Here is a 71,844-nt window from a genome sequence, read left to right as displayed (position 1 = left end):
GTGTGTTCTGTCTGTCCTCCGGTATTAGTTTATTTTTTGATCGTTTCCAGTTATGTTATATTTGAGTTTAACATTAAAACGGTTTTTGAGTTTACATCTGTCTCTGGAGTCTGCACCTTGGGTCCTTTTCCTGTCTGCACACAGCCGCACCTAACACATTCAGAGACTTTGTGTTGTTTCTTTTGGGGATGGGGATGACTGTGGAGTGTTTCCACAGCTGGGGGACGGTGTGACTGTCGATTGAGTGTTGAAATAGAGTCGGAACACACTTCCTAGTTGCCCTGCACAGGGCCTCAGAACTCGACTGCTGATGTTGTCAAGGCCGGGTGAGCTCCTCTCCCTGGTCCTCCTGAGGGCTCTCAGCACGTTCTCCGTCCTGAAGGTGAGTGCAGAGCTGCCAGGTTTCAGTGAGGATCTGGACTCCTCAAGCTGGGCCATGTTGTCCGTCTCAAACCTGGTGTAGAACGCGTTGAGGTCGTCAGGGAGGGAGGAGGGGTTGCTGCCCTCCACCTGGATGGTTCTGGGGGTGGTGACCGCAGTATTCACAGAGGCCATGGTTTTGAGGCCCTGCCAGGCTGAGTGGAGGTCCCCTGTGGTATACTCCAGTTTAACAGTTTTTATGGCCCTCTTCACCTCCCTGTTGACCTCCTTTTTGTCCAGAGCAGAGCCGGTGAAGAAAATCCTCTTTTTTTTATTAAGGATTTCCTTGAGTTCCTTGGTGATGCAGGGTTTGTTGTTGGGGTAGATGGAGACTGCTTTTGAGGGGATAATGTTGTCAACACAGAAGGAGATGTATGATGTCACCGTGTTGACTTGTTCGTCAATGTCATCAGAAGGAGACAGAAGGCTGTCCCAGTCAGTGGCTTTGAACGGATGTAAACCAAGATGATGAAAAGCTGTGGGAAATCTCTGGGGAGGTAGTAGGGGCGCAGGGAAACAGCCAGGAGCTCGATGTCTGTCGTGCACAGCCTCACAGTGACTGTAGAGCACCAGCTGTTGTTTACATACAGACACACGCCGCCGCCATGTTGCTTCCCGGTGCGTTCGCAGTCTCTGTCCAGACGAAGAGGTGGTGAAAAGCCATCAATGTGCAGCGTGCTGTCGTCGTCGCTGTTGTTTAACCACGATTCCGTGAATGCCAGAACGGCGGCAGTTCTGTACTCATGCAGGTGATTGACGCAGGCTTGCAGCTGGTCCAGCTTGGAGCGGAGAGACCGCACATTAGCGAGGAAAATGGATGGGAGCGCTCGTTGTTTGTGTGTCTCCCTCTTTACTCTGGCTCTCACCCCACTCTTCTTTAATCCCCTCCTGGTTACCTTGTTATTGTGAGTTTTTTGATTTCCGTGTCGGAGCGGAAAAGCCGGAGGCTGGGCTGCTGCTGTGGCCGCAGCTGGATGAGGGAGTCCCTGGTGTAGGTGAGCCTTGGGGTCATGTCGAGTGTTGAAAACAAGTCCGAAAAGTCACAAAAATGAGGAAAAAGAAAAGAATACAAATACAGTGGGGCAAAAAAGTATTTAGTCAGCCACCGATTGTGCAAGTTCCCCCACTTAAAATGATGACAGAGGTCAGTAATTTGCACCAGAGGTACACTTCAACTGTGAGAGACAGAATGTGAAAAAAAAATATCCATGAATCCACATGGTAGGATTTATAAAGAATTTATTTGTAAATCAGGGTGGAAAATAAGTATTTGGTCACCTCAAACAAGGAAAATCTCTGGCTCTCACAGACCTGTAACGTCTTCTGTAAGAAGCTTTTCTGTCCCCCACTCGTTACCTGTATGAATGGCACCTGTTTGAACTCATCATCTGTATAAAAGACACCTGTCCACAGCCTCAAACAGTCAGACTCCAAACTCCGCCATGGCCAAGACCAAAGAGCTTTCGAAGGACACCAGGAAAAGTATTGTAGACCTGCACCAGACTGGGAAGAGTGAATCTACAATAGGCAAGCAGCTTGGTGTGAAAAAATCAACTGTGGGAGCAATCATCAGAAAATGGAAGACATACAAGACCACTGATAATCTCCCTCGATCTGGGGCTCCACGCAAGATCTCATCCCGTGGGGTCAAAATGATCATGAGAACGGTGAGCAAAGATCCCAGAACCACACGGGGGGACCTGGTGAATGACCTGCAGAGAGCTGGGACCAAAGTAACAAAGGTCACCATCAGTAACACACTACAACGGCAGGGAACCAAATCCCACAGTGCCAGACGTGTTCCGCTGCTGAAGCCAGTGCATGTCCAGGCCCGTCTGAAGTTTGCCAGAGAGCACATGGATGATACAGCAGAGGATTGGGAGAATGTCATGTGGTCAGATGAAACCAAAGTAGAACTTTTTGGTATAAACTCAACTCGTCGTGTTTGGAGGAAGAAGAATACTGAGTTGCATCCCAAGAACACCATACCTACTGTGAAGCATGGGGGTGGAAACATCATGCTATGGGGCTGTTTTTCTGCCAAGGGGACAGGACGACTGATCCGTGTTAAGGACAGAATGAATGGGGCCATGTATCGTGAGATTTTGAGCCAAAACCTCCTTCCATCAGTGAGAACTTTGAAGATGAAACGAGGCTGGGTCTTCCAACATGACAATTATCCAAAACACACCACCCGGGCAACAAAGGAGTGGCTCCGTAAGAAGCATTTGAAAGTCCTGGAGTGGCCTAGCCAGTCTCCAGACCTCAACCCCATAGAAAATCTGTGGCGGGAGTTGAAAGTCCGTGTTGCTCGGCGACAGCCCCAAAACATCACTGCTCTCGAGAAGATCTGCATGGAGGAATGGGCCAAAATACCAGCTACTGTGTGTGCAAACCTGGTAAAGACCTATAGTAAACGTTTGACCTCTGTTATTGCCAACAAAGGTTATGTTACAAAGTATTGAGTTGTATTTTTGTTATTGACCAAATACTTATTTTCCACCCTGATTTACCAATAAATTCTTTACAAATCCTACCATGTGGATTCATGGATTTTTTTTTCACATTCTGTCTCTCACAGTTGAAGTGTACCTCTGGTGCAAATTACTGACCTCTGTCATCATTTTAGGTGGGGGAACTTGCACAATCGGTGGCTGACTAAATACTTTTTTGCCCCACTGTATACCGAGTAGACGGCGAAATACAACAACGAAAAGAGCATTAAAGTTAGGATTAAAGACTAAAGTTAGCGACCCGGAACCGGGGGAAAAAAGTGCTCAGATAAATGCAGTACGAGAGAAAAAGACCTGAAAGAAGCTCAATGTGAATCCATAAGTCATATCGAAAAAAATCTTTCACCGTGAACAACGGCAACTTCCAGTCCCCAAAATACTCAACTTTCATGTTAACAGAGTTTATTATATGGACGTGGTGACAGTGTAATGACAGCCTGCCACTTTGGTTTTCAGCTGAAATTTGGGAGCTGTTTTAACATTGTCCTTTATGGGGAATGGAGGAGGCTCTGCTTTGGTGACAGGAACTGTAAATCCTGTCGATTCCTGATGACCTAACAGACACATGACTACTATTTTCAGGTTTTAATAAAAGCAAGTTTATATGTTATATAATATATTTATAATATAAAATGTTTATGGTTTCGTAGTATTACAATCTTCTTTTCAAAAGTACAACAAGCTAATTGCACAAATTAGATCTTACGTTCAAAGAAAACCATTAATCTGTAACTTAATCTAAGCAAACCCTTTAATGCTGCCAGGACGTTATCACCATCCTTATTAAATGATTGCACATCTATGTTTGCAGACCCACAAGCATTTTAAACCTCTGAAGATTGTCAGTCATAATTAGTATGTTTTGGCAGCCCTGCTGCTAACATTAAAGCAAAAGAAAGCAAATATATCAACAAAGTTCTGTCAGATATTCACTTTATAAATAATATCAAGGTGCTTTCAAAGCACCACAGCACATAGTAATCGGTACGTTCCTTTATTCATTAATGGCAACTACTGTGTTGAGAAATTCTTCATGAAAACTGCATTACATGATTTAAATGTAAATTAAGGAGATGCTCTTTTTAGAGTGCTGTCCAAAGTGACCCCGGCTAATGATCAACTATCATCTACATAAAGCAGAACGCATGATGCTTTCACTGGATAATTACAATTTTTTTTAAAAAGACATTGGGGAGCAGAGATAAAGAAAAGCCACAAAACAGGCTATAATGGCAGATCTGAACTGAGATCATTATGGTTCATGATCCAGCCATTAAGCTCCAGACACCTCAAACACAACAACTACGCAACAACGTATTTACTAACAAATATATTTAGTGAAATGAGCTGAAACACAATTTAGAAATGGTTCGATTTTTAAAGTTACTCCTGCTTTCAGAGCTACTATTGTCATGATCTTAACATCCAGATTAACAAGGTCCGCGTCAGGTGTTGAGGAACCAGGACACTCTGATGAGGAGTGGGCTACTGGAACAAGAAGGCATAAGTGGACACGAGATAAGAACCGGGTGCTGTTGGAAGTAACCCCAGCGGAGGGAGTCACATCGGATGTGGGAACTCTGGAAACTTCGATACCCAGCATCTAGGCTGACAACTAGTAGCTCAGTAGGGGTGGGTTTAAAAAAAAGACTGGATTTCCCAATTCTAATCAATTGTAGTTTGAATAATACGATATTGATTCATTAAATCCCGGATTGATCTTTAAATATAAAGGTATTTTGCCAGAAACAACAGAATCTCAGGTTAAAGCTCACAAAACTATTTCAACAACCGCCCAACAGCTAAAACAGCAAATGAGAGCAGGTAAGTGGATTCCACACAAAGACGTAAACACAGCGCAGATCGTTCGAAACCTCTGTAATTTTGCTCTGCTTCGCTTTGGCAGCATCAGGTAATGTTCATGTGTTGATTCATGGATCATCTACTATAAAAAGCCAGGCCAGGAAAATCTCCTTCATGTTTTTCTCTGTTTCATGCTCAGTTACTTTAGCAAAACGGCATCTGCTGTGATGCTCACACCTCCGACGAAGTCTCACAAGTGTCAGCTTTGTTTTGATACATAGATATAAAAATATGGATATGTACCCTCCCCCTCTCTTCCCTTCTCTTCATCAAACAATCTAAGGTGAGCCATGTTTGCTTTATAAAGGAATAGCGTAACATTGTGAGGCTTATCTACCAATAATTTAGAAAGAAATTTTTAAAATGCAAATTGAGGCCACGCCTGGGAACTCTTCAGGATTCCTCCAGGTAGGGAGGTGGCTGGCAAGAGGGAAGTACAGGCCTCTCTGCTTAGCCTGCTGTCCTCGCAACCCAACCTCAGATTATGTGGTGGGGAATGGATTAATGTCCAATGAGTGTTTGTTTTACCTCCTAAATCTCATTTTATGGTCCTTTCTGACCATCAAATGAGTGCACATATGTAAAACAATCACCTGCAATAGGAATAATATAAGACATTGATTTAAAATTAGTCATTCTGATAGCTTTTTTTAAAATTACCGAGCATAAAACTTTTGACTAGGGTATTAAATAATGAAATAGTTGTGGTAAAAATGCATTCTGAAGCTATATATATAAACAAGCCTGAAGACACACGTCTTAAATGTTTCATGGTTCTAGGGTTGTCACAGTATTCTCTGTATTTGTTTCATGATTGTATTTTTCCCAGGATGCGTTCAAATTCATCAACATACAGGTAACAAAGTCCCTCTCTTATCCTCCTAGTGTTGCACTTCATGTGGAGATACACAGACTGCAAGAGGTTTTCTGGGAGATCTGAATTGCTCGAGCAGAACAAACTAAATCACAGACATAATGGACGGGGCCATTCGTATCCATGCACTTTAAGTTGTGCATCTTGATTCAAGACCTGGAATGTCTTACTGAGCCATTTATCAAGAAATCATCCAATCCAACAACCAGTTACCAAAGGCCTAACCAGAGTCACATGCTCCCTTTGTGATTATAATCAACTTTCCAATGAGAGAGAATTTCTTTCAACATATATTTCAACATCTGAAGAATAAGGAAACTGTCACATGTGTATTCAAGGACTGTGCTTATAAAACAAATATTTATGAAAACACAAAAGTGATAAATACAGAAAAAATTCTGACACTTGTAATGCATTTAAGTCTGGGATTAGTAAAAAAAAACAATTAGACTGCGTGGAAACAGAGGCTGAAGTACAAAATGGGAAACTACAGGACTGCTGAAATCACAGGGATGTTCAGAGTCTGTGAACTCGGTTAAATCCAAAGCTAGAGCTTCTGTTTTTCCTGCAGCAAAAATAAAGAAACCAAGAAGAGCTGAGTCAAAGGAGCTTGCAAAGAAAAGCGTCTGGACTTCTTTAAGTTGCTTGAAGACGTTTCACCTCTCATCCGAGAAGCTTCTTCAGTTCTAAGGTCAAATGGTGGAGAGTCCCAGATATAAACCTAGTGGGAGAAACCCCCCACAGAGGGACAAAAGGACCCCCTGATGATCCTCTAATCGCCTGAGCCAAGGTGTGAAACTGGGGGACCCACACCCAGTTTCCCACCTTGGCTCAGGTGATTAGAGGATCATCAGGGGGTCCTTTTGTCCCTCTGTGGGGGGAAACTCCCACTAGGTTTATATCTGGGACTCTCCACCATTTGACCTTAGAACTGAAGAAGCTTCTCGGATGAGAGGTGAAACGTCTTCAAGCAACTTAAAGAAGTCCAGACGCTTTTCTTTGCAAGCTCCTTTGACTACGATGACCTGGATGACTGAGAACCTTCACAGACAAGAAGAGCTGAAGCAAACTTTTATCCATCCTTTCCTTTGGGAGAAACACAAGAAGGAATGGAAAAGGAGACTTGAACTGCTGACAGCAATCAAAAGGAGAAACAATGACACTGGAGACAAAAATGGCTCGTACATTTGCCTACAGGCGTCAGGAGGTGGTGAATGAAGAACCTGGCATAGAGGATTTTAAGGTGGTCTGCACTGTTCCAACAGGAAGAGGTAGTAATGCAGATTGAAGTTAAATGTCAATGTTTTTTCATTTTTGTGAATGATTGGTGAGTATTTACTGATTGTGGCTCAAGAGTTGGGCGTTCGCCTTGTAATCAGAAGGTTGCCGGTTCGAGCCCCGGCTCGGACAGTCTCGGTCGTTGTGTCCTTGGGCAAGACACTTCACCCGTTGCCTACTGGTGGTGGTCAGAGGGCCCGGTGGCGCCAGTGTCCGGCAGCCTCGCCTCTGTCAGTGCGCCCCAGGGTGGCTGTGGCTACAACGTAGCTGCCATCACCAGTGTGTGAATGTGTGGATGACTGGTTGTGTAAAGCGCTTTGGGGTCCTTAGGACCAAGTAAAGCGCTATACAATTACAGGCCATTTACCATTTTTAAATGAATTTCTTTGTAACCAGTAAATGTATTTTAAAATATTTTTTTTGTTCAGATGATTTTTTCTTCCAGCACACTTTCATGGCTCGGTTAGACGGCTGATCAAAGTCATCCAGGCCAAAGGAGGAGCAACACGTTCAAAAGTGGCTTTCATTATGAAAAGGTGTGCATATCAACATTCACCCTAAAAAATTATTCAGGGGCTTAGTAAATATCATTATAATTCTAAGTTAGATGACCTTGATTAAATCTTTGAAAATCACAAAAGTGTTATCTTGAGTTGAAAATACTGAAAAGAATGCTTAAATTTTCAACACCAGTTTTTGAGTTGAACTGAGCTCTTTTGTTCAAGTTTATTTAAAAGAAAAAATTCTGTATTTGAAACACAGGGTGCATTATTTAAATCTACTCAATATATCTCATAGAAAGTACTCAAAATAACTGAGACACTGGTATTCATACTTATCATTGTCTTTAACTTTAATTATTAATGGTTCAAAATCAATATAATTTTGTCCCCCAATACTAACTTAAAACTTTGAGTAAGACTAATGACCTTTGGCATGTACCGCGCGCGAGGAGCATGGCCTCATGGGAGATTTTCTGCACGTTGAACGAGACAGACACACATCCACTGCAGACTTGGTAACGTTTTCAGGTAAGTGACCAATTCTTACATTAGCTGTCTTTATCCACACCGTTCTTTTATAACATGTTCTGAAGAAAGCGTTTGTCATGGTGGCTCACTTTTCGCAGCGTGTTTGTGCACGTTAATTTAAGTTTTCAACCCGTCTTCCAGTCAAGGCGGCGGGAAACCGCGCCCTTTTATCCTTTTACGTTCTGAGTCGCTATCTGCGTTCCGGGTAATTTGACCGGAATGTCCCGGTACCAGCGACCTGACCGTTTAATCGGGGGCATTTTAGGAACCACGTGAAAGCAGGTGTGCTCAGACATTTCTAGAAAATGGCCCTGTTGAGTCGCGGTGCGGGAGCTGCGGTAGTCACGCGGCCTGACTCACTCTGTCAGGTTGTTCAGGAGATGAACAGACGTCATCAATGGCTTTGGTAACTAAGAAGACCTGCCCGCGGAACAGTTCATAGCAGCAACCATGCTGCTTAGCTTTCTTGTTCTATGTGGGGTCTTTCAGAGCATATAAGACGCTGCTTTCAGCTTTGTCCCGAACAGGGCCAGTTTTTGAGAGAACGCTGAGAGGACCGCCCGGGTCAGCAGATTACCTCATCCAGGGCCGGTCCAAAGTACTATGGGGCCTTAAGTAAATTTAGACTCTGGGCCCTACTTCCTTTCAGATCCCAGAAAATAATGAAAAAAAAAAAGCTTTGGTCCTTTGGGTCAAGCCAAAAGTACCATCATTTCCAGTATAGTTACTCCCAATTTACATAAATAAATGTTTATTTCAATCCAAGCTAAACTTTCTTATAAGAGATTGGTGTTATGGCAGATTACTCAGTGACATGTTTTGTAATGATAAAGTTTTGATTTGTATTTTTTCAGCACCATCTTCACCACCAGGAGAAAAAAATCTGCATCAACTACAAAGTAAAGCAGGTAATTTTACTCAGAGGACTTGATGTGTTAAATTTTGGAAGGATATGATATTGTTTTATACAAGCTGAGTAGTGGATGGTGATACCACCTAAATATTTATACTGGTTTTGTGGTGGGTCATACAAATGCCAAATCTAAATTTTGAGAATTTTTCAGTTCGGTAAATATATTGATGTGTTCATGGTCTGTCATCTAGTGTCACCATACTATCTTTTTATTTATACAGCATGGTGATGTGATTCAGATTATTTCAATGTGGTTAAGTATTGTACTTTGTTCCATGTTGACTTATTTGTAGGTTGTATCCTCCACCTGAATTGGTAGTGAGTATTGGTTATTCAATCAGTTAATCATACAAAAACTGTGTAAATATGGTTATACACCATTCTGTCATCTTCATACTGTGAGACATATTTTCTCACAATTTTTTAGGTCACAGGTGATGAGATGGCAGTGTAAACTTTGCAAACATGAGGAGTCATCAAAAGTGTCACTACTCAAACATTATCGAGTGAAACATGGTACATTTGGTCATGGCTATTCCATACCCTGTCTTCATTTGAATTGTCCTTGCTCTTTTAACTGAATGAGGAATCTGAATCAAAACCAGAATGGTTCTAATCAAAACCATTCCCAAGCCTAGGGAACAATGAATGCTAGTAATTTCCGTTCACTTAACTTGTTTTAGGCTAAGCTAATGTAACCTGATTGAAGAATGACTGGGCTGATTGCAAAGTGCCTTTGTCTCACTTATCTAACTCTGGAGCACATAACGACAGACTAGATTTTACTGAAGAGTAAAGAGTGAAGAGTAATTTAATATTTTTATGAAACGTTGGTTAAGTATTGTAACCCCAGATTCTATGAGTATAGGCGCAGCCCTTTAAGTGGGTATTCCCCTTGTGCGCGCAGCACTGAAGTATTTTAGTCCACGCCCACCTGCTGTGTGGGCCTCACCCTGGTCTAGTATAAGTTACGGTGAGACCAGGAAATCGGCTCTACCGTTTTTCTTCAGCCAGCCAGAAGATGTCCAGCGAGACCATCCGTCTGTGTCCATCCTGCCAGACCGGCTACATCATATCGTATGACCGACATGCCGTCTGCGTGGGCTGCCTCGGTCCTCACCATGCGGACCTCGCCCTCACACCTTAATCCTATTGCTGTTCCTGTTAGCTCCTCCCGCCAGAGGAAAAGCAGCGGAGGTCAGCCTTTTTCAAGGCTGATGCTGAGGAGGCGTTCCCGCTAAGAGAGAGGTACTCACTGGAAGAAGCCATCGAGTTCTTCGATAGTGGGCCGGAATTGGATGATTCCACCCACCGTGAGGAAAACGGCAGTGGTGGCAGCTCCACTGCCTCCGAGCTGGGCAGCCTGGTGACTGAAGGGAGGCAGATGAGCGGACGCTCATCCACCCCTGGCCTTCACATGTCGGCGAGGACGCCGCTCCCAGTTGTTGGTGCGCTGCTCCTGGATCTGCCTGGCATCATCCAGGAGGCAGCTGGTGAGAAGGGACTTCCCGTCCCTCAGCCTGCTCCACCCCCATCGGATGATCTGGAGGGAAGGTATGGCTCCGTTGCCCAGATCCCATCTGGCCTCAGTTCCCGGCGGTGATGACCAACCTCTCTGAGGCAGCAGCAGAGCCAGCGAAGATTAGAGCGCGGTCTCTACCTAGAGCTTCACAGAGGGCTTCACAGACTGGAGTTTTCCGCCTGTTCCCCCTCTAGAGCCGAGCCTCGCTTCAGTTTTCGGCACCAAAATGACCAAGGTCGTTGGACAGCGACCGGCCCATCCCGCCAAACTTGACCAGCTGATAGCAAGGTTCACTGATCACGCACATCAATGCACTGTTCAGTCAGCTGCAGTGACTAACAACACTGCGTTTGTCATCTCCAGGAAGGTGGAGGAAGCAGAGCTGCCAGAGGAGCTGAAAGGCTTTCTCTGTAAAGCCGCTGACGCGATTCTGAATATGTGCGCCACTTCAGCAGTGTGTTCCTCTCGCATCGCTGCCTGGCAGACGATGGTTCAGAGGGCAACCTGGCTCCGCCTCTTCCCTCCAAGATTATACAATCTCACAGGGAAATAGTGCAAGCAATTCATAACATAAAATTTAGAAGCTTAGTGGAAGATAATACTTTATGTTAAGGGTTTAGTCTGCATACTGAACAACTCCACTTATATGGATTTATGTCTGGATGAGTAAATTAATCTTTTGCATGTTAGAAAATAAGGTCCAGGTTGCAAAAAATGGTAGATTTTTTTTTGATTGAATCAGAATTTTGGCCTTCAGATTTTTTTGTCCTTGGTTTTTTGTCCTCTCCCATCCAGGTCAGTGCAGAGTTTCATAGGATCACGACCCTGAACCTTGAACCAAAGTTCATGTCATCGTTGGACTTGTATTCATCCAAACTCCTGTCCTTGTTTCAAGCCAAGAAAGGTGCTGCTGGACAACGCCACAGGGCACAGTTAAACCTTCTGCTTCAGGTAAGGAAGATTGCATTTTCTAACCACAAAAACGTTCCAACACAGCATTGAAGAGGCCCTTCCACTAAAAACGGCTTTTCTTAGGTTTCTGTTCAATATTTTAGCTCCACAGGTGTTCTTACCTTGATGGTGGGTGTGAAAACAGGTCAACAACAGAAAAAAAATAGTTATGTTTAAGCTAGAAATGGTAAGTCATGTTTTAAATGTGCAAATTTTGCCTCAGTTGAGACTTCCTGTTTTACAGAGTGGAAATTCCATCGAGAAAAAACGAGAAGTCATCATCAGATGTCTCATTGACCATCTGGGAGAGGATCCAAGTGCCTTAATCAAAACCTTTGAGGTTGGTGCAATAAATCTGTTTTAGGAATATTAGTAGTTTATTTTAGCTTGTGAGATCATAGAAAAGTTTTAAGATACTGTTCTAAAGAAAAAAAAAACACTTCAAAGCATACAAAAGAATAGCATTTGCTCAAAGATTTTGGAGCACAGTGTCCACATATTATGAGTACCGGTGATGTCATACAAATGAAACTTTTCGTTTCAATGTTTGGAAATATGTGAGCTTAAAACAGTTGTTTCTCTTTTTAAAGGACGGTGCTGATGCTGTCTTTGTTGAAGAGGCTTTGGCTGAGGAGGTGATGAAGATTTACCTGCTGCAGAATCAAGACAGGTCAGCGAACCTACTGATGTGGGTATTGTTATTGAAGGCGTTACTGTTCTGGGCAAACTTGGGAATCTGAGCAAAGCCTGTTGCTATCTTTTGGGACTATGCTATGCTCTGGATCTGAAGTACCCCAAGAATTTCAAATGCACATTTGAAGCATTTCAAAAAGTGTTCATGGAGCTGGATCCAGGAAACCTTTCTGTCAAGGTTCAAAGACTGAAAAATGACCTCTGTTCATTGTAGACAAAATTTCACAGGGCTGTTCTTAAAGTGTTAGACTTGTTAAGTGACATGTAATGCTCATCAAAAGGTTCAGTTGCGACATTACATTGTGTTGACATTCCTGTTCATAAATAATGTTTGTACCATAAACTGTGTTTTTGTATTAACTTTCCAGATTCACATTAAGGTGAACACACAGAAGAGAGTATCTTCTGTGTTTTTTTTTTTTGTTTTTTTTTAGCGCAATCCTTTTTGAAACCTTTTTATTTAAATTATGGATGTTTTTTGGTCACTCTTTAGTTATAATCTTCCCAATTTTTTGGACTCAAAATAAGATGTTCAAAAACTATGTCACAGTGCAAATGTTTTTTGTTTTTTTTTCAGGATTTATATTTTTTTGGGATCTTAATTTTATTTTTGTCATTTAGATTAGATTAGATTAGATTAGATTAGATAGAACTTTATTAATCCCTCGGGTGGGTTCCTCTGGGAAATTAGATTTCCAAAAAAGCACAGCACCGACAGAAGTTACAGAGTTACAGAATATTATATATATATATATACACACACACACACACACACACACACACACACACACATATATAAATACAGAGACAATATAAATAAAATATACGAAGGGGATAAATAGAATAAATAGGAATAAAAATAAAAATACAAGTGAATTGCACATTTCAAGTATTGAGTCTATTGCACTGTTGACTATTTACAAAAGTATTGCACAAAAGGTATTGCACAGTGAGGTGAAGAGGCACTACAGCTTAGTTGTTCCCCCCTCCTTTGTCCTCCTGTTTCCCCTCCCTCTCCCCTCCAGAGAGGAGTTAAACAGTCTGATGGCGTGTGGGACAAAGGAGTTTTTAAGTCTGTTAGTTCTTGTCTTGGGGAGAAGCAACCTGTCACTGAACAGACTCTTCTGGTTGTTAATGGCCGTGTGCAGAGGATGCCCAGCATTGTCCATAATGTCCATCAGTTTCTTTAATGTCCTTTTCTCTGCCACTGTCACCAGAGTGTCCAGCTTCATGCCGACCACAGAGCTAGCCCTCCTGATCAGTTTCTCCAGCCTGGATGAGTCCCTCTTTGCTGTGCTGCTCCCCCAGCACACCACAGCATAGAAAAGTACTCCAGCAACCACCGACTGGTAAAACATCCTCAGGAGCTTCCTGCAGATGTTAGATGATTTGACCTTTTCTGAAAAGGTAAAGCACTGTGTTCACTTGAGCCACTTTTATTCTTTGTATGGCAGGTACATTTTTCTTGTTGTTAGCATCAATATGCCAGTTTTACAGAGTTTTATCAAGCATGCCAATTTGGATGCAATTTTATTATATAAGGCTGTTGTGACTGAAATTTTATCCAAGTTTTATCCACTGAATGTAGAACAGATTTCAGCTCACTGTGTTCAGAGAAGGAATCTGCTAAATGTGTGATTCACAAAAAAGCTGTTTAAAATAAATCATTGTGAACAATGTTGAACTGACGTGGTTCTTTTTTCCTGTGTGTGTGTGTGTGTGTGTGTGTGTGTGTGTGTGTGTGTGTGTGTGTGTGTGTGTGTGTGTGTGTGTGTGTGTGTGTGTGTGTGTTTTTGCTTAAGTTAACTTAAAAATATTAAGTCAATTGAACCATTATTTAAAAACAAATAATTGTAATGGTGTAGGTTAAATGTGCCAAGCATTTCAGCATTTCCTAATTAATATTTTATGTAGTTTGAACTTTTGGTTACTGTTGTTTTAACTTACATTTTCAATTGTATTTACTCAATTTTGTATGTTACTGTAACATCTTTAATTGTTCATAACAACTTATTCCATTTTAGTTGGATTTACTCAATTAATAAGGTGTATTTAAGAGATGTGATTGTTTTTGCATTTACTCATTATTTTTGAGTGTAAAAGTGTTGCACCAAAATATTTAAGTAATTATCAGTTTTAGTTCTTAGAGTGTTGGGGGTACTGAATGAACTAAGCTATGGCTGTTTACTTTTTTCTTTTTAAACAAAGAAACTAGGATAATTAGTTACTTTCAGATTACTTTTTTTAAAGTTATCAATAACGATCAATATTGAGCAGCACAGTGGTGCGGTGATTAGCATTGTTGCCTCACAAGCAAGAAGGTCCTGGGTTTGATTCAACCACCTAGCCAGGTCTTTTCTGTGTGGTGCTTGCATGCTATTTCGTAGGCAGGTGTGGGCTACTCTTTTGTTATGTCATTATCAATTAAGCAGAGAAAAACCCTGGAGTTGATTTGAGGTGTGGTGCTAGCATTTTGAAGATTTTATTGTCCACAGAAGACAACAGTGGTGGCTGATCGCAGAATAATTTCCAACCAAGTGAGCAGCTCTCTCCAGGAGGTAGACATATAGATATCCAAGTCTACCATAAAGAGAAGACCGCATGAAAGTAAATATAGAGGGTTCACTGCAAGGTGCAAGCCACTCATCAGCCTCAAGAACTTTCTTTCCACTTTCTTTGGTCAGATGAAACCAAGATCAACCTCTACGAGAATGATGGCAAGAGAAAAGTATGAAGAAGGTGTGGAACAGCTCATGAACTCTGAGGTGTTCAGAGACTGTCTGCTCAAATCCAGCTAAATGCAGTCAGATTGATTAGGCAGTGTTTCATAATACAGATGGACAATAAGCCACAACATACGGCCAAAGCAACCCAGGAGTTTATTGATGCAAACAACCTGATCTTAACCCAACTGAGCTGCATTTCACTTGCTGAAGATTAAACTTTGCACAGAAAGACCCACAAACAACCAGCAACTGAATGCTGCTGCAGCAAAGGCCTGTGACAGCATTAAAAAGGAGGAAACCAGCATCTGTGTTCATCCATGAGTTCAAGACTTCAGGTTGTCATTGCCACCAAAGGGGTTTTTCAAACAACTATTAGAAATGAACCTTTTATTTTCAGTTAGTTAATTTGTCCTGTTACTTTTGAGCCCCTGAAATGAAGGGGTTGTGTTCATGAAAATACTTTAGTTACTCACATGTATGCAATCTTTTTGTTCAACCCACTGAATAAAGCTGAAAGCCTGCACTTCAACTGCATGTGAGTTGTTTCACTTAAAATTCATTGTGGTAACGTACAGAACCAAAATGACAAAAAATTGTTCTCTGTCCAAATATTTATGGACCTAGCTGTTGATTAAATTTCATGTCAGAGCATGTTGTTCTGTTGGTTAGCAGCTGCCACAAAATGGCCAGTAACTAACCCCCACGGAGACTGTTGACTGTCAGAAAATGAAGAGGATTGCTTTACATTGAGCAAGTCTTGCTGTGCTCTGCTGGACTTAGTATAATCCACTATAATGCTTCCAGCACCCAGTGTCTGTGATGACGGAAACTGGCAAAGCTGTTTAGCTTGAAGTCGACAACTTCTTATGAATGCTAAATCCACAGAAAAAGTAACTGCACACTAAGATGCAGAGGATAATTAAGGGCCTCTCTAATGTGACTGAGCAGTACTCTCCACATGTACAGTCAAAATAGTATATTATGCAACAGCAGAATTAAAACCCTTTCTCCCCTCAGTCCCTGCGTACCAGTGGGTCACAGCATGAACTCTGCTCTTACTTGTCTCACAGACCAGACAAGGTCAATATTCATTACCAGCAACATAGTTGTTCTAATAGTTTGTCTCCAGGGTTTTATAAAAAAAACAAAAAATTCCCCCCAAATCCTACTGCCTGAAATAGAGACTAAATGGAGACTAACCATCAGCAAACTACCATATTATTTTAGACTGAAAGTAGAAAGTATATTTGTAATTGCTACATGTTAATGCCCATCCTAAGCCTGCTTACAATCCATGTCATGCCAGCAGAACTACTGAGAACAACAACTGCAAAAGGAAAAACAAACAAGTGAAACTAAATTTGGTGATGTCTTGTGTTTGCTGTGTGTGTGTTTTTTTTTATCTATACATGTAGCTTGTAACTGTAGCTCAGGAGGCGGGGCAGGTCATCTACTGATCAGAAGGTTGGTGGTTCGATCCCTGTCTTAGCTCCCCCTGGTCCGCATGCCAAATATCCTTGGGCAAGCTAGTTACCCCAAGTTGCTCTCCGATGCATCCGTCGGTGTGTGAATGGTAGTTAGCAAGTACTTAAAAGCACAGAAGACTGTGAATGTGGCATGTTGAGCACTTTGAGCACTCCGGGAGAGTAGAAGAGCTATATAAGAATCAGTCCGTTTACCATAACAAAACATTAATGAACGTTTTTCTTGAATGGTCACATTTCTTTATTTTGTTCAGTTTACATTTTTTCTTTGGTCTTTTCCTCATTTTCATGTCCCCTAGTATACAGTCTGGAAAGACCTAAAAGAACGAATCCATGTACCAAATCTAAAATGTCAAAAATAAATGTGACAGAAATTCACCCACTTGCTTAACCACTTTCCACTGGAGCTGATAGCTCTGCAAAGTGGCAGGACAGGACACGGCACAAGTCCATCTCAGGGAAAAATGTGACAGAAAATGATATTTGTAATTACATTTTCTCCAAGCATTTTCTTTTTAAATTAGTTAATTACTTTTCCATTTAGTTTGAACTATTTTTATTTTATTATTTTATTTTTCCATCATTTACTTCCTGAACTTTTTTAAAAATTGTTTCTCTATACAACTCTTTCTGCCTCTCTATGCAAATGATCAATCTGTTATTTCAAGAGTGGCGTGGGGTTGAATTTCTGCCTTTTGGATAAAATAGAGACTTATAGCTCCTAGAATAGGACACATGCACATCAGTTTTAAAGCCTTTGATTGTAAAAACCTTTCTGCGCTGCGTCTAAGCTTAGATAATCCTGTAATATGTCTAACACGTCACTTATTACCAAACTGAACATAAATGAACCAAATGGAAATTGTTCTGTAGAAAGAAATGTTCCCCATCAGTGTTGTGTGGACCAGTATAACTGCTGCATGGGACAAAACTGAGTTCATTTATATTCTTCATATTCACAGCGATCTTATTCCTACTCTGTAACGTCATGTTTGTGCTGGTTGACCTGTGAGGACAACAGCTGCCTTCAAACTTGGTTTAAAGACCTTTATTAGAAATAATTGGAAAATTAAAACAATTGCAGATGAATTAAAAGGCTTGAGCATTATGTGACACGCAAACCTGTCAGTGGCACATTGAAGTGTCACAGTATGGAGATGATTTTCAGCAGTAGGACGTGTGCAATCAAGTTGTAAAAATCTCTCACAAAAGATCAGCAGAAACAGGATGCACCTGAGTGTCGTGACAGAGGCTGCACATCTTTCTATTATTTTTATTTTTTAGAACAAATTTCAAGCAAACCTTTCTCACGTTGTCATTGCACGGTAGAATTTTGAGGTAAAAAAATTTATTGAATCCATTTTGAAATGAGGCTGCAACACGACTAAAATTTGGAACAAGTGAAGCACTGTGGAAACTTTTGGGATGCGCTGTATCTATCGTGGCTTCCATCACAAGCTGGTGAAAAGAGCCTCCTCTCCAAGAAAGCCTTTGCATGCCCTCAGCTAACACAAACTACACACTGGTTCCATTTTTCAAAGCATGTGTCAATTTGCCAGGTCACAGCAACCCCTGAAACCTTAGCGACCTATCCTGTCCTGCACTCGTACGACGCTGCTCTCTTTCTCTCCCTTCACGTGAGAGCCCTCCATCTGTTTTGTCTATAATGTGTTACTCGTGCATTTGCCCTAAGGACAGAATTCATGATGCTTTGTAATGGCCAGCCTCATCGCCCTCCCTCCTGTCCACTCTAAAGTGCCCACTAGGCAGAACCACTTAAAAATGTTTCATGTTGCTTTTCTTCCTGCTTGCTCGGCCTTTGTTGCACGATGAATAGGACGCTGAGAGCCGATGGGCTGCTGGCCTTAATGGTCTCTCCTTTTTACCTCCACCTTATGAGCTATTTGAATTGCATGGCTGATGTTTTGCCGTTGCCTCATCCTGAGAGAACAGAGCTCAAACTCTTAGACAAATTCTCTCCATAATTCATAGCGTCCCCCTACACCCACACACAAACCTTTTAGCAATCAACCAGTTATTCTAATACCATATATAACACTACTTGCTATTACATTTTCCTGCATCTTTTTTCTAATAACCAGCATAAGAAGCTCAGGCCACAAGAGCTGGAAGTCCAATATGACATGTCCTTGAGGAACAACAGCTAGCGTTCTCCCATTTATCAGCACTGATTACATGTATTGATCTGACAGAATATGTAGGATTCCCTAGAGAAAGGGGTCAGCAAACTGGAAAATCAGCTGCTGCAGCACAGTATCATGGTCTGTCCACAGTAAGATGGAGAGATCACATCAGATGCCAACCACCAGCAGCTCTTAGGTGAAAGTCAGCATTTAACAGCCTCCTGCTGCCAAATTTATTACCTAGTAAATACACAACAGTAATTCAGGGACATGGCAGCATCCCACCAATAATCTCGCTGATTTATCTGGTCATACTAATAATGTTAGTATACAAAATAAAGTAACAGGAAACTGGCTTTTTGCTGGCATGAAAGAAACGGACAACACTGCCTAGCTTTTGAATTTGACATTTGTGCATAAACTCGAACTTTCTTCCTGCCCAAACCGTTTATCTTTTTCAAACATTGCTTGACGTGCTAGATGATGTAAATGTATTTTCTCCCTTTCTCAAAATGAGCATGAATATAAAAAGCATTTTGTGCCAAAATAGGAATGGAAATGGAAAGTCTGGTTTAATGTGCTAGTAGACTGACAAACAGTACTTTCAACACGATGCACACACATCATTGAATTTTAGGGGCAAGAAAAAAAAAATCTTCCACTTGTCCAGAGGAACAGCACTCTGCTTCCTCTGATTTTCCTGCTGTATACTCTGTACCAACTCAGGTATTTAATGGCTGTGATTGTGATTGCAAGGCACAGCGGACTATTTGGTTTGTATGCATGGGAGGGTATCTGGCCTACAGGAACTATTTTCTACTGGCGACACACTTCGGTACCCTCAACAGCCTGTTATTCTTTAAACACTGGAATTATGTTTACCATTTATGGACTAAATCACAAGTGCAGCAGTGCTGAGGGACTATTAAGATGCGGCCTATGGAGTAGTCAAAGTGTTGTTTGGTATGAGCTGAAGAACAGATTCTCAATCAGTGACTCCTATTAATACAGCCGAAGCAGTCATCTTTCTGTTGTTGTGTTCTTTTGTAATCTCCTGGATGAGTTGTCTATCACAGAGTAGTCATGGTAGACCAGCAACTCCTGGCAAGGTTCCCACTGCTCCAAGATTTCTAAATTTCTGGATGATGGCTCTCATCATAGTCAGTGACTTTCTTTCTTAGTCGATTCTTCAGATTGTAGCACGAGATGCTTTTAGCAACCTTTTAGCCGACTTCACTTTGTCAGACAGGTTTCAAGTGATTTCTTGATTCAGCTGGTGTGGCAATAATCGGGTGTGGGTGTTACTGGTGAAAGTGAGCTCAGCGTTCCAAAACTTACTTCCAATACATTTACACATAAGATCAGGTAGGTTTGGATAGCTTTTTTTTCCCTTAATAAATTAAAACACAATTCAGAATCTGCACTTTATTTTTTACTTGGGTTATCTTTGTTTAGTAATAACATTTCTTTGATGTTGTGAAACATTTAGGTATGACAAATATAAAAAAAATGCCAAAAGAGATAAGGAAGGGGGAAATACTTGTTCATAGTACAGTAAATACCACTGTAATGCTTTGGCTCTACTTAAAACAGGCTTGGCTTTGAACCATCTCTTCCAAAGTATTTATACTCAGACAGAAAAGCAGAATAGTGATCCAGTTGTTGCACATGGTTTTGCTATGATTTGAGAAAAGCTATAAAATAATGAACCCACAACAGCCTTCAAACTAAAGTGCATCACATTATTTGAAATTTAGAATAATCTTTGATCTAAACAGAAAAAATTAGATGTTTTGTAAAAGCACATCAGAGTTCATATTATATGATGACTGCGATAGATAGATAGATAGATAGATAGATAGATAGATAGATAGATAGATAGATAGATAATATGAAAATATCTATATCTACACAAGGTTCGTGCTCGAAGAGGATTGGGATGAAGTTTACACTTTTTCTATTCCCACCCCCTTTTTTCACATTCTATTATTTACAAGTCAATATTCAGAATTTGGAAACTGAAATCAGAGGAAATCCGTATGTACTGTTACTACATAGCTGCAAGTTTTAGTTAATGTGGAAAAATGTGTTACATCTGCCAAGTTAAAATATATCATCATACAATGTAAAGCGCCTTCTGATTTGGCACTGAAACTGAATTCGAGTGAAGTGAATAGATTTCTGCTTGATGAGCAACAAACAGGAATTATTTTCTTTTTGTTTGAGGGAGGGGGAACTTGATAAATGAATTTTGTCAAGCTTTGCACTGGAAAAATGTATTCCATGAAAAGAAAAACAAGACCTCTGTGCTTTTTTTCATTTGTGTGTTTTATTTGAATCTAACAGAAATCATGAGATTTTTTTTTATCATTGTTTATTTAATGTGCACTTTTTCTCTTGGCAATGTGAATTGACAGGTGTTTGATATAATAAGAACCTGTTCTCTCTTTGCTCATATATTTTTTCTTATATTCATTTTTTTTCTCTTAACTTTTTGTTATTTCTTTTTAAATTCAGCGTTGCGTGAATTGATCACTTAAATCGCAAATTTCAGAACATTATCTAGCCCGAAGACAACTGGGACTATATCTGCACATCACACTGCTCTCTCCTTTCTGTCAAACACTGATGCAACTCACAAGCCTGACAAGCTCCTGACACTGAGGTCTATTCCTAAGTGAGACTGCAGCCACCTGACATCGCTCTCGTTTACTTTGTTTTTCTCAGATAAATGCATTTTGGATTTCTTACAACCTTATCATCTTGCCAAAGCAGTGCTAGTGGTGCAGCCCTGACCTGCACATTCTGTTCTGAGGACTTATGGTCTTGAACTGTCGATGCCACCCACACAGCCTCATCTTAAAAAGTAAAACTCATTTAATTAAAGTAAGAGCCCGGGAGTCGTCAAAAGCTGCATTACTATTATTGCAAGGGCATGTTTGTGACAAATGCCAACCGTGACATATTGCATAGCACTACAGCTGCGCAATAAATGTTAACAACTTGAAAGGAGAACACAAAACAGAAATTGAAAAGCGTCTCTCTTAAGAACTTGCATGTTCTTTGTGAGGCTCTAAATTTATATCTCTCTCTCTCTACTGACTTTGAACTTTACATCGTCACCGAATGCAAATATTCTATTTCTTTCAACCAGTGGATGTAACGTTCAAAGACACGCAACCTCCGCACACACAAAGCCTCGTGGAACACCTCCAGGTTTATGTGTCTTGCTCAAGATCGCCATCTAGCGCTGCAAGCTCGTTAAACTTTGCGTGCTTTCACTCCTCAGGCGGATTCGGTGGATGTACAACAACAGCAATAATCATTCTGTTGCCCAATTAATGAAACACGGACTGCTGAGGACCGTCTCAGTGCACAGTCACACCCTTTTAACACCAACAGGAGCTGACTGCAATGGTTCAGTAATTGATCAATCAGCTGCTTAATTTGTGAACTACATCCACGTGTAAAAGAGTCGACTGTGTTTCTGTTAGGCGATGTGAAGTTTAGCCGTGGCGCTTGTAAACTGAACAGAAAAGTGGGGAGATTAACAAAGAGCCGACTTGCGGTAAACAGGGCCAAACCGTACAGGGACGGGACAGCAGGACCGCTCAAAAATGAGTTATGAAACTAACTTTTGGGGGAAGCCAGCCTCATATTATCGCCAGAAAGACAACAGTTATTAAATCATGAAATCGCAAGAAATAGCAAGAGCTTATTGTGCTTATATGGTTCAAAATTTGGTTCAAAAGTGCTCATGTAGCACATATATACATACATACAGACACACACACACACACACACACACACACATATATATATATATATATATATATATATATATATATATATATATATATATATATATATATATATATATATATGGAGAGAGATAGAGAGAGAGAGAGAGAGAGAGAGAGAGAGAGAGAGAGAGAGAGAGATTATTGATATTAGGAAATATCATTACAAACTGCTTCCTGCTGAATAGTGATTTTTCGATATCCCCCTTAAACGAATAGCTGTGCGTGTAGAAAAAAATGATAAAATCATTTTTAGTGCTTACCTTTAGCGGGGATGCGTCATTTTAAAACAGACTTTTTCAAACGATGCCGGTCCATGAACTCGAGTTAAGTCCTCAGCATCTGTGTCGGAGCACTTCTCAACTTGAGCGCAGAATCTGTGCTGGTGCTCTGCTGCAGCTCCTCTTCACAGCACAGCCAAAGAGCAGCAGCGGCAGCGAGAGGAATGCCCCACTTCGCCTGCTACTTTGCATTGCTTAACAACAACTTCCTCCGCTGTTTAACAACACACATTGGATCAACTTCAAATATTCCTTTTGAGCTGCAACAGCCTCCTGCATCTTCCTGCACTCCAGGAAGAAACCTGTCAAAAGTATTATAACGTCTATAGTTATCTAAATATTTACTATTAGCTGATAATAACAAGTGCTTCTAGCAAAAGTAGCAATAAAACAGCATGAAAACACCTCGTTACAAATAGAAGTTTAAGGTATTTCCCTTCTTTGTTGTGATCAGTGTCAGGGTCATTACTCCAAAAAGTAAAGAAAAGTAAAGTAAAAAATATACCTGACCTCTACCCACTTTGCTTCCAGCAATGCCTCAGGTCAAACCACGTTTTGGTGGCCCAGGGTCTGGTGGAAAGCCAATGCCTGGCCTATTACTGGTACACAGTAGTCTCTGCCAGACCACTTGAGAGTGTCCCACTTTTATTACCCAGTAATCCCAGAAAACACATGCTGACTGCCTACACCTTGAACACACATGGTCTGGTGCTTCTGTTGCCCCCCAGCGTCTGCAGCCACTCTGACCTGTGGAGACATTGCAGAAGACAAGGGATGAAGTGATTAGCAGTGATTCCCCCCCTGCCCCCCCCCCCCCTTTCTTAAATAGACAACCATCATATCTCACAGTACAATAATATTGAACGGGTTGCATTGTTGCATTTTGTCATGTTTCTCAGGTCTTTGTCTGAATGTCCTATGAACATTACCTGTCTTGTTCTCATGTTGTTGCTAAGGATTGTCTCATTGCACTGAAGTCACACTGGGTTAAATATTTACACTTGGGTTTTAAGGGGTTTTTTTGTTTTTTGTTTTTTTTTTACGGGTTGCACGGAAGCCCCAAACGCAATTTCATTGTTCTTTGACAATGACAATAAATAAATACTTGACTTGACTTGAAACAACTCAGAGAAAAGGAGCATCTTACCAACAGTAAAATGTCGCTACATCGGTCACTACAACCATCTTCCTCTGCTTGTCCACCACTACTATGTTCGGTTGGTTTGTCCGTCGGTCTCTGGGAGGGGCCTGTCCTTCCATGATGGTTCCTTGTCTTGCTCCTCTTCTTTCTTGTGTTTCTGCTGCCTGAGGTATTCGCTAAGCACGCAGTGAGTTGTGACTATCTTCCTGATGTACTCGTGGATGTTTGTTGTCTCATATGGAGCGTGGTTCTCACACTCACTAATCACCGGCCGCCTTCCTTTTGTTTAGCGTACAGCCTCGGGGTGAAACCCTCCATGCATGGTGGCTTCTATCGCCTCCTTTGGCCTGCTTATTATCCCAGCAGGGCAAAGGTGTTGATATCCTGGATCTTGTTATTACCATTCAGGTGACTCGGCAGGACTATGGCAGTTCACACCTGGCATACAGCTTGGTGTCATCCATGTAGAGGAAATGACCACTGCTCCATTCTCCATGGAGAAAGAGCATTTCCTTGGTGAATCCAGCATTTGATGGTGACTTTGCTATTGGAGTTAGCCTCTACTGTTGTTTGCCACATCCCCATTGAGTTCCTAATGAAGGCTCTAGGGTCCTGCTGATCTTGTACAGTTCTAGGCATTCCAGGATTCATGTGTGGGGCATTGAGTCATAGGCTTTCTTGTGGTCATCCAGGCAATCCAGTAAACAGAATGGTTAGTCTGGTCTTACTCTTGGGTGACTGCTCTGTCTACCAAGAGCTGGTGTTTCGCTCCTCTGGTGTTTCTGGCCAGTCGTTGGCTGCTGCACCCATTCTGGGTATTTTACTGTCTATGCATTTACTCTTGGCTTGTAGTTTGGTATCAAAATGCCAAGACTGCAAGACCAAAAACACTCAGCTCCCTTTTTCAGTTTGGAACCTCACTATAGTGAAAAGTGAAGCCAGTGATGCTTTTGTATATCATGGTTCCATTAATTAAGTATAAAACAGGCAATTGTGACTGACAGTCTCAGTCATGCATGCAGTGTCCTCATATTTGAAATCCACCATGTGTCATATGTTAAATTAAAAACAAACAAACAAATAAAACCATACAAACAAAAAGTCCCTCAAACTCTAATCTACAGACTCGTGGGTGACATGACCATGTCACGGCTGCTATGTTCATCTTTAATACACATTCTGTCTCTCTCATATGTTTTAAGAACTTTTCTTTTACTTTGGTAGTACATTTAAATGACATAGAGATTAAAGTAGCACCAAAATTGTAACATTTACTGTTTTAGCACTAAAACACTGAAACTGTGCAATATAAATGAAGCCTTTATACACATCTGTAGTATTCCTTGATGCTTTGATATTAATGTAGTTTTGTTTAAATTTGTGGAAATCGTAAGGTTTACTATAATTACTTTTATGGTAGTATTGTAGTATAGTTGTGTCAGGAAGGGCACTGGGCGTAAAACTGCCAAATGAAAACATACAGACACGGGAGCAGCTCAGATTAGATTTGACTCTAACTGCCAACATGAAGATGAATTAAAGGCTTTAACGTTGCTTCATTTGGATAAAGGGTAATGCAGCTTGGGAGCCTTGAGAGTTGATATAAGTGTTGGCTCTTATATCGCTGATCCGAGTCAGTACCGAGGTCATCAAAAAGACGAATTCCCATTACTGGCCTGAGTGAGCGTCCGACAGCACTTGAACGCAGCAAGACGCGGTACTGCTTGGGCGTCATGACGTCAGCGGTCGTGCCTTTCCTTCCGTATTTCGCTGAACTTTGCCGTGAATGTTTACAACCGTGTCTTCCCGCGTCTTGGCTGAACAGCAAGTTAGCGAGCGCCGGCAGCTGTATGTGGCTCATTAGTGAGTGTGGACGATGATTAAAACGGAGAGAGTGCTGCATTTGAAAAGCTGCGTGGGGCGGAAGCTCCGAGTGGTCCGGGAACACTATCTGAGAGAGCGGGTCCCCTGCTGCAGCTCACTGTGTCAGGCCGACTGTGTAAATGGTAAAATCAGCAAAATGTCACATTCACAAAAACTGCTCTTTGTTTACTGCTATAGAAGAATCTAACGTTGCTGTTAACGCAGTGCTGGCAGGTAGGGGTTTGGGGCTGTACACAATCACATGAGGAAAATAACGTCATTTTTATTATATTATACTTTGCTTCACTGTAACATGAATCGTGAAATAGCAAAGTGCATACAGTATGACCCAAAGCTAGAATTACCTCGTATGACAGTTAAATGGCAAACCTGTGCACAGATAAGAGGCAAGGGTGCACCAGTCTGACTTTGTCTAAGATATAAAACCAAAAGGTATCAGATCGGTAGCTTGTGTGGGCAGAACAATGTTATGCGATATTCCTCACTGTGAGGAAGAAACTCGTTAGAGGCAGTCAGGATGCACTCAAAGATTCCTTTCCTGAAAAAGCATGTTTTTGTTTTCCCTAAATGTACTTGCACTAGTTAATTTTAGCTCAGAATCGTTATTGATCTGTGCTTTATGGTTATGACAGTTTCTTCTTTCACTGCTCTCAGTCTTAATGTAAGTGCACATCTTCATATGCATGTAATGCATGGAGTGGGGCTGATAAGAGACAGGTGAACTGGTGTAATATTAATCAAGTTGACACAACCAACAGTGCTATCGTAAGTTCAATAAAGTGTTCGTAGTAGTTGTTAAACCAGATATATTTAATGAGAACATGCAAGTGAGAGAGTAAAGCCAACAGGTTTGTAGAGCTTTTTAGTGACGTCCACTCACTTGACCACAGTTTGTTAGAAGCATTCAGAGAAAAGCTTTGGGCACAGCAGGTGTAAAAGGCCTGCAGGCTGCCAGCTCTTTAGCTGTTGGTTTCCTTCATGCTATGATCAGCTGGTGATCTGCTGCTGACAGTAGGGATGTAAACGCAGAACAGTGTAGAACTGGATTTGCTTTTTGAGTCTGGACTGCACTGATATGTGATCCAAATACTTGATAGGGTCATCTGTAGTAAAGAACAATCACTTAAGCTTGCACATTTGTGTTTGAGATGAGAATGATCAGCACTTTTATGAAATATCAATACGAGTTCAAAAGGTTTTTTTCTGTGTATATTGTGTATATTGACTTCATCTTAATACAGATCTTCCTTGTGTTTGTAGGTTATACAGCGCCCTGAAAACATTGTGAGCAACACCTCATGTCTTTGCATTTTGCTTGGAAAATAGAAAATAGGTGCAACAATTTATTGAAATATCTGAAGACCTAAAAAGAAATCCCATTGTATAAGACGTGCCAGGTTTATGTTTATATCAAGTTTTAGGCTAATAGTGCTGCAGATATCAGCCTGTTGGTGAAAAATACTATTTTATGAATGTCAGACTGCATTATCTGTGGCATTTTTCATAGATTCAGCTAAAGAAATTGGAAAAAGATGCAATTTATTTATTTATTTTTGCTGTGTTATAATGTCTAGATATAACCCTGGTTCATCCCTCGAGTTAGGTGTTTTTTTTAATGAATGATTCATAGGTTAGGCTTAACAAATTAAAACTAAATGAAAATGTTTGGTATAATAACTGTGAATGAAAAACCATCAAGTGTCCAAAGAAAGACTTTTAGAAAGCCTGGAAAACTGCTGCGAGGCTGCTCACTGTTAATATGATGGGTCATAATCAAGATAGACTGCATTACAATAACTGGTACTGAAATATATCAAAGTAACAATAAATTTAGTTTTTGCCATATAATATGCTGATGAACATCTGGTGTGCAAATAAAGTAAAAACAAGTATTTCAAAGAGAGTGATGTGTAAGCACAATAAACTCTTTATATGGGACATTTTGGAAAATATTTAAACGCATTTCTCTGGATGTACGTCGATTCCTGTCATCTGTGCAACGTTTAGTAGGAAACAAGCAAATGTAAAAGAAGGATGCTTTTAAGTGTCTTTTAGCACAGTTGATAAAATTTCCAATAGGAAATCAAGCAAATAAAGAGCTGTAGAAAGAAGCCTTTATCGCTGAACATTGATCTTCCCAAACAGATGGAAAGCTGCTGCCCGGAGATTTGACCCACTATGTGGTGCCTGATGTTGCTGTCGTGGTCGACTACCTGGAGATCTTGGAGTTCAGAGAGCTGCAGGGCATCATCTTCACCCAGACTGCTTGCCAGGCTCTACAGAGCAAGAATCGCAGGTACAATTGTTTGGGGTTTTTTTGTTTTTGTTTTTGTTTTTGGTGGGGGGAGTTTACTGGGAAGGAAACAGGCCAGTACTGATGTTCTTTTTTGTTATTTGTGGCTTTGTTACATGGAAACTGTTTCAGTTCTTCATCATGTAGGTTTTGAACAGTCATGTAATGTTGAAGAACACATTGACCACTGAAATCAGTAAATGCTGATCCATCCCTCCTGGGTATGTGTCAGCCAGTCTCACAGGACTAACACAACCATTCACACTCGCATTTCTGCATTCACACCTATGGGCAATTTAGTGTTTCCAATTAACCTGTCACCACTAACTGCATGTCTTAAAATGCAGTTAGTGGTGATGTCATTAAAATGAATGCAACTTGTCTGCGTTGTTAACTATCCCCAAACACGGCACCTGCTTCCTGAAATGCTCAGAGTAGCTCATCTGCAACCAGTAACCAGCCGTGCTCAAAGTCTTTTAAACTACTTTCCTCCCCATTCTGATGCTCTTTTTGAATTTCTGTTTGAAATGTTGAGTTGCATTCATAATCAAGCTGTTAGCTGTGTGCCCAGCTTAACCTAGCTACACATGTTTGTAGACATTGACCAGGGGTCAGCCTCATTATATCAGAGCTCTGCTGACAAAGCTGATATAGCCTGTGACTTGAAATATGTGTCCAGCATAAACATGCAGGAGCGCTTTGGACAAACTTGATGAGCACTGTAAATAAGAAGTCCCACGTGAACTCGGGTTTCAGTCCAGTTTATTCCTGATTTGTGCTCACACAGCCATTTTAGAGTGTTGCATCATTAATGTGATGAGGCTTCACTTTGATAGTGTTAGGTGGACATCTGGTGAAACATACAGAGTTGTCATACTGAATCACTACTTACTGTTTTCCATTGACTTTAACGTACACAGCAAAGAGAAAAAAGCTTCATCGTGGACTCTCTTTGCAGTTTCACCTTTGCAGAATCGCTGAATTTTCTATACATCATCTATATTAACTCAACTAGTGATCGGGGCATTTGTAGGCCTTTATTTCTTATTTCATCTGTTTGATCAGTACAAGTGTTCATTTTTAGTGTGAAACAGCTACTACATGTACTCTGAAATGTGCCACGTTAAAGTTAGTGCAGTATAGTGTTCACACATAGTCAACATGTTTCAGAAAAAAGCAATCTGCTGCTTTAGTTCACCAACTGGGCTTTTATTGTGAAAGTCAAAGGATAACAAAGCCAGGTGTCATCCTCTTTCAATAATTTCAGATCAGGATCTTATGTTTAGGTCTAATGCATATTATCTGACAGACAAGTCTTTGTTTTATTTTGATTTTTACAAACAAGAGTGAATTTAAAAAATGAGCCAAAATGAACAAAGGAACATAAATTATGTTAGGAAAAGTCAACATACGTTGGTCTATTTTTTCTCCCTCGTGCTTCAGGGTTAACGTTCTCCTAACATCCCCACCATTCTCCCAAACTAATGAGAGGCTTTCTTGAGTGTAATTTATGATTTTATTGAATGTACTTGTTTTTGTAATGTGCGTTTGTGCAGATATTACAAGCGGCTGCAAACCCTTGTCAAAGACCCTCGACACGACTGCGTGCTGTTTGCCAATGAATTTCAGAAGTACTCTTACTGTCCACGAGAGAAGGGCGAGAGCCAGGAAAAATGGCAGACCAGGTCAGTGCTCATTATTTACCACACTCACTGAAGTGTACAGTCAAGTTGCTGCAGCACATGTAGCATAGAAATAGAGTCTATAGAGTCTTTTCCTTTCTCATTTTTTCCTCTTTGTCATGTTTTTTCTTCTACTTATACTTCTTTGACTTCATTTTGTTTTTCTGGGTCAAAGTGTGACGTTACATGTTTCACTAGGTGAAATTTGTAAATCTCATTAATTATAATGGAGATTATGCTAATAAAACATATTCAGTTCTTCAGTAAAGATGAAATACTTGCACCATGGGAAGTCCCCAATCTTGCCTATTGCAGCGTAACTAAGGGAGGATTCAGGGTCACTCAATCCAGCCCTAACTATAAATCAAAAAGGAAAGTTTTAATCCTAATCTTAATAGTGAGAGGGCGTCAGTCTCCCGTGTGCAAATAGGAAGCTGGTTCTACAAAAAAGGGCATGAAGGCTGATGCTCTGCCTCCCATTCTACTTTTGTAAACCCCACAAATAAGCCCGCAGCCTGAGAGTAAAGTGGGTGTGTAAAAGGGGTTTGATTATTCAAGACTTTTCTGTGTAAGAAGATTTTAAATTAAATTCTGGATTTAACAGGGAAGCCAGTATGGGAGAAATATGTTCTTTTGTTCTTGGACTGGATTAACTGAAGGTTTTTCAAATGATGCTTTTAGGACATCCTGATAATCATCCAATCACACAAAATGTCTTTGACTGCACCTGCTGACTACTTCTGCTCAGCAACTGTTGAAAGGAAATTGTGTTTCTAAAAATGTTAAGTCTCTGGGTTTAAAAAATATTTTGTGAAAGTGACATAAATGTATAGTTCACACGTGTGCAAAATTCATCTGGGAGATTTAAAAATGTAAACATTACATTTGAACTTTCTTTCAAATTGTGCAACAGGCCAGCGGTGCAGATGCATATGGCACTTAGAGCACACGTACTGGCTAAGATGTCAATCGAGCATTCATAGTGTTTTGTCCCAATAGGGGTTCAATGGGTAAAGGGGTCATTTTAACATTTTCAAAAATGTTTTTCCTCCACTTCAGGTAGAAAACAAGTGCAGGAACAAAGAAGTCAGGAGGACTTGTGAATGGCAGCTTAAAAGTGATTAATATTTATACCAGTTTAATAGAGAAAAGCACCAAAAGGATTTAATGAGTGTTTTTAATAATAGAGACTTGGTTGTAATGTTAATCACGATCTGACAAACTTTTATGTTGTGCCAAAAAATGAAGCTAGAAGTGCAGTGTGTTCTCATGAAATGTGTTTATTATATAGATAAGGCACTCAATTATTTATTTTTTATATTCTTTCTGTGGAAGCACCATTTGAATTACAAGTAGTGTGAAATCATAACTTCCACCTACAAAACAGCAAAAACTTAGTGGGATATGTTAAAGATTACTGCTTTAGCGGGCAATTTGCTTTCATGCATCTTATGCTAAACTTGTGAGTTCATTTAATGTGTGTGTGTGTGTGTGTGTGTGTGTGTGTGTGTGTGTGTGTAGGTGTGTGTACTCAGCTGCAGTGTGGTACTACAACCACCTGGCAGGAATGATGAATATAGTGATGATCACTGAGGATCCTGAGGCCGTAGCTCAGTTCAGCAGCCTGACGTCTGGAGTGTACGTCATCTCCGTCCAGGTATATGAAATACCTTTATAATACCATCTACTCTATATCGGCTTCTTATATGTAGCCACCTTACAGGGATTTATCATCATGCATTTAGAGAAACACGTGGTTTGAACACCTAAAACTGAAAGTCAGCTCTTTGTGTTAAAGTCGTTGTGTTGGAGCCTATATGATGGAACAGTTGGTTGGTCTGTATTATTTCACTAATCTTCAGTAGGACTATTGTAGCATGTAGCAGGCATGGGTTTTTGAAACACTTACATTTTTGGCAGCAGTATTAGAACAGTCTCACTTAGAAGTGAAATTGGTGGTTGTTGTCAAACTTTCGGTCATTACACATGATTTCTTGGTTAAGTGACAAAATGTAAATATATGTGGCATTTAGTCTGTTTACATACGGAGAGCTGCACTTTGTTTTTCAATTCATGTCAGCCTAGCAAGCATGCTGTGGTTGTATAAAACACAGTGACAATGAGTCAGAAAACTATTAAACTAGTATGTAAATGAGAATTTCGCTAAAGGTGAAGGTCACAGCCTTGTTTGTAATTGCACTGATTGATCCGAGCTCTGTCAGAAAAAAACAGTTACACTTTTTACCTATTTGTCGATACACTGGTATCGCCATTTAAAATGGTCAATAAATGACAGTTAAAGTAAAGAAGAGAGGTTAGAAACAGCCTTTAGCCATGTTATGGGTATTGATATTATATGTTTGGCTTCACAGGTACTCTGCATCTTCCCTCTTGGCAACGTGTTTGGAACGCCGCAAACACGAGTCGGTCAGAGAGTAAACTCATTGCTCAATAAGGACTGATATCAAGTCTGATGTTTATTTAAAGGAAAAAGAGCAGTACATGCTAGTAGCCGTGAAATTAATATTACATCGCTTTCTATTGTGATACATTTTTGATACATTGCTGCCAGATTTGTATATTTTTATCCAAACATACGTACCCGGGTATTTTTGAAAACGCAGATTTTTCTATGTGTTTGCGCCTTTCGTCCACACGTAAACGGCGTTTTCGGTCACTGAAAACAGAGATTTTCAACCAGAATTGGTAGAATTCATTTAAATTGGTTGGTTTCCTAAAACGGTCGTGGCGTTTAAGCACGGTCCAACAATTAACAACAGGGTTGAGGTTGTTGCTTTGGGAAGCCCATTCCAAAAACTCGCTTTATTTATTCTGAAACCAGTTCTTATATCTATTTAACTATTATTGTAATATTAATACTGAGGACGTCTAACTGTATCAAAAGGTTTAAGCATCTGGCTGTTGATTTGAGGTGAATTTGAAAGATTTTACTCTATTTCTCTTTCTCGAACCTGATAAGGTTAAGTGGAAGAGGATCCAAAACTTAGGCCCTTGAAGGGATGTTACTGGAACTAAGAAGGCCAACTGAAGTAATTTATTTCTTGACCTGTGTGTTTTTCCTTTGCCAGGATTATTTGCAAAGCTTCTGGTCAGATCTGCAGGCAGCCCATGAACTGTTTAGCTCCATTTCTCAGGCACAACAAGAGACAGAGGGCGACGATGGGGAGAAAGAGTTTCCCGAACATCTTCCCGCTGAAGTCCTGGAGGCTGGTATAAAGTCTGAACGTTACATTCAGGTAAAAATGTACCAACCTGTTGTTGGGTCTAACGCTCAAACCCCGCTGACTCAGCGCTTTCTTTTACTTGCTGCAAGGGGAGAAGCTCTTCATCTGATCTTAGCCCAACTCCAGCCTTCCCTCAAAGCCCTTTTATTAACTTCAGTGGTCACACAAACATCAACATTAATGATGCGACAGATAAGACACGCACATGTGAACGTGTGTCTCTGCAAGAGTGAACATGTGATGTGTGTGTATGTGAATGTGTCTCTGTGAGCATGTGATGTGATCAGTGATGTGTGTGTGTGTAGAAAACAGAGGTGAGCATTCATGCTAAAGATCTGATCATCTTGTGCAATGACAAACATATTGATCCACAATTCTCTAACTCCTGTTTTAAGTATACCGGATCTCTCTTTAAAACACGAGTTTAAAACAACTGCAGGAACAAAGTTTAAATATTTTAGTAGCTTTAAGCCTGTTCATTTTTCAGAGAAACTGCAGGTACCTTTAATACATATACTAATCTATACTAACGAAATACACTGATGAGTGTAGGGAGTGTGCTGAGGAGGTAGGAGTATTTGAGGGGCTGACGAATAAAGAAAATGAGATGAAGAGCAGGACTGTTATTGAATGAAGAAGATATGAACTGTCTCTAAGTTTTCTTGCAGTTTAATTTTAAAGGAGAGAGACAGAAAAAACACATCATTATTATTATTATTATTATTTTAAAAAGTCATAAAGGGATTGGCAAGTTATTTTCAGTGAGTCCCCAAGCAAAACATGGCTTAGTATTTGGGGTAGAGACCTTTGTTGCCAGTGGTAAGACTTTTCTTGGTATCAAGTGGAGTAGTCAGAGGGTGACGATGGGGAGAAAGAGTTTCCTGAGGCAGATGGACATCTGCGTCTAAAGGTCAAAGGTCACTCTTTCGAGGATGCCAATGTTCACATTTTGGACAGAGAGGACAGATGGTTTGAAAGAGGAGTGAAAGAAGCATCTATGTCCACTGTGAGCGACCATCTTTGAACAGAGGCGGGGCTTACGACACCAACTCTCTGCCATCTATAATCCAGTTTTGAGATCCTTCCCAGACGCCTTAACGCCCACTCACATCCTGGGCCATCTGACATCAGGAATTCGCCTGATAAGGTGGGGCCAGGTTTCACAATGAACACACCCGAAACTCTGGCTGATTGGGACCCACGCCCAGTTTCACACCTTGGCTCAGGCGATTAGAGGATCATCAGGGGGTCCTTTTGTCCCTCTGTGGGGGGTCACTCCCACTAGGTTTATATCTGGGACTCTCCACCATTTGACCTTAGAACTGAAGAAGCTTCTCGGATGAGAGGTGAAACGTCTTCAAGCAACTTAAAGAAGTCCAGACGCTTTTCTTTGCAAGCTCCTTTGACTACGATGACCTGGATGACTGAGAACCTTCACAGACAGTTTTTGGTTGATATTCTATCGCTCTCCATTAAATGAAACTAACATTAAAGAAATAACATGAATAATTGTTCTTTCTTTGTAACTGAGGAAACCTACAAATTCAGCAGTGATAATTATTTCCCCAACTGTACCTGAGCAGGTATGGAGATGTCACAAAGAGAAGGCAGTGGAGTTTTTCACCAGATTGTTTAACACAACCTCAGTGGCAGAAGAGTAAATGTCTTGTTTCATTCCTTTTTACTAGGGTACACTGAATGTTAACAAGCATCGGGCACAGAACGAGGCTTTCGTCAGGCCGAAGAACTTCTCAACCAAGAGCACAGGTGAAAACGCCTTACATTTTCAAAACAGGTGGAACAGACACATTAAACTTATATTTGCTAGACGTTTCTGATCTCTTCTCCCGACTTTGACCCCCCCCTATCCATCTTAGATCTGACTTGGGATGTGCTTGTGTATGGTCGAAAAAATCGAAACAGAGCGGTGCATGGGGACGAGGTTGTGGTGGAGTTGTTGCCCAAGAACGAGTGGAGAGGGAGGGACACAGCCCTGACTGATGGGGATGAAAAAACTGGAGAGGACAATGAGAGTACACCTCTGCCAACAGGTGGGAATGTTTGTACTCCATTCATTCACATTTGATTTATTTTTGTATTTAATGATATTTTGTGTATTATATTTTCTGTCTGATTTGCCTAAAATATGTTCAGGATATCTCACAAATAAGTAATGAAAACAATGAAGCATCTTGATCGAACCACATGAATGGTTCGATCCGTGGCTCCCCGAGTCTGCAAGCCGAGTATCTTTGGGAAAGATACTAACCCCAAGTTGCTCTCCGATGCATCCATTGGAGTATAGTGAGTGTGAATGTTGCTTAGTAAGCACTTAAACGCATAGAAGGAAGTGCTTGTGTGAATGGGGTGATTGGGTGAGAGTAGAAAAGAGCTGTATAAGAATTAGTCCATTCACCATTCTTGTTTATATCACCTGCATGAAGCAACATTATAAGAACATATTTGGGTGAAATAACATTTGGAAGCTATTTTCTGGACAGGCATTCACAATTAAACTTTTTTTAAAGTTGCTACTGATTTTTATTACAGTTCTGGTGTAATTTGGCACAACTGAACCTCTTCTCCATGGTTCCATTCGTCAGGGAATAGCTTCTTGACAGCCACATTTCCAGAGATTCAAATAACGATGAAGTTTCGTCGAACAACTCAAGGGCCAAATGCATCTCTCAAGTTCTGTGTCACGTCTTTGCTGGTTTTTCCTGCTTTTTAATGACATGGCAGATATTGTTCATCTTCTGTAGAATTTTTTTTACGTCTGACACCTTTTCTTTCGTCCAATACAAAAGAAAGTTTTAAGTCTAGGAGACACAAATGGCAGGGAACGCATCCTGAGCTTCCACTAACATACAGTTCCCTTTACCAAACACAACAGAACAGAGACAGACGGGGCCCCGTAAGTTTGCCAGTGTAACCTCGCAAATGACAAAAGAGAGAAAGAAAGAAAAACACTAATTAATTAAGCACACAACTCAGGGCCCAGTATTCAAAAGGCGAGGAACACTCCTGCAACTATACACGTGGACTCGCACAAATAATCAATAATCTTTTCAGCTGTGGCAGACCTAGAACAGGGAGGGATAGTTCAGGTGCAAAAATACTGTTTTAGCTTGTCACACTTTTAATTTGGCTAATGGGAACACCCTGTGTTTTTACATAAAAAATATGCAACACATAAAATACATTTTAATCTAACTGGAGGCAATTGACCATTGTTAACCCTTCTTATTGTTATTATTTTTACACACGAGGTCCTAAGGACAAAAAACTTCCCCCCCCTGCGGGCGGTCAATCCTTCAAGCTCAGGTCCTCTACCAGAGGCCTGGGAGCTTGAGGGTCCTGCGCAGCATCTCTGCTGTTCCCAGGACTGCGCTCTTCTGGACAGAGATCTCAGATGTTGTTCCCGGGATCTGCTGGAACCACTCGCCTAGCTTGGGAGTCACCGCACCGAGTGCTCAGGTTACCACGGGGACCACTGTTACCGTCACCTCCACATCTTCTCAAGCTCTTCTCTGAGCCCTTGGTACTCTAGCTTCTCATGTTCCTTCGTCCTGATGTTCCTGATGATTGCTAAATCTGTCACTACAGCCGTCTTCCTCTGCTTGTTCACCACCACTATGTCCGATTAGCCATCACCATTTTGTCCGTCTGTATCTGGAAGCCCTGAAGCATCTTAGCTCGGTCATTCTCCACCACCCTTGGGGGCATCTCCCATTTTGACCTCGGGACTTCCAGGTTATACTCGGCACAGATGTTCCTGTACACTATGCCGGCCACTTGGTTATGGCGTTCCATGTATGCCTTGCCTGCTAGCATCTTGCACCCTGCTGTTATGTGCTGGATTGTCTCAGGGGCATCTTTACGCTTGTATCTGGGGTCTTGACTGACTGGTCTGGTAGACCCCAGCCTCTATGGATCTTGTACTTATGGCTTCATGTGCTGCCATTATTAGTGCCTCTGTGCTCTATTTCAGTCCAGTCCAGCCACTGGTAGGATTTCTGGATGTGAGCTAGTTCTTTTATCTGTTGGTGGTACTGTGCAGGATCCTGTCCTTCCATGATGGTTCCTCTTCTTGCTCCTCTTTCTTGGGTTTCTGGTGCCTGAGGTATTCACTAAGCACACCTGAAGCCCCTACCAGTCAAAAGTGTGGACACGCCTTTTTTTTAGTGGTTTTTCTGTCATGGCCTGGTACTTCTACATAGTAGATTCTCACTGAAGGCATCAAAACTATGAATGAACACATATGTAATTATGTAGTACATATGTATATACCGGCTCCCCCCAGTGCTGTGTTCTTTCTCCTCTGCTCTTCTCCCTGTACACTAACTGCTGCACCTCCACCCACCAGTCTGTCAAGCTAATCAAGTTTCTAGATGACACCACCGCTATTGGACTCATCTCGGACGGGGACGAGTCTGCCTACAGGAGGGAGGTTGAACGTCTGGTGTCCTGGTGCAGCCACAACAACCTGGTGCTGAATGCCCAGAAGACAGTGGAGATTATTGTGGGCTTCAGGAAGCACACAGCCCCACTCCCCCCCATCATCCTGACTGACACCCCCATCACCTCTGTGGACTCATTCCGCTTCCTGGGTACCACCATCACCCAGGACCTGAAGTGGGAGCCTCCGTCACCTCCGTCATAAAGAAGGCTCAGCAGAGGATGTACTTCCTGAGGCAGCTGAAGAAATTCAACCTGCCAACACGGACGATGATGCAATTCTACACTGCAATCATCGAGTCCATCCTCACTTACTCCATAAATGTCTCTCTGTACTGATGTCTGACATTTAACCCCACAGGTCGTATTGTAGGGATCCTGCAGAGGAACTGGAGAGACTACGTGGTAACTTTCCCCACTAGGGATGGGATTCAGTCCCAGAGCAGGAATTCCCAGCGGATACTGACCATACCTTGGGACCAGCGTATTCCTAAAATCCGCATCAGTACTCAACAGGCTGAAGCTCTGCAGGTCTGACTTGACTTACATCTATAGGTTGATTTTATTTTCATGATGTACATTATGGCTTAGTCACATGAGTAAAAATAGGACGGCACCTGCCTTGTAACAAAGAAAAAACGCTGCTTTTCCAGTGATTGCAGTGAATATTTTGCATTCAGCGTTCAATTACAAGTAGTTACGGCAACCAACTGGTCGATCAAAGGTTGAGAATACAACACTGTCAACCTCTGGATGAACGCTTTCAAGGTGATTGCCTTGAAAAGCAGGACTTTGCACCCTTTAAATAAAAGTAACTGACTGAGAGTAGTTGCAGAATTAGTCCCCGTCTTCCAAAGAAGCATTTCAAAGCCAACAATATTGCAAATTCATTGCACATAGCAACACCGATCTTGTTTGCGCTCCAGTCTCTAGTGTTACTATAGCATTATGCTTTTGTCTCATAGTGTGACCAGTGTTTACTAAGTGCTGTCTCATTTCTATCCCTGTCTTCTCATCCTCACCTAGGACCACAGAGTTGTGGTGCGCATTGATTCATGGGAAAGCACGTCATTCTATCCCAACGGCCATAGTGTACGGGTTTTGGGTCGAGCTGGAGAGCTTGAGACTGAGGTCCAGACCATCCTCCTAGAGAACTGCATCCATATTCTTCCTTTCTCAGACGCACAGGTGAGAGCACCTACGTTAGAGATAAATTCAAGTTTTTACATCTCTAAAAGGCAAATTCCACAAGCCTATATAGTATGTTTCACCTTTCGTATTTAGCTGTTGTGAACCCATCAGCAATTATTGTGAATATAAATATTATGATAAAATGTGATTTTTTTTGATGTCTATAAATTGCAATTAAACAGTTAAATTCAACCATAATTGACGCAAATGGTGGCAAATACCCATCTACACAGTTTGGAAATACTTTGGTGAGTAATTTGCTTCATCCTGTGTGATAAAACTTGCAGGATTCTAGTAAGTTAAGTAATTTCAGAAAATATGTTTTTGTTACTAATTCCCAGCTCTGGTTGTACTTTGGATGTAGGTTTTTGATTGTTAAGGATTAATAAGCTTCAGAATTGTCCAAAAACAGCTGGACATTATTAAAACATTATTACCAAATCACCAAGCAGTGAAAGAACCCTAGCAGCTCCATATACCAAAAGCTTGGGGAAAAAAAGAGTCTGGACTTTTTCTTGAAGATGTTTCACCTCTCATCTGAGAGGTTTCTTCAGTTCTAGGAGAAACTGGTGCAGAGTCCCAGATTTTAAGCCCTATGGGAGTGTCCCCCAGGAGAGATGGACCCCCTAATGATCCTCTACCTAATCACACGAGCCAAGGTGTGAAAATGGGTGTGGGTCACAATCAGCCAAGTATTCGGGTGAACCCACTGTGAATCCTAGCCCCACCCTATCATGTGATTTCCTGAGGTCAGATGGCCCAGGATGTGAGTGGAAGCGTCTGGGAAGGGATCTCAAAACTGGATTATAGATGGCAGAGAGTTGGTGTCGTAAGCCGCTGCCTCTGTTCAAAGATGGTCGCTCACAGTGGACATAGATGCCTCTTTTACTTCTCTTTCAAACTATGTCTTCTGACAGCTGAGTCTTGTCTCATTTTAAGAGCTTCCTTTACATGTGTGTGTTCCCTCTTTTTCCCTTCAGGCTTAGAGGGAACATGTTCTGCCCGGTGGTGTAGGGTCCTGATTACTCAAAGTTTGTGTTCCAGAGGGTGATGGGAGTCAAACAGGAGGTACTGGTCCGTGTGTGTGGGCTTCCAGTAAACTTCATGTTGAGGTTTCCATTCTCTTTAATGCGCACGGCAAAGTCCAGGAATGGCATACTGTTATCCTTTGTGTCTTCCCTGGTGAGCTTTGTTTTTATCCACAGCGTTGATGTAAACAGTGAAGGATTCTACTTCCTGGGTTTTGATTTTGACCCATGTGTCATCAACATATCTGTACCAGTGGTTAGGTACTGTCCCTTTAAAAGAGCCAACAGCCTTTCTTTCCACCAGTTACTCCTAGACCTGAAGAAGCTTCTGACAGGTGAAACGTCTTCAAGGAACTTATAGAAGTTTGGACGCTTTTCTTTCCAAGCTCCTTAGACTACGATGACCTGGATGACTGAGAACCTTCACAGACTTATATGACCAAAAGGTTTGCAAGTTGACAGCTCGGTCCATAATAACCCTTAATGTGGTCACCCTACTGTCAGCTTACTTGGCTAAGCTCTTTCAGGACATTGGCCACCTGCTTGATAAGGGCACCTGTATGCATTTTCCCCTTCTCAACCTCATACCAGTGATACTGAGTGGGGTGAGGGAGGAGTAGCTGTCTCTCATTTTTATAGATCCCATACTGGCCCATCAGGCCATTGATGGCAGAACTAGCTTTTCTGTTCCACTACTGGCCATGACCATTGCCTTTGAACATTGACTTGGCGTGATTTTTTTCTTCCACATCCCAAATGGTCAGCACTCTGGGCGTGGCACACGAGTGGCTGATTTAAAATGAAGCAGGTCTCTCTCTGAGAGTCATTGTGAACATTCAGAATGCTAGATCACTTTCTACATGCTCATTTTATGAAGTATTTGAGAGATTCCTTATCTATACTCTGTTTAGGGATGGGTATCGTTTAGGTTTTATCCGATACCGGTACTTTTGAAACTGTGCGGGTGCTTAAATGGTGCTCTAACCGTTGCTTCCTTCTCTCACCCCAACCGGTCGCAGCAGATGGCCGGAGGTTTCTTCCTGTTAAACAGGAGTTTTTCCTTCCCACTGTTGCCAAAGTGCTGCTCATAGGGGGTCATATGATTGTTGGGTTTTTCTCTGTATCTATGAAGCGCCTTGAGGCGACTTTTGTTGTGATTTGGTGCTATATAAATAAAATTGAATTGAATTGAATTGCTTAAAGAATGGAGAACACAAACTTTGTCCAAAAACCTCTTATGTTTTTATTTTTAGCAGTCTCTTTTTTCTGCAAAATGATAACCAAGTTAGCCTTTTCTTTTGATACAACATACCTACTTTGTTTGGAACCGGTGAATAATGGAAAACATGTTTAGCTGTTTGTTTTTTTTGTAAAAAGATAACGGTGTTAGATTTTTCTGCAGCTACAGGGCATGTATGGTATCACTCTATCAAACAAGAAGACAGTCGCATGTAACTACGACGGTGTTTGCTAGTTCACCTTACATGCATTAATGTAATAACGTGGTTAGCCTACTCAACGTAAATTACACACGAACAACATTAAGCTCCTCACACAGAGAAGAACGGCTGCTGCTGCATCATCATCCGTCTGCTACACTGGCAGGGCTAGGGGCCAGGACTCTCCTCTTCGGGTTTTTGGGGGATGTTGCTAACTCCAGGTCCAATAACAGGCAACCCACCCGCAGCAGATGTGCTCGGTGTGAAGTCTCGCAGCAAGCTATCAAATACGATGCATTTCTCTGCTTTTAAAAAAACGCTATGCGTCGCCAGGTGTTTCATCGGATTCGAGGTGTTACCTCCTTTGACAGTATCACAGTATCACCTTAAAGCACTTGTTGCAGGCTGCTGAGTTTGCATATTTTGCTGTGAAGTACAGCCAGACTTTTGACCGCTTTGCCTTGGACATTTAATCTGTAGCTCTGCTCTCAAAGAACATACGTACCTGGACCCGCCTACTATCCTCGGAAACGTAAAATGATTGGCTAGAATCCAAAGTGTATGACATCTCAAGAAAAAAAAAAGCCACCCGTATCCGGTATACCCGCACCCAATGTTCCCTCTAATTTTTCATGTGTCTGAGTGAACGCACAAACTCCCTGAGCGATCCCTTGGACCACTGTGAGCAACAGCAGACGTGTGCACGGTGGTGACGCCAGCATTGAATCCATGCAAGTTACATGGTTTATTAAAATAATAAAATTACAGCATTTACATTTATGTTAGACTACTTTTAATTAACTATTTTAGCCCACTTACAATGAAAATTAAAAACAATTCTTGTTCATGACCTGTGTAGTATGTTAACACTATTGGAAATAAAAATAACTTGAACTCCAATTCTGAAAACACAAGTTTCTTTTGTTTTTTTTTCATAAAGCTCTGACTTGTATTATGAGTCTGTGGTCTGGGAGAGAGTCTGTAACTCTGTCTGCAAAATACAGTAAATAATGACCAATGTTGGGTAATTAATTATATAGTTACTTCTTCAAAAAAGTTACTGAGTTATGCAAACAACAAAGTTTTTTGCAGCTGTTTACCTAAAAATGCAGCCAAGGCGTTTTTTTAAATAAACATTTTAAATTATTTAGAGAACAATCATCAAATTGCATCAAATCTGATGCCACACAAATTATTTGTGCCACTCCAAAAATAATTTCTGTCAACTATGAGATGAAGGAGAACAACAGCCTGATACCTGCAGGCCTGACAGCAGCAGATGTGTCACTGCTGTAACACCTGTAACACTCAGCAGTCGCCTCATTGTTCTGACACACACTAAACGTCGCCACGCCGCTTTGCTCGCTAAAACACCGGTGTCGGCACATAAGGACGCTGTCAGAGCCTGTCAACGACATTGATTAGCTGCGTATATACGAATGTGAATCGCATTACTGGCTGGATCCCATACGGGAGCAGCCAGTCACTGACTAACACTGCAAAACAGACTTGTTAAAGTATTGATTTTAATTTCAATTCAGGTTAGATTTTTTTTTTTGTGCGCAACGCAGATTTTCTGTGCGCAGAGACCGTGCCAGCAGTGCGCAATTGTGCACACACACAGCTTCGAGGGAACATTGCCGGTACCCATTCCTAACTCTGTTCCACATGTGTTATGTTTCCTTCAGGATTAGCTAAATAAGAGAGGATTATTTTCCATTTATTAAACTGCATTTAGCTACTCTTTCATATCACATTTACTTTGGGAATGCACCAATTGGTCCACATCCTGTTTATGCAGGGCCCACTTTTAAACGGTAAATTGCTGAAAATGTAGCCATATATAGCGCTTTTCTGTGTCTTGCACTCCTTTGCATAGATTGAAGCATCTGTGTGTTCCTGTTTTGTTGAGTGTATCTGTCTGTGTGGCTGTTGAAGGCTACTGAGAGTGTGACCTTCACAGTTCACCAGAGGACCATCTATTACATTTGTTAGGTTATGCGTTTTTGATATTATTGCATCCTCACTGGCACACTCAGTCCTTAGTGTGGGCTTACCCTGCTCCATACCTTGTTAAGGATAAAGAACTTACAACCTGGAAGTAGATTATATCTCCCATAGTGAGATACAGAGAATGGTTGCTTACCAGGGTAACTCTGGTTTTCTGAAACCCAGGTGATGTTTGGTTTTCACCTCCAAACAATCGCAGTCAGAGATCAGGTGAAAGAGGAAAGAGCAGAGAGCGTCAAAATAAAAGGGAAATTATGGGAGCAAACACCAGAGTTTAACAATTGTTCATCACTAAATACAGTACAGATATTTTAATAAGGAGAGGTTATTTGAAAGAATGAAATTGATTTACTGATGAACAGAATTTAAACAGGTGATTTGCCGTTAGACTCAGATGGCCTATCTCAGCGGAACAGAACCCCGTCTGTGAAAAGGATTAGAGCAGGAGCCCCGAGAGCCTGGAAGCTGGTGGTGGAATGGTTGAATGGAGCATGAGTGATGAGATGAGGCGTGTACAAGGAAGAATAACCGAGGACACAGCATGAATGCTGATTGGCCTGGAGAAGGTGATTGGACTAGACCACTTCAGGAACGCCTTTAGCCACACCTCACCAGGTGTAGACAATCGGCAGTTAAACCTAGGCAACACCTGAAGACAACTGCATTTCCACTGTAAGGAGTGTAAGGGTTGCAATGGGCTGTAACAAAGGACAAGCACAGATGAGTCCACTATCATAGACTGGAACATCATTCATAACTTTTTATGTTATAAAGGGGGTGGCAGTAGAGCTTCTGTGATTGGTCACATCAGAGAGTGCTTGGTTATCAGAGAGTTACCATAGTAACCAAAGGTTTTAAAGATTGCAATATAGCTATTGTTGTCCAGAGGGGCCGATGGTGCGATATGGCAGCCTGGCTTCTGTCAGTCTGCCCCAGGGCAGCTGTGGCTACAACTGTAGCTGCCTCCACCAGTGTGTGGATGAATAGTGGCATTGTAAAGCGCTTTGGGTGCCTTGGAAAGCGCTGTATAAATCCAATCCATTATTATTATTATTATTATTATTATCAAATCAACAAAATATTAAAGAATCATTAAATATGTGGAATAGTTCATTCTTTCCTTTTTTCATCAGTGGTTTACACACTGGCTTGCAGGCAAAATGTCACTGGTTCGATTGCAACCGGAGATACAAATCAGGGTTGTGCCTGGAAGGGCATCTGGTATAAAACTCTGCCGTATCAAAAGATGCTGAGCTATCAGGTGTGGTGACCCCTTGTGACAAGGGAGCAACTGAAAGTGAAACAGTGTTTTGCTTTGTCTTTGTGTAAAGTGTCCTTGAGTGTTTTGAAAGGCGCTTAATAAAATGTATTATTATTATTATTATTATTATTATTAATGTTTTGTATAGAATCATAACAAAATGTGAAAAGTTCAAAAGACTATGCGGCTGTTTAGCTGTGCCTGTCCGTCTGCCATCAGCTGAGAGAGATGCCGGTCAACTCTCTGGAGAAGCCGTGGACGGTAGACCCCTCTGAGGTGGCAGAGCGGCGGGATCTTAGGGACAGTCGCCTGGTGTTCAGCATCGATCCACGCGGCTGTGAAGATGTAGACGACACGCTGTCTGTACACAAGCTCCCCAACAGAAGGCTGGAGCTGGGAGTTCACATTGCTGATGTCACTCACTTTGTCAAAGAGGGTTCGCTCACAGACTTGGAGGCACGTTCAAGGTGAGGAACTGGTTGGAGTGGTTGGGTAGAGTAGGTGGGATATAAAAGGATAAAAGAAAATTACAGCATCTTGCATAAGTGTTCAGAGGAACTTTCAGAAGTACAAAGAGGCAAGAAAGTTGTTGCCTGAATTAATGTTGCATCAGCAGCATGCCTTGTAGCGCAATTATAAATAACACAGAGGGCCACCTTAAATAAGGCTCGTGTCTGATGTGAAGCATTAAGCCTTAAATGTCTATCATTTAATCACATGTAGAAGGACTTCACAGGGTCCATGATGGCTTTGAAAGTATCACTGGCACCAGGAATTGAACCAATGGTCAGCACGTTGTTGGTTCAATCCCTGGTGCCTTCGGGCTTCATGTTAAAGTCACCTTGCACAAAATACTTAACCCCCAAATTTCCCTGGATGCATCCATTAGTGTGAGTGTGCATGTGAGAGAAAATGCTTAAAGGTATAGACTAACGCGCTGTATGAATATGTGTGCGAATGGACGAATGCTGGTCGTGCTAAAAGGTGGTTGGGGTTCTCACAGTAGAGAACTGCTACACACAGAACACAGTGGTCCATGTTGTTACGAAGAACTTGTGCTCATTTTGAGTACGATGCCATTAACAGGACAGGGGAATGTTTCCGCTGTGGGAAAGCCTGAGTGATTTTCACTGTGGCCTTCATAAACATATATTACTACGGGACATGGCAGCCATACTTGTACACAACATTCAACCAGAAGGTCATGCAGCAAAAAAAGGAAAAATGAGTCCGCTTCCAACTAAATTAGTTTTATTCTACTGAGTGGTAGAAGTAAAGAACAGTGTGTCACACATCATTTGTTTTCAGATCCCCTTTGTACAGTTACGGGTGTCAGGAAAACACCGGAGGTCACATGATGGCATGTGACCTTGAGTACCTGATGTTAATGGTTTGTCTATAATTGGCTTTCAGTGCATCTTATTAAATGATGATACAAGACAGTTGAACCACAGTAATAGAACAAGAAGATATTCATCTGTGTTTATGTCCAGATATATGCACATGTTCTGATTTATTTATTTATTTTGTGCTGTATTGTACAAATGAATAAAACTGAGTTTAAAATATCTGCAGTAAATGAAGTGAAGGTCGGGGCTGCAAAAGTAATGCTTGCACTTGATCTCCACAAATTTTCCTTCCTGGGAACATGCAGCGATGACACCATGTGACAGGGAAGCAGCCCAAAAAAATTTGTGTCACAGCTGAACGGCCGACAAATCTGCAGCAAATGCATTCTGCTGTCATCTCGGTGTAATCTCACTATAATCCAAAATCTCTACGGAATTCTTTCAGCACCTTGTTGAGTCTTGGAAGTGAAGAAAGGAGTGTTCAGAAGGCAGAAGTGTCTAACCCAGTGCTAATAAAATGTATCTGATAAAGTGTAGTCTGCAGATAAATTAGTAAGAAGGTCCATGAAGTGCATGTCGTTTTTTAAAGGCAGCAGCAGCAGCAGCAGCAGCATGTACAGAAGATGATTGAGAGCCGAGTGAGGAGAGAAACTCCGTGTAGACTGTTAACAACGTGCACTTATAAAATAATACTGAAATCTTACTATATATTTTTTATGTTGTGATTTTTAATGTAGTTTTGGTCCTCTGCTTTCTCTCTGACTTACTCTAAAATTCCATTTTACATTTCATAGCTGTCCACAAAGCAGCGTGCAGATCACCCACCTGTCCAGCTCGCCTCCACACTTTAAAGAAGTAAATTAAAATCTCATGATTGTGGTTTGAAGCCTTAAATTCTATTTCAGAAAATGGGAAATATTTATTAAATCATAAGAAAAACATTTTGCTTATTTATTTCATCCTTCCTGACTTATTAATAAACAGAAGGATGAAAATGACAAAGGTGGAACAAACTCTGAATATTTAGTACTTATTTTCAAATTATGTCTCACTTTTGATTAGAAAGAAGATGATAAAGCTGCTGCTTTGATCTCATTGCCTTTTTATATTTATTATGTCACTTCTTAAGGGCTACAACCTACTACCTGGCAGACCGCAGGTACGACATGCTGCCTGCTATTCTCAGCGCAGACCTTTGCTCACTGCTGGGAGGTGCTGACAGGTTAGTAGACTTCCCATCACACGTTTCATTTTCATATGCTTAAAATGCATGCTAGTTGTGTAACTGACACTTTCAAATTCAGGTATGCAATGAGCGTGCTTTGGGAGCTTGACGCAGAATCCCTTGAAGTCCAAGAGGTCTGGTATGGTCGTACACTCATCCGCTCCTCCTATCAGCTCCACTACGAGCTGGCTCAGGCGCTCCTCAACGGAGAACAGGTTGAGGTAGCGGAACTGGCCAACCTGGGTCCTCAGGAAAAGGGTTCTAAGCTAGCTCAACTCGCTGAGGCACTTGAGATGCTCACACATGTAGCCAGACATCTTCGGGCAAAGAGGGACAGAGGAGGAGCGCTGGAGCTGGAAGGAGTGGAGGTATGATTGGTTTCTTGTATCTTCATAGAGTATTTTGTGTGTTTTGGTAATGTGTGTACTTAACAGTAAGACTATATAAATAAAGACTGCAAACATTTAAGGTTCATGTTCTTAATTGAAAGCGTAAGCATGTTATAGCTGAGTGTCTAACCCTAACACATCGTCATTACTGACGTCTAACATACGACACAAAATGATTCAATGAATCTGAAGTGAATCAAACAAAGTAAAACGTGCACATAGCTTCAGTGGAGAGAAATCCATTCTGCACATTAAAAACTGGAACCACTATCTTTCTCGCACATTTCAGCTGCAGAAGATTCTCCCTTCTAAGCTTCTGTCTAAGTGAAAGTTTGACTTAACCTCTGTGTTTGGTCATTTTGTCAGATGACATCATGGTTAGAAAATTCAGTATCAGTCACCCCGAGACACTTCATGCAGCCGAGGGGAGGAAATCAGGTCAAAAGACACCTGTGGAAAAGGGCCAGGGATTAATGATAACTAATGATTAAATGGAGATTGGTCTATAAACATGTAGTCAGTGATAATGATGACAAAGAGGTGATGATGATGTTCGGCGTCATCATGAGAATCCCCCAGCTGCCACGGTCTATTGCAGCATAACTAAGGGAGGATTCAGGGTCACCTGGTCCAGCCCTAACTATATGCTTTAGCAAAAAGGAAAGTTTGAGGCCTAATCTTGAAAGTAGAGATAGTGTCTGTCTCCTGAATCCAAACTGGAAGCTGGTTCCACAGAAGAGGGGCCTGAAAACTGAAGGCTCTCCCTCCCATTCTACTTTTAAATACTCTAGGAACAACAAGTAGGCCTGCAGAGCGAGAGCGAAGTGCTCTAATAGGGTGATATGGTACTACAAGGTCATTAAGATAAGATGGGGCCTGATTATTTAAGACCTTGTATGTGAGGAGCAGGATTTTGAATTCTGGATTTAACAGGAAGCCAAAACAGGAGAAATCTGCTCTCTCTTTCTAGTCCCTGTCAGGACTCTTGCTGCAGCATTTTGGATCAGCTGAAGGCTTTTCAGGGAGTTTTTTGGACATCCTGATAATAATGAATTACAGTCGTCCAGCCTGGAAGTAATAAATGCATGAACTAGTTTTTCAGCGTCACTCTGAGACAGGATATTTCTAATTTTAGAGATGTTGCACAAATGGAAGAAAGCAGTCTTACATATTTGTTTAATATGTGCGTTGAAGGACATGTCCTGGTCAAACATGACTCCAAGGTTCCTCACAGCGTTACTGGAGGCCAAGGTAATGCCATCCAGAGTAAGAATCTGCTTAGATACCATATTTCTAACATGTTCAGGACTCAGTACAATAACTGAATGAATTTAGACGCAGGAGTCTTCCAGGTCTTTATGTTTAGTTTGGTTTTTTGCTGTGTTATTTACAGAATTACAGATGGATACCATATATTTCTTTTCATCGATAATAAATTATAGTACGGTCTAATAGAGACGTTATTTTTAAAATCAGGCGTCTAAGCAGAACACGTTCCTCAGCAGAAAACATTTTATCAGAAAGTCATTTCAGTGAGAATATTGGAATAAAGAAACCAAGCACTCCACTGTGAAACCACTGACAGTTTTCACATTAGATCACAGCCATTTATCTACAGCGGCTGGTCGGCCATCTGTTAAAACCTCATATGGACAATTCCTGTTGTTCTATAAGATGCTCTCTAATAGGATGTCTTGGATTTATTTATTATTCAGTTATTGCATTCCTGTTATGGCTGTACGCACACAGAATATTGATATGAAGTAAAAATGATTCTCTCGGGTTGCTTCTGGGATAGTGGAAAAACCAATATATTTCTAAAAGTGTGTTTAATGATTGAGCTGCCACCCAAAAATCAAGTTCTTGTCTTGACAAAGCTGGATTATTGACCGCTGGTGAAACATCTGTTGTCCTGAAGGATAAGGACAACAGATGTTTCATCTTGATCTATTATATAAAACGGCCAAAACTGTGTTCAAATCCAAACTTTCTGGCTTCTTTTGGTTCCTGCTGAAGTGCTTTGGGTCCCCTCAGTTCATCCTTAGTCTGAGAAAAGTTTTGTTCTCTCTTTAAGGCACATTTCCTTTGAGCTAACTTAAACTCTGATTGGCTGTCCACTATAAACAAAAAGCATGAACAGCAGATCGGTGGAGTTTCTGTGCCCATGAGCAGAGCTGTGTGCCTGTTAGGGATATGTGTTCTTACTGGTATGATAGAGAGCTGAACGTAGGAAAGACAGTAGACTGTTTTCAGGTTGAGATTCATTCACATTTGGTTCTCCGTGCAGCATTTGTTCCGGTGGAATGGTGCATGTTCAACTGAGTTAAAGTAAACTGTAGTAAAATGTGGCCCACTGATGCATTTTCATATTCTTTTTCATTGAAGTCACGTTAGAAGCATTTTCCCTTTTCAGGTGGGTGCCCAGCTGGATGAGGAGAGGAACATTACGGCCCTGGTCCCTCGTCAGCCCCTGGAGGTCCATGAGACCGTGGCAGAGTGCATGATTTACGCCAACCACTGGGTGGCCCGCAAGATCCAGGAAGCTTTCCCCAACCAGGCCCTTCTAAGGTGTCACCCACCACCACAACAGGAGCTATTCAACCAGCTGGTGGACACTGCAAAGGCCAAAGGTTTCACCATTGACACCAGGTAATGTTTTTGACTGTTCAGTATAGAAACTGAGGAAATGCATATTGTAGTCCAACGCACATCATGTTCAGACACACAAGTGTGTGAACCTGAAATGTTTGATAACACGGGGACACACTCAGGTGTCACATGAGCAGTCAGACAAGAAGAAGACATGTTCCTTCAGCTCAGGTTGAGGTTGAAGCCAAATATGCTTCCAAACCAAAGACTAGAACATATGATGAAGCATATCTTGCCTTTGGCTTCAGCTTCACAACAGCTGTCGTGGCAAGGTCGGTCTCCCCGACAGAATTAGTTTCCCCTGCGTCGGGAGCACACGCTGGGCTGTCCAAATCACGGACAAACAGGATCCCACATTCTTGATTTTCAGTTCACAAACACTTCTTATAACGACTAACTACTCCTGAAACTTTGGAGGTTTTAGCTCTTTACACAGTAAAGTTACAGGATAAATATAATTATCAGGCAAAATGTCCTTCGTTTGTTAAAATAATCCCGTCTGATACCACGAGAGGACAATAAATATTTCATTTTCTGTTGTAACCCTTAAACTGAATGGTAATGTAACGACACTCAGGTTTCACTTTTTTACAAAACTAAAACATCACTACTTCCACGTCTGACTGTTTGTAATGGAGGCGGCGTAACCTGGATCCACACTCCGTGCCCAGCGAACGCTCGCCACGCAGGGGGCACACATGCTGTCGGCGACGCCGACCTCGGCACAACGCTGATCCTGCCGCAGTTTGTTCCCCGGTTCAAATCCCGGACAAACAGGATCCCACAGCTGTTTATGCTTTTAAACCCGTTTTGCACAGAGAGCAGTGTTGAATATTCTCACACGGGAACAAAACAAACAACTCAAATAATTAAAGATGGTTTGTTTTTCTGTTTTTTAAAAGAGGCAGTGATTTATTTAATTACAACCTGTAATCTATTACAGTTAACTTTTATTTGTTTAACTGTTTACAAAAGGTCTGAGGATCTGAGGCGTGGAATGAACTGCAATGGAGTTTGAAAACAAAATATGAATGTGCGGTTGGAGGATTGGGGGGGGGGGGGGTTAAACCAACAGCAGAACCGGTCCCAGGACAAGAGACATGGTGATGCAAGTAGCTTTGTGTCACTGACTGCTGAGATGAGAGGCCTCACTCATCCCTGGTTTCTGGCTCTGTTCCTTCAGGTCCAACAAGGCTTTAGCTGCCTCACTGGACCGAGCTGTGGACCCACAGGACCCCTTGGTGAACAGGTTGTTCAGAATGATGGCCACCACTGCTATGTCACAGGCTCTGTACTTCTCCACTGGTGCTCATCCTCAAGACCAATACTACCATTATGGTACGATACCGCTGCACAGCTTTTATTGGCTGCACTAGAGTTTCAGTGTGACTGTGGGTCAGTCCATCCATCACACGTCTGCACACACTTGTCCAACGTCTGTTGTTTGTGAAGAATTATTCGACTGAGAACTAGAAAGAAGGCTAACGTGCTGATATTTGCTTCGTTGTCGTAGGTCTGGCTCTGGATCGCTACACACACTTTACCTCACCCATCCGTCGGTACGCAGACATTGTCGTGCACCGCCTTCTTACCGCGGCCCTGCACATGCAGAGGGGCGTTGTATCTGGTAAAGCACCAGCCAGTAACAAAGAAGTGGAGGAAATGGCTCACCATGTCAACAGCAAGAACAGGGTCAGGGGTGTTTTATTGTTTGTGTTTTTCAATGATTCACCTCTTACTCTATTAACAGAAGCTGTGCTGACGTCTGTGTTTCATTTGCAGGCAGCACAGGCAGCCCAAATGCGATCCACAGCACTGTTTCAGTGTCTGTTTTTCAGAGAACGAGACCCTCAGACAGACCCGTGCTGTGTGGCTGACGCTGTTGTCTACTCCATTCGAGACAACGGTGTCTTGGTGTTTATCCCAGAGTAAGAACCTTCAGTCCTGTGTTTTGTTCTGCAGTCTTCTTCTTTTCCTTTGTTTAATGGAGCTGTACAGCAGCTCACAGACGGCCAACCACTCGTGTATTTTTAATAGACGAATTCAAAGTTTATGACAATGAATGAATTTGTTGGAAGATGTAATTGCACGCTAATCAATGTATATTTAACAGTATACACGCTAGTTTTATTTTCTCTTAAAAAACCTCAAAATGAGTTTTAAATTGTATAAATTTACTAAACTAATTCCTTAAACATTTATTGTGAGCAGGGAAAATCGGCTAAAACCCCGAATCTTTTCTCTAGCAGGCTTTAAATAAGTTAATTGCATTGCTGAAGTTGAGTCTGTGGGGAGGGACGGTGCTTTGGAGCCAGCCTTGTGTTTGTGGCACTTCTACGTTAGCTTAGCTAACCTCTGGAGGTTGCTGCTTGTTTATTGCAAGGAAAGTGTAATTTAATAACATCAGTGTTCTCCATGCTTGTGGTGTTACAGGGATATGCAATATTAACAGTTTATTAAAATGTAACCTGTGGTCATTTTGAGAAGGCTGTAGAATCCATGTAATGATTAAAATCACAGGGCGCAAAGCAGGTTGAGTAATATCACTGAGTAAGTAAGGCTGCCTCTGACCACAGCCATGTTGTTCACAGGTATGGTGTGAGGGGGCCTGTGTATCTGAAGAACAAAGAGGGCCTGGTGGTGGTAGCGGGACAGGATGGCAGCTGTGATTGGCAGGGTGGCACTGTGCGAAAATACCCGGACCGCATTACCACCACCTCCAGCTGTGGCACCTCCACCTTCAAACTGTTTGACCACATCACCGTAAGTCACAGAAAACGCTAATCAATCATTTTAGAAGGTTTCCAGCAATGCAGCGCCTAAAGGCGACGATTCCAAATATATATGCATGAGTGTATATGAATCACAGGTTCATACGACTACTGGATCTTTTGTGGTCCAACATTAAGAGACGTTTTATGATCTTGTTGTGATAAAGTGTTGTGTGGTTGCTGCTTTGTTAGCTAATCTCAAGGTAACAAAACGTCAGTAAGATGAATGAGACGAAAATGATTCCTGAAAATAAATCATTTAAAGTTATTCAGTTTATTGTTTTTAAATATTATATGAAAACAAAAACATAAGTGTGGGGGGGGGGCTCTCCTCCAAGACAAGAAATGTAATGCTTCCAGTTTGTGGCGTTTCTACACAAACCTTTTTGTAAAGGGAGATAAAAAATGACAGTGGGCGGTAATTGTCGATTGTTTTCACATAAACGCCTTTAAACGCTGCACGGTCGCACTCTCTCTCTCGCACTCGATAAATGATCCATTGTTGCTCTGCACACGTTTGTTACCACAAACGTCGCATGCACTTATGTCATTGTCATGAGACACTCTTGCAAACAAACTCACGGTTTAGTAACACAGTAGAGCAGCGTGTTTACGGGACAGTAACAGTAATCTAATTACCTTTTTTGCAACAGTAATCCCTTACTTTACTCGTTACTTGAAAAAAGTAATCTAATTATGCGTTGCTGCCCATCACTGGCGTCAAGTTATATTAAGTTCAGGCATGTTACACACGATGATTGTGAGGAATAAGTGCATGTGATTTAAGCAAAAAGAGCAGGAAACATTACCCTAAGGTTAGCTAACAAAAAGAAACTGAAGTAACGGTGTGTTATTCTCACATCTTTGGCTTTAAGACATGAAAAAGTGACAGAGTACTGCTGCTTCCACTGTTATCAACATCTTTTCTTTCTTTCATGGACTTATCCTGGGGTCATAAATGCCAAAGGGCAAAGGCAATGCTAACAACATAGCTTACTGATGGATGATGATGGATGACACATGTGGCCAAAACAAGATAGAAAGAAACATTAGCCCAAACACAAGTTGTCCACCACAGCATTGACTGCTGTCAAGCTATGATCATATCAAACAAAGAGATGATGATGATATTCAACAAACAAATCAACAAAACAACAACCTCACTGTGACACTTGACCGAGGTCACAGTGTTAATGAATGTTTTTCTCCCCCTCTGCTCCAGTCTCCACGTCGTGTGAATGTTAGAAAGCACAGTAAAGAAAGTTCGTGTACGGATGGATGAACGTTTGTTACATTGGATACGTGTGTGTAACATACGTATCCAATTTATCCTATTTATGAACAAAATTGTGGCACAGTCGGAAACTTCTCCACTCTACACCACTGTCTACTTAGCTGTGACGCTGCGCACAGTGCTGAGAGGACTGCTGTTATATATTACGTCACAAACCTTAAGTGGGCCTGTCTTTGCATAGCATTCCATTAGACTATTTTCAGTAGGTGCCATTACTGTGTAGTGATCGAACTGAGGAATACTGTGACTTACGTTCTCTGCTCTCTTCAGGTTCGTATTTCTGTCCACTCTTCAACTTGCCACGCTGACCGTCTAAACCTCGAGGTCATCAGCAACAAGCCTCACCACAGTGCCAAGTCCCAGCAGCCCAGCCCTCAGGGCCGCAGTCAGCTGGTCAAAGAGGTGGTGCGTCAGAATGAAGAGGCGCTGGCTCAGGAGAAGACAGCCCGGCGCCCCAAACTCTCCAAAGAGGAAAGAGAGTTTCGTCAGAGCAAAACTCCCAGTCTGTACTCTATTCTGGAAGAAATCAGAGAGTTGGCTCTGATGGATCTGGAAAGGGCTTCACGCCTCCCGGCAACAACAGCATAGAAACGCTGTAGCCCAGCTTTACCTCCAAGCAGACACTTGTGAGAACTGCACGCTGTGCGCTAACAGAACGGTGATCATTGAAGATCACTCGTGCTGAGTCATCCAGGTCATTCTTGTAGCTCCAGATTGTGTGTGGACAAACCACACGAGTGTGTGAAGTCACAGGAAAGCAAACACAATATTAAGTAAAAACATGTCCCGCCATCTTTTTAGAAACCAGAGTCAAACCGAATCAGTGGATACGTTTTGTAAAAGTTAGTTTTTAAAATCACATCAAGTTAAACTTAGTTGTAAGGAGGATAGGGAACGTGTTAATGCCAGTGAAGTGTCAGCAGTTACTTTGACAAGACCTAGTACTCACTGCAAATGTGGTTCAATCCTGCAGGAAACTAGTCAACTGCAGCAGGTTAAAGAAGTCTGGTAACAAAAGGCTTTTCTCTCAGCACCAGTGATCTCGATATCTCACTGGTGGGATCAATGTCTTGTGTAAATTAAATGTCTTGTGTTATAGAACCATTTTTGGTGAGTTCACACATATTGTACTACCTGTGACCACTTCACACAAAACCCAGCACGAGTATTGTTCTGGAGATGATAAAACGTCCACTCGTCCATTTTCTTCTGCACGTCCTGGAATCTGTCCCAGCTGTCATAGGGTGAGAGGCAGGATACGCCCTGGACAGGTCACCGGACTGATAAAACTTCATGTCACTCATTAGCAGACTTTAAAATAAACCCGTAGAGTAATGAACACACCTGAGGTTGGTTGTATTGGAAGTGATGTATAAAACTAGGATGTATTTATCTTATAGTTTGTATATCAAGAGCCTGTATAGAAGACACCAACACCAAGGACATTTTTATTGTTTGAACTGGTAAATAATCAGAACCGTTTTTTGGTTTGTGGATTTTAAGATTGTTTTCTAGAACTACCAACAGAAATATGAACTGTACATAACTATTTCAATATGTGTGCAGTGGCCTGTAATTAAAAATGGTGTTTTCATTAGCGCAGATGGAGCCACTTCATCGTGTTGCGTTTCATGTCCCTGCAGTAGCTTAAGAAAGAACTGTTCATAATTGAACGAGCACTTAATGCTTGGAAGAGGGTGATGGTCAGTTGACAGCTCACATACTACACACACACAGAGGCCTTTTATAGAAACATGTTTGCAACCAAAATTCTGCCAATAGTGAAACTGGAGAAAGAAGATGCATCAGAGCAGGAACTGTGGATCAGTTCAAATATTTTTCTGTAACAGATACCAACACATGGTAAATACGTTTAGGATTTGGACTTTTAAAAATAAGAAAAACATTTATTTCCATTGATTATAAATGTCTTTGCTAACCCAAAGCTGACGTCACAGTAGGAACATGTGCTCAAGATATAAACCACCAGAAATGCACAACATTACTCGAATGAGCAGGCACGAACATTGGGAAACCTTTAAATCTGCTCACTGCCAAAGCTTTTCAGCAGAAACTGCTGCACGTGAACTTTAATCCCCCTCTACACAGTCGTTGCTGAGCTGTTGCTCAGGGCTGAGGCCGGTCTCAGCCTCAGCGGGCTCAGAGTCTTTGGGGGGAAGCGGGCTGGTTTGTTGCGTGGAGGTGTTGTTGGAAGGCTCGAGGTCAGGATCTTCTACAGTTTCATCTCCATCAGTAGAACCTTTGATGACATTTGGTGAGGATGCAGCTGGAGGTTTGTCTCCTAACATGTCAGCAGTCTGAGAGGCTGAAGGGCCTGAAAGGGTTGAGAATTAGAAACAGTGATGGTTTCAGTCAACACAGACACACTCAGTCTACTACGATTTATAAAAGACAGGCAAAGCTGAGATAATGAAAAATGAAACTGTAAACTGCAGGGTTCAAACTCATTTTTCAGGGTCAAATTTAAGCACTTTAAGCACTTTCAAGGTCCATTATCAAGCTTTTCCAGCACATTACCAAAAAAACAGATTGCATGTTCCACTTTGCATCACCTCAGTAAGACCATGTAAAAATTAAAACAAATCGTCTTAGGTTGACTTAAATGTTCTTTGTTCCTCTTTTGTTAAAACAGAGAAAAATGCACCACACAAAAATACTGAAAAAGGAAATGGTTGTCTTATATGCATATAGTGCACAAACTCAAAAAACTCATTTCTCTCAAAAATGCAGATGTGCAAATGTGAACAAATCAACTTGTTAGAGATGCTCATCTCCACTTGGAAAAAACAACCACACAAAAGAAGAAATCTGCACAAAAGAAGAAATCTGCACAAATGAACAAGTCTGCTCATCAGATATTGATGCTTCTTTCCTACGGGACACAACAACAGGAGACAGATGTTTACTTTAACTAGTTAAGCACCCACACCACCAAAAATGAAACACTAGTTAAGTGTCGGACTAACGATTAAAGCTTTCACTTGAGTGAAGTCACTAATATTACTGCTACTGCTAAGTAATGTTAGCCAAGTTTAAAGCACACTGCATAAATCACCATGCCATAACTAACTGCTGTGCTAGCACTGCCGTACTCTATCACACTCAGTGCATTTCAATCATTTCTCCAGCAAGTTTGATAGCTAGCAAAATAATAATCATAGTTTTAAACATTAGCCTGTGTTATGTACACATACTCGAAATTATTTACTGTCATGTGACTCAAGAGTACAAATTCCTTCAGTGTCGTTTTCCATCGAACACTCATTAAAACAGCACGAACCCTGAAACTGCTTATTAAAATAATATGTATGTAAATAATAGTATGTTGCATTATAAAAAATTAAGCTTTTGACTGCCCTCCAGAGTTCACGTTAACTTCAGATCTCTGGAAGCTACACTACCCGAACGATGTCAGCTGTTTAGTTTCTATACTGGACAGAAAAAAAAAAGGGGGGGGGGGGGGGGGGTGGATTGGCTCCTCTTAAGGAGGACTAATAACTAAAATGTGAAAGTTTAAAGTCGATGAGTAAATCATGCTCGGGTAATACAATGGAAACGGTCTCATATCACCATCTAGTGTTATAAACTGTAAACACATTTTTATGGGTGAAGGCTCATAATAGAGACCGATCAACAGGTCATTTTCTTTTCTATGGGTCTCATTTAAATCACATTACATCATTTCTGCGGTAAATGAGGACCCTGAAGAACGATTTAATGTCACTGTTAAAGATTTGTAGACAATAGATCGCAGACAGCTGGCTCCGCTTTAACTAAAGAGGAAGTAAAAACAGTTTGGATCACAAGTGTAAGGCAAAAACAAAAATACTACGCCTAATTGAAGCTGACATCAGACAGGCAGTAAAGAAATCAATGTTTTCTACATGCTTTGCCTCTTATTACCAAACTCCACACTAATGTGAGGAATCTCTGGTGGTTTGGACGAACTGTGCAATACGGGAACTCGTCACTCGACCTTCAGGGTTTCTGGTGGATATATACACTAGATCCACTTCACTATATTGTAAGGAGTATTCACTCACCACCCATCATCCAAATCATTGAATTCAGGTGATCCAGTAACTTCCACAGCTGTATAGAATCAAGCACCTAGGCATGCAGACTGGTGCTACTAAGTGGAAGTGTTTGGGAACGACAGCAACTCAGCCATCAAGTGGTGGATCACGTAAAATCCCAGAGTGGGGGTCAGTGGATACTGAGGCGCACAGAGGTTGCTAATTTTCTGTGGAGTCCATCGCTCCAAACTTCACGTGGTCTCCAGATTAGCTAAAGAACAGTGCACAGAGAGCTTCGTGGAATCCATTTCCATGGCCGAGCAGCTGTAGTCCAAGCCTTACATCACAGAGTGCAACGCAAAGCAATGGGACACAGCGGTGTAAAGCACGCCGCCACTGGACTCTAGAACAGGAGAGATGCAGTCTATGGAGCGACGGATCACAGTTCTCAATCTGGAAAACCGATAAACAAGTCAACTTAGCAGTTGCCAGGACAACAGAGCTCCAGGTTTGGTGGCAGGGGGATTTCGGTGCGGGGTTGTTTTTCAGAAGTTGGGCTCAGTCTCTTCGTTCCAGTGAAAGGAACTCTTAATGCTTCAGCATACAAAGACATTTTGGCTCCCGACTTTAAGGGAACAGTTTGGGGATGGCTTCTTCCTGTTCCAGCATGACTGGGCACCAGTGCACAAAGCAAGGTCCACAAAGACATGAACTCTGGCATGGGAGTCCTGACCAGAACACCACTGGGATGAATGAGAGCAGAGACTTGGAGCCAGGCCTTCAACATCAGTGTCTGACCTTACAAATGGTCATAAACTCCCATAAACACTCCCAGAAGAGTTGAAGCTGATATAGCTGCACAGGCGGACGTCGTGAATGGGATGTCACTCGAGTTCATATGAGTGTGGGGGCAGATGAGCAAACACTTTTGGCAATATACTGTACATTCAATGTTTTGCTTTTTGTATTTTCATATAAAGTTAATACACCAATGAAGCTAGATGATCCTTATGAACCTTCGCTGGATGTTTTGTAGCAGAATCATTAATTATTTCTGTTATATTGTGTCCCAGCTGTATGATACATTTTTGCCATTCTTACCAATTTGCTGCTGGCGTGCGAGCCTCTTTTCCAGGGCCCGCTGTCTGTTCAGCTCAATGCGTTTCTGCTGCTCTTCGGTCAGAGAGGGAGTAGGTGGGGGAGCGAGGGCTTCGGCAATCTGCCCTTGGGGAGCATTAATAAAACTCTCTCTGCTGAACAGATCAGGATCCCCAAATGTTTCCAGTTCACGTTGTACCTCTTCGTCACCAGCACCTGAACACAATTTCAAGCAGTGCTGATAATTAAGTCCTGTGGAATATGGCAAGTATTTCCTATGTGCACCTGCAGGTGTGAATCCACCGTAGGGCTGTTCGATACAACGATATATACAAAAACGTCTATTTCATTTTACGCTATCGTTTGTTTCGTGGTGTCGCAAAATAAACTGTTTACGGCAATATTTCTTCATGGTTCTGATGTCACTGTAGTAAAGTTCTCTTTCTCTTATATATAACCACACTACGGACGGACAAGCACCTGTTTTTATGCGTTGTCGTTAGCAACAACGACGGTAAAACCATCGCGTGTCCGCTTGTTTATGTTCCACATAAACCTTTCAGAATAAAGCTCAAGATCCTGTTGAGGCTTTTCAAAATAAACGGAATCACGTGAAAGAGCAGATTGTTTACGGATGAGAAGTAAAACAGAGCCGCCAGGTGCTAAAAAATAAACCTTAGACTCAAACGTTAGAGCAGGCTTTCCCCCGCAGCACGCCGTGTAATAAATACTCACAAAGAAAACGGCGGCCGTTACAACTTATATCTAAAAATGTATTGTTTCATGCATCAGTTAAAACACTCAACTCCAGCTACATGACGCGCAGCTGGAAACACTTCACGCAGGTCGAGATTCACAGAATTGACAGAAAATGTTACATTTCTGTGATTTATATCGTTATCGGACGATAGAATTCTTATATCGGGAGATGAGACTTTGGTCATATCGCACAGCCCTAGTCCACCGTATCCCCATCAGTAATGATTTTTCTTCTTACCATCTGTACTTGTAAAATCTTCATGTGTCAGGGGCATGTCCAGTCGTATTCGTTTAAGACATGTCTATAGAAGAATGAGTAAAAAATTACAAATTCTGAACATTAGGAATCCCACACGCTTGCAGGAAATATTCTACTGCTTCCTCTCACCTGCACTTCCTTTTTGCTGCCGAGCCTTTCCACTTTGTCAATAAAATCTTCAAATTGCAATTTGGGGTACAACCTGTGGGCCCAGTTCTCCATCTTCTGCATCAGCAGCCGCAGGTCTGCAGCCTAATGGGGCAAACATCAAAAACAGCGAGTAGTGATATGAAAGAGGGCTGTGTGTGATAGGACGCTTCTTCTTCCCACTAAAAAATGACTTCCAGTCATTGGAACAAAAGACATCTTAATTTGGTAAACCAACCTCTGGTTCCCCTCACTCATTTTTGACCACGACAGAAAGGGCAACTTTTGACCTTTTAGTCTCAAACCAAATTTAGGACATCTAATTAAAAGCTGACAGGCCAAACAGATTTAGCTCAAAAACCAATGTTCATTCACATCTGGTAATTGGTGGGACAGATGTTATCATATCCTACCTCGTGTCCTTTGCCTTTGAACTGGATATTGTCAAAGAGAGTGCCCAGAGCTGGAAGCCCTCGATCTGATATCAGCCTGGGAAAAAATATTAAGACTAAGTTAAACCATTAATGGATTACAAGCAGGGTTAGCAGCACATCCAGGCGTATTTGGCTTATCCAATTCAGGATCGTGGATGGCTGAAGCCTATCCCAGCAGCCAGGTCGCCAGCCTGTCACAGGGCCAACACAGACAGACCCTCTGAATGGAAATGTCAGTGCCTTCAGATGTACCATGTTCAGAAGGCAGTAGCTTGTTGGGGGGGGGGTAGGGTGTTTGGTTTTCAGGGTGCCCACAACCTTTCTTTTCCCACCTGTTTGTACATAAGGCAGTATAATGAGAAATAGTCAAATTTCTCCATCTAAAAAATAAAAATAAAAAATTGCTATATCTATCTATCTATCTATATATATATATAGCAAAGTTGCAATTAATTTGAATATTTTATCAAATGAAAATCTATGTTTTTCTTTAGTACAGCTTGCAAGTTTTATCCTAAGTATAATCGACGTTCTTACTTAAAAGCTTATTTAACATCCTTTGATTTAGTATAACTTAGTTCTGTCCAGGAACATTGTGAACAGAACAGTAACAGAGGAGTGCCACTGGGACACCCACTGGGAGACTACTGGGAACGAGCCTGACTTATGGTTGGCAATACTAACCAGGTTCACACTATAGGTGTACAGAGACTGGAAACATCTTTCTCACACACATCCAGGGATGTCTCCAACGCTCTGACAATTTTCAGTCTGGGAATTTTGCCCATCCAAATGATGAAAACAACAATGGTATTAGAGTCTTTCTTCTTTAAATGACTGGCAGAGTGAAGCTGCACCATCATCACACAGATGCAGTCATTTGTACCCGCCGCTAAAGCGTAAGAAGACGCTGCAGTACTCTGCGAAACGACAGGTGTCGCCACTCAGATAATATCACATCACTTTTTTTGTGCAAAGTTCTTTCCACAAACTTACGTTTTCAAACATTTGCAACAACTCTGTGTGTCAGTGTGTCTCTGAGCCTCTGTGCACGATTATTAGTGAAACGGTGATAAAAACCAGTGCAGTCACAGACTCGTGTTCAACCTGGCTGCAACACTGACAGTCTGCACACGTCAATCAATGATTTTGGCCTCCTTGTGTCCCAGCTCACACAAGATGACATCAAATTCCTATTTAAATGCGCATTTTAATGCATTTCAACCCTCTGTCGTGATATAAATGCCTTTGCTACCTGTGGGAGTCCAGCTTGGGTTGGGGTCTCTTCACGCCTCTCCTTTTAGCAGTAGGGACATCAGCCAGCTGTGATACCTCACCTTCATCTCCTGCATTGAAAACACATGACAACAGGATGTGTTTCTAACTCATTCTGTTGGCAGCGTGGCAAACTTCAAGCTTATCTTTAAATCCAGACAAATTATAGACTGGAGGTTACAGAAGAAATGTGCTGGTTTGAACAGTATCTGATAGGTTTCATTTGCTCACGCAAACAAAAACATGTGTGTTGTTATTGTTAGAAACATCCAGTCTCAGAGAGATGCTGAAAAACCAGTTCATGCATTTGTTAATTCTAGGCTGAACTAACAAATTCATTATTATCAAGCTGTTCCAAAAAGCTTTGTGGAAGGACTATGAGAGGTTGTATTTCTCCCACATTAGCCTTTTTTCCTGAATCTTATTTTTCTATGATTCTTCATTAAACCATGAATTTAAAATACAAAGTTCTGAATCATCACATCTTAAAGACCTCATAGTAATCCTGTAAGAGCACAGCAGCATCTACCATCTGCAAAAGGGTCTCCTTCCTCCTGGCCTCCCCGGCCTGGGGAGTGTGGTGGTGGGAGTGGGGGGAAAGCTTCATCCTCTATGCCGTCATAGTCAGGAATGTCCTGCGGGCTATTTTCCTGTGGGTCAACCATGGTGAGTCGGTCCTGGAGACAAAGTAAAAGACGTGTGAGCCCCAGTCGTCAACAGCATCAGCATTAAGTTACATGAATTTAACTGCAAGTTGAAAAAATGACATTTATTTCTGTAAGAGTAATTCTTTACTGTGTTACAACATCAACATGAAAACCTAAAAAACTGGCATTTACTTTTTTCTTTTTTTACATCAACAGGAGGAGCTGTACAGACACTCATCCCACCTGGAATTATACCCCAAATTCAGAAATGTACTATTATGATACATTAATGGTCCATTATGTTTGTTTCACAGTTATATACATAATACAATTTATAGATTTGTATATATTTACATTCTATCAGGGATGAACTGGTTGTGAACCTTTGGGCTGATAATGACATTTAAAAGTTACAATTTGGATGAATTATTACTGCGATACTTCTTTTGGACTCTGTAGTACCACAGAAATATCATTAAAGTAACAGGTTTGTTTTAAAGTCTTTCAGCTGTTCCGTAAGCATCATCGTCATCATCATTTATATAGCACTTTAAAAACACACCTGGCAGACCGAAGTGCTGCACAATACAAATGTAGTAATAAAATAGCAAAAAACAAACATAGCAATAAAGTAAACTCTTGAGCCAAAATGATGTGACACAACTAGGGCTGCCACAAACGATTATTTTGATAGTCGACTAGTCACCGATTATTTATGCGATTAGTCGACTAATCAGATCATCATCCACTGGACGTAAAACTACAGCTTATTGCACCATGCAGCATCTGCTCTTATATAACTATCATTAGCTTACAGCTTTAAGCTTTTAAGGTGCTAACTAAAAATAAAGACAAGATGATAGTTTATTCAATTTTAATGAAATTTGCAGATTGTTTCGGTAAAGTTTAATAAACTCCTTGCTATCTAAAATATAACAGGACAACGGAGTATATTCTCCAGCATCTCACACTTCTGATAATCAGCTGTCTGCTTGACGTTTATTCAGCTGTGTAAAAACTATAACTTTAATCTCAGACAAACCGATTTACTCAGGAACAAATAAAATACTAAAAAAAAAAAAAAAAAAAAAAAAAAAAAAGCCAAACAATAACATTTTAAGTTATCTAAGTGACTCATATATATTTAACCTGAGTAGCGAAAGACGGCGGTGGGTTTGAAAACGATTTGCCGGGAGTCCGGTGTTCTCACCGTGCTAGTGACCTAGCCCCCGGCTAGCTATCGAGCTAGTGGGGAACAGACGTCTCCAAAAACGTCAGAGCACTTTTGAAAATATGTGGTGTCCTGATAAACTGAGCAGATATTTGAGGTTTACACAGCTACATTCTCGGCTGAAAATATGTTAAACGTTTATTTTGTGACCCAGAAAGAATAATAAGAGTAATATTAAAACTAACTAGCTGCCGCCATTGTTGGAAACTGAGCTGGGCCGCGCTATGAATTCTGGGACACAGCTGCTTCTTCTTCTTCTTCGGGGTTTAACGGCAGCTGGCATCCTTGTACATGCAGTGCTGCCATCTTCTGTTTCAGTCCGTTATTACACTCTTAAATCCTGCTACTTATTCCTGCGTCTTTTGGGATCTTACAAAGCTTCAAACGACGCGTCGACTATTAAATCAGTCGTCGACGATTTTGATAGTCGACGTAATCGTGACTAGTCGACAAATCGTGGCAGCCCTAGACACAACACAGACACAAAAGGAAATCTTCTACATTGTTTTGCTGTTCACACAAGTTCTAATGCTACCCTTTGTTTCTGGAAGGAGACGATTTTCTGTCCAGTATTAAAGTTCAAAGAACAGGGTATCCGTCTCCAGTGGGCTGCTAAACAAGTTTACCAGAAAAATCAGACCCACGGTCATGTTGTGTCACTTTGAGTGATTAGTCAGCAGCAATAACAGGGAATGACAAACTGACAGACTTTGGATATAAAACAAACAATTTAAACATTTAGAAGTTAAACATCTTCTCGGATTCCTTTTGCTGCACATGTCTATGTATGTATTTGCTGTACAGTGTCATTTGTTTGGAACATTAATCTTGATGTATACATAAACATTTGATTTAAAAAACGTGTTTAAAAATGAACACTGACACAATTAAACACAACACTGGTGCACGGTGACTGCAAACAGAAGCAGCTGCTTGTATCCTCCTGTGGATACAAACCAGCAAGAACTCATCAGATCTCTGTCACTTACCATTAATGAAGTTTGGCTTTTATTAATAAACAGAGAGCACGGATATCGGGCAGGTATCACTTCGTCTGGGCCCTTAATGGGGTCGTCCGTGAAGCGGACACGTCAGTAGCTCGCAGGCGCAGCCACAGGAAGGTGGCAAACTAAACCGGCTGCTGATCGGACCCAAACCGCTCGGCTCTGCAGGATTTCACGGTCAGAGCCGCAGCAGCAGGACACCATGATGTTAGCGGCTACAGTTTAGACAGAACCAAACTGAGAGACTTTGGGTAAGCTATGAATAATGTAAGCTAACTGCTGTCAGATGAAGGAGCTCTAAAGTGTGACAAGAACATGACACAGCAGCTCTGTTTAAAATGAAAGGAAACGTTATTGTCATACCTGTTATGAGCAGTCGACAGAGAAACACGACAACTTTCAGCTTCAGCCGCTGAGATGCGCCTTTTTTCCCTCCACAGGAACGAATGAACGCCTCCTTCCTCGTGGTTATTAGCGCTCAGCAAACAGCAACATGGTGCATTAGCGCCACCAAATGGACAAGTCAAATTCTGTCAAACAATTTCGCCTGAAAAATGAAATATGGCCTGATAGCTTTCACCCAGGGGCGATTCTAGGATCAGAGCTTTGGGGGTGCTGAGCACCCAGAGAGCTGCCCAACCAGGCAAGATCAACTTTACTCATCACGATGAGACGTCTTCCCCGTCTCGTCAGTCCCTGCATCCCTACATGTCACCAGTCGTCCTCTGTCTGTCTCCTCGGTGCATTTAAACCCCTGTACCTCGCTGTCCTCATCGTCTGTTGTCCTCGCCCCATGTCTGTGCAAGTCTGCAAATTTCTTTATTAAATCACAAGATTCTTAACTTCATCAAGTCTCTCTGTGCCTGGGTCCTCGTCATGATACATGACATCACTGTTTTGCAACTTTGCCTATGGTACAATGGATGAAAAGATCTTTACTGCAGATACTACTATGGCTCTGTAGATTTTTTTACATTTTATTTTCACCTATGTCGCCTCACCTTGACTGGCACATCTGTCTATCACTTTTTGGTAGTCAACTCTCTCAAGCAGTTAAACGGTTTCTGTTGTGCCTGTCACTGCTCCCTGTCTGTTTGCTTACCTGGTTCTTCCTGACCTTGTACTTTCTCCTCACGTTCCCCTCTTTCCTCTGTCCCTCTTTGGACTGACAATCATACACAAATAGATTATATTCAATTAGATGAACAAATTACATTAATATGAAAAAAAAATACTGTTAAGATCACTAATAAAAAGTCCTCTCTCAGTGCGTTTTCACCACAAGGCAAATAACCAAACCACGTGTTCATCTAATAAAAGATGTACATTTGTCCGCAGGCTACGGACAATTTTAAGTTTTACATTTTAAATATGCTATATAAAATTCAACGGGAGCAACAGGACGGTCAAATGTCACTGATTCTACTACAGAGTAGGACGGGTTGTAGGGTTGCAAACATCGTGAGAAAACAGTTTCAACACTGCAGGGGCGCACCTTGGACCAAGGGCAGGACACCTGCTATGAAAGGATGCTGAGAACCACAGGTGAGGCCAAATCAAAAGAGGAAAAATCCGTGGAAAGCAAGTCCACAGACACGTCGCAGCAGGATAACAGGCACCTTTATGATACGTAGCTGCACAAAGTAATATGGAGGTCACAGACATAGCGGGCTGGGAAAACATGGAATAAAACACGAGGAGGAGAAACGAGGCATGGGGACTGGCAGATACACAGAGGGGACACACAGGGGGTGAAGTCACGAGGGGAAATCAAATAAGCAACATCTTAACAGAACAACCGAGGGACCCTAAAACTGACATCAAACAACAACAATACAAGACACACAAAAAACCAGGTAGAAGTCCCGGGACCATGACATGCAGCTGGTTACATATGGTTAAAATGATTCAAATGCAGTAAGTGTGCACGTTTCTCATATCAATATAGTCCATAGCTTGATTACTGTCTGTAGCCCACATGATTAAACTATTTACTTACACAAAACATGTGAGTTTAGATTCTATCTACTGTATAGTAAATAAATATGTAGCCCAACAAGTATAAAATCCAGAAAGCTACACAACATGGGGCGGTTCATTTACAAACACAGGTCTAACTTGAGTTTCACACCGTTTTTATTAGAAAACAATCAAATTGTTAAATGCTTAAAGTACACAAAATGTCAGAAATCTGCACCGTCATGAACACAAATTTAAAGCTAATTTTTCGTGATTTGTTGATTAACCCTCCGAGGTCTAAATCCCACGTTGTGCACATCAACATCACAGATTTGTACAAATAAAGTTTATAACAAAGACCTGTTCAATATTAAGCTCTGGAAACAGCTTGTTGTTTTGTTGCCATAGCGATGCCTCCAGGGAAAAATTAGGGAGCAGAGCAAGAATGAGAGCATATTAGTGGATATATGCTTGATAACTTTGCCTAACAACCATAAAGAAATGTTTTATATTTTGTGTGTGTGTCCTCATTATTGAGCTTTAATCCTGCATGAAGGCCGAGATGAATCTCTTAGAGTAGAACTTTACAGGAACTATCAGAATAAATGAAAATAATAACACTTTGACTGCTTTAGTCTTTTAGATTCACTTCTGTCTGTTTTGTTTTGTCTCCATTTAAAAGATATCAAACTCGGAGCAAATGTAAAAAGAATCTCTGCACATTCCACAGTCTTTGCTGCTAAAGTGACATCACAGCATTTAAGCATGTTTTGAATGAAAACATCAGCATATGAACACAAAACTGAAGAGACACTGCAACCGTATGAAAGCAGACCACTATTTAGTGACATTTCGACGTTTCCCTGAGGATTAACTGCTCTGTAATTCACCAAGAACTCAAGTAAGCTCAAATTTCACTTTATAAACTTAAGAGCATTTACTTAAATATATAAATGCCTGATTTTCCTGCCTGCCAGGACAGTATTTATGTACTTTACATTGTGCAAGACTAGACTATATTTTCCATCATAGAGAGGATGATGTGGATCTATTATTCAGGAAAACAAATGTACATAAATGAGAAAATGTTCTTAATCATATCTCAGAGTGACAGAAGCTCTTTTTAACACGATTATTTCTGAGACTATTTTGTTCATTTAGGAAAATAGAGAAGACTTAAGTCTTGTTCTCAAACAAACTATTAGAATTTCTGAGAACCTGAGGCTGCGTCCACATTTCTGAAAGCGCAGCTTTGTCTCTGCATTTGGGCCTTTCTTCCACACCTAAACAGCAGATTGAGTCACTGAAAGGTGAGATTTTTAAAAACGACGTTTTTGTGTTTAGGTGTGGACGAGGAAAACGGACATTTACTCAGGTAATGTCAAAAGTGTGCGCCGCTGTTGACGCTGTGGCCACGTTAGTGTTTACATGAGATCAGTTTCTACAATGGCAGCTGTAGACAACATACTGTGTCTGTTCATCTTAGTATCTGCAGTTTTGACACACTTACATATACACACACAGTTACTGTGCCTCCATTTAGAAACACAGAGGCATCAGACGTGGCTTCTACATTCAACACAGACGCTCTCCCAACCCAAATCCTGACGTCGGTTTGGAATAAATGTCATTTTAAAAAAATGACATTTATGTATGCTGTAAGATTTGGCGTGTTCTTGACAGCGTTTCACTTTGTTTTTAGCGTTTAGATGTGGAAGGAGATGTTTTTTCAAAACTGCACATGTGGACTGGATTTCTTTTAAACGAAAAAGGAAAACGTGCGTTTTCAAACATAGGCGTGTACGTTCGGACGCAGCCTAAAGTCATCACAAAAAAAGCAAATTCTCTGAACATTCTTAGTTGAGGTTTACTGATCATTGTTGTTTTGTGTTCCTTGTAGTCAAAATGAGTGCAAGTGGAGACGGACCACAAAATAACCAAAACGGTAAGCACATGTGCTCAGTCTAGAAATTGATGAAAAACTGATTTTCAGCAGATAGTTATGGATGTTAATTAAAAGATTTAATGATCTTGCAGGCCAACAGGTTAACCCACAAAGGTTTGCAAATGGAGATCAGCAACCTGCTAATGAACCAGTTAATGGAGGCTTCGTGAACAATCTGTATCTCGCTCTCCGTGATATTCGTTGGTTTCTGCATGAGCTAATAGCTTCAGCACTGGGACAATATGATGACTTCTACGGTAGCGATGACGATGACGACAATGTCAACGCTCAAAATATTAATGTGAGGGACAATAATGCCAATGCTGACAACAATGAACAGCACCAGGATCGTAATGCTGTGGTTGTTGGTGGCATTGAAAATGAGGAGGCATTTGAAGACGGTGTAGATGTTCACCAGTACATCCCAGAAGAGGACCCTCAGCCAGGTGTTTCCAGGAGGAGGTCTAGAGAGCTGGATGAAGAAGATGTGGAACCAAACAAAAGAATCAGATGGAGCGATGATGACTCTGACTTCTTCTCTGCCTCTGACACTGATAGCGAGGGCTGTCCTCATGTTGGTAATATTGCCGATGAGGACATCAATCAGCAGGTAACAGAAGAAGCACCGCAGCCTGGTGGATCCACGAAAAGGTCCAGAGACGAAGATGTTGACGAAGAAGGTCGTAATAGCAAAAAATCCAGGCTTGCACACTCTGATTCGGGGACCAGCTCAACTGTGTGCGACCACTCTGAGAGCAGCAGTGATGGACTTTTTGAAGATGCGCACGAAGAGCTTGACAACCATGAAGCTGGAGGCTCGAGGAAGCGTTCCCGAGAGGACTTTGAGGAAGAAGAGGAATACTTGCCGGCATGCAAATTTCAGAGGTGTTCAAATGAGTCCAGCAGCAGCAGTGATGAAGACTAACACTATTTCGACGGGTTTCTTCAGTATCCTTTTAGTAGGCTGATGGCCTACTCAGGTGACCCTGAATCCTCCATGCTTCAATAAGCTGGGCAAACACTGTGCGATTTCTTTCAGTCGCGTTATTCAGCTCCTGCTCAAACTGTACGCTTGACTCGCAGGGGTGAGAAGTTTGTGCCTCCATCGCTTGTGTCCCGGTCACACGCCGCACCGCTGTTCTACTCCGTCTCTTCGCTCTCATTTCTGCGTTTGCGCGTGCGCGGTGTGAGACGCTGTGGTGACACCCTCAGGACGACCCACAGGATTTCAAACAGGTTTGATTTTCTTACGATTTCTTACGACCAGCTCCCGATCATCAATCGGGAGCTGGTCGTGAGGTTTTAATCGCTTCTCGTTACCCCGTTACCCTCGTTATGTAGACGATGCACGACACACGATCAAGGCCAAACTCGGGACGACCTCCAAAACGGTCGCACGACTGAAAAATCGGCTCAAAATGGGCCAAAAATCGCACAGTGTATGCCCAGCATTAGGCTGCTGGGGGATTCCCATGATGCACTGGGTGCTTCTTCTTCACCCACTATGTTTAATAGACCTCTCTGCACTGAATGGTACTTGTTATTAACCTCTGGTTCTCTTCCACAGCATGTCTTTATCCTGTTTTCCTTGCCCCTCCCCAACCGGTCGCAGCAGATGGCCGCCCCTCCCTGAGCCTGGTTCTGCCGGAGGTTTCTTCCTGTTAAAAGGGAGTTTTTCCTTCCCACTGTCGCCAAAGTGCTTGCTCATGGGGGGTCATATGATTGTTGGGGCTTTCTTTGTAAGTATACCTTACAATATAAAGCGCCTTGAAGTGACTGTTGCTGTCATTTGGCGCTCTATAAATAAAATTGTAAAGCGCTTTGAGGGGTCCCGAAAAGTGCTATAAATGCATCATTATTATTATTATTATTAAAATTGAATTAAAAATTGAATAGATGTCACTGTGATGATTTCTTGCCTCCATAGAAAGCTTAGACCCAAATGCAGATTCAATGCACAGGGTTAAACTATTTATGAGACTTTGTTTAAAGAGAGGGAATGGAGAACGTGGCTCGAGCTAGGAGTGTCAGCAGAGAGCAGGAACCAGAGGAAAAGCTATCGAGAGACTGAACACCTGGCTCCTGATGGGAACAATCCAACGGGAATTCTGCAACAGAGGGAGAAGAAGTTGCTGGACGGGTAAGGGAGTTTGAGGGTAGGATGAGTATGTTGGCAGAGGAGACCTAAACACAGGGAAAACAAGGGGGAACACAGGGAAGCAGCATGCCAGAACTGGAGCAGAGGGGAAGCCTAGTTACCACTGGAGATGGCAGAACAAACTGGCGAGGAGTAGCAGGCAGCGCTGGTTTAAGAAGCCCTCCTGCTGATTGTTTGCAGATGAGGCCCAGGTGAGATGCTGGAAACTCCACCTCTGAAGTGTGGACACAGTATCCCGATTCCAAGTGGAAAAGCCCCTCAGACACTTCCATGGTGCATGACAAGAAGGATGAGGAAGCATTCATGGTCCATCCATCCGTCCGTCAGCGTAATGCCTAAAAGTTTATTCAGATGTAAATATATTACATTTTTAAATAAAGATCGTCACTGTTTTTAATGACGCTGCATTTCATTCATGTGTCTCTATTGGACAGTGTTGTAGAAGTCACAGAAGACAGGAATCAGTTCCAGCTTGGCCTGACGTTTGATCACTAGTGATGTGCGATACCACTGATTTCCTTTCCGATACCAAGTAAAATTCAGGGTGGTATCGATGATGCTGATCCGATACTTTGTACAAAAACTTTACTCTTTTATTGTATCTCAAATTATAGCGTCATAATCATTACAGGACATCAGATTACTTGTTCTTATCACGTAATAATGCAGAGTTCATCATATAGAAATACAAACCTGAAGTTGTGCACTATGTGAACACCTTGCCTGCCTGCAGCACTAAAGGACTCCGTGAGAGACGTCTGTCTCACCCTAGCAGCACCCGTCCTTCTCCTCCTCTTCAGTTCGCCTCAACGTAAGCTCGTCATATTCTGTGATATGATTTACTCTGAGGTGTTTGACGAGGTTAGTGGTGTTGCCACAACACCTCACTTTCTTGCCACATGTATCGCAAACCACGTCTCGGCTGTTTGTGGATGTAAAATACGTGCGCACATGACTCCAGTTACGCTCAGCCATTGTTGTGAGTGCGCGCGCCACAGGCTGCCACACATTTATACAGCCGTGTTTCACACATGACTATAAAAGGCGGAAGAGGGAGTAGTTCTTTCCAATGTAGACAATCTGAATGAT

The 71,844-nt window shown here is 41.6% G+C and overlaps 3 protein-coding genes and 1 pseudogene across 3 annotated transcripts; 3 read left to right on the top strand and 1 right to left on the bottom strand.

The window, feature by feature from the left end:
• The first annotated feature begins 11,128 nt into the window (after window positions 1-11,128).
• On the top strand, window positions 11,129-12,277 carry LOC146640227 (uncharacterized; annotated as a pseudogene).
• A 13,138-nt stretch (window positions 12,278-25,415) lies between these two features.
• dis3l (DIS3 like exosome 3'-5' exoribonuclease) lies at window positions 25,416-54,815 on the top strand. Its single transcript, XM_085358710.1, has 18 exons — window positions 25,416-25,640; window positions 27,664-27,814; window positions 29,368-29,496; window positions 31,015-31,150; window positions 32,583-32,750; window positions 34,427-34,505; window positions 34,616-34,789; window positions 37,558-37,727; window positions 38,223-38,384; window positions 44,345-44,592; window positions 46,604-46,696; window positions 46,779-47,067; window positions 49,502-49,737; window positions 50,921-51,075; window positions 51,251-51,429; window positions 51,520-51,665; window positions 52,329-52,500; window positions 54,073-54,815. The coding sequence occupies exons 1-18, from the start codon at window positions 25,511-25,513 to the stop codon at window positions 54,388-54,390; spliced, it is 3,135 nt and encodes a 1,044-aa protein (XP_085214836.1). The 5' UTR covers window positions 25,416-25,510; the 3' UTR covers window positions 54,391-54,815.
• Window positions 54,816-55,792: 977 nt separating this feature from the next.
• On the bottom strand, window positions 55,793-63,758 carry LOC146640225 (TIMELESS-interacting protein-like). Its single transcript, XM_085358698.1, has 8 exons — window positions 63,669-63,758; window positions 62,341-62,488; window positions 61,792-61,882; window positions 60,516-60,591; window positions 60,085-60,207; window positions 59,935-59,998; window positions 58,941-59,153; window positions 55,793-56,137 (listed from the first exon to the last, which is right to left on the bottom strand). Exons 2-8 carry the CDS (start codon window positions 62,474-62,476, stop codon window positions 55,893-55,895), a joined length of 948 nt encoding a protein of 315 aa, XP_085214824.1. The 5' UTR covers window positions 62,477-62,488; window positions 63,669-63,758; the 3' UTR covers window positions 55,793-55,892.
• A 4,799-nt stretch (window positions 63,759-68,557) lies between these two features.
• LOC146640224 (uncharacterized) lies at window positions 68,558-69,522 on the top strand. The gene is made up of 2 exons (XM_085358687.1): window positions 68,558-68,597; window positions 68,690-69,522. Exons 1-2 carry the CDS (start codon window positions 68,558-68,560, stop codon window positions 69,520-69,522), a joined length of 873 nt encoding a protein of 290 aa, XP_085214813.1.
• Window positions 69,523-71,844: the final 2,322 nt, after the last annotated feature.

Source organism: Diplotaxodon limnothrissa, linkage group LG1 (assembly GCF_057381915.1).
Source record: "Diplotaxodon limnothrissa isolate DT_005_m linkage group LG1, D_limnothrissa_male_GT1.1, whole genome shotgun sequence".
NCBI classification, from domain to species: Eukaryota; Metazoa; Chordata; class Actinopteri; order Cichliformes; family Cichlidae; genus Diplotaxodon; species Diplotaxodon limnothrissa.
This window is presented reverse-complemented; position numbering and strand designations above follow the sequence as displayed.

Excerpts from the sequence above, each read along its gene's own strand:
- LOC146640224 (XM_085358687.1), top strand. The coding sequence starts at position 68,558 with ATGAGTGCAAGTGGAGACGGACCACAAAATAACCAAAACG. Across the intron at positions 68,598-68,689 it reads ACCACAAAATAACCAAAACG|GCCAACAGGTTAACCCACAA; the intron begins GTAAGCACATGT and ends ATGATCTTGCAG.
- dis3l (XM_085358710.1), top strand. The coding sequence starts at position 25,511 with ATGATTAAAACGGAGAGAGTGCTGCATTTGAAAAGCTGCGTGGGGCGG. Across the intron at positions 38,385-44,344 it reads TTCCTTTCTCAGACGCACAG|CTGAGAGAGATGCCGGTCAA; the intron begins GTGAGAGCACCT and ends GTCTGCCATCAG. Across the intron at positions 49,738-50,920 it reads GGTTTCACCATTGACACCAG|GTCCAACAAGGCTTTAGCTG; the intron begins GTAATGTTTTTG and ends CTGTTCCTTCAG.
- LOC146640225 (XM_085358698.1), bottom strand. The coding sequence starts at position 62,476 with ATGGTTGACCCACAGGAAAATAGCCCGCAGGACATTCCTGACTATGAC. Across the intron at positions 60,592-61,791 it reads CCCAAGCTGGACTCCCACAG|GCTGATATCAGATCGAGGGC; the intron begins GTAGCAAAGGCA and ends ATTTTTTCCCAG. Across the intron at positions 59,154-59,934 it reads AGATTTTACAAGTACAGATG|GTGCTGGTGACGAAGAGGTA; the intron begins GTAAGAAGAAAA and ends AATTGTGTTCAG.